General features: G+C 41.4%; 3 protein-coding genes across 4 annotated transcripts in view; 1 reads left to right on the forward strand and 2 right to left on the reverse strand.

The window, feature by feature from the left end:
* Positions 1 to 8271: 8271 nt before the first annotated feature.
* On the forward strand, positions 8272 to 33908 carry RASSF6 (Ras association domain family member 6). Of its 2 annotated transcripts, none has more exons than XM_061993255.1 (11): positions 8272 to 8327; positions 19264 to 19353; positions 25473 to 25551; positions 26721 to 26872; positions 28759 to 28850; positions 29299 to 29483; positions 29847 to 29948; positions 31173 to 31224; positions 31854 to 31972; positions 32061 to 32158; positions 32872 to 33908. In XM_061993255.1, the coding sequence occupies exons 2-11, from the start codon at positions 19283 to 19285 to the stop codon at positions 32945 to 32947; spliced, it is 1026 nt and encodes a 341-aa protein (XP_061849239.1). In that variant the 5' UTR covers positions 8272 to 8327; positions 19264 to 19282; the 3' UTR covers positions 32948 to 33908. The 2 variants fall into 2 exon arrangements, with proteins under 2 accessions (XP_061849239.1, XP_010204283.1); XM_010205981.2 differs by lacking the exon at positions 8272 to 8327 and adding an exon at positions 14462 to 14560.
* Positions 33909 to 36849: 2941 nt separating this feature from the next.
* LOC104560585 (alpha-fetoprotein) lies at positions 36850 to 49143 on the reverse strand. The gene is made up of 15 exons (XM_061993658.1): positions 48945 to 49143; positions 48511 to 48634; positions 47050 to 47110; positions 46709 to 46844; positions 45518 to 45717; positions 44846 to 44993; positions 43872 to 43969; positions 43193 to 43322; positions 42377 to 42591; positions 41473 to 41605; positions 40748 to 40845; positions 39716 to 39854; positions 38712 to 38935; positions 37866 to 37998; positions 36850 to 36894 (listed from the first exon to the last, which is right to left on the reverse strand). The coding sequence occupies exons 1-15, from the start codon at positions 49086 to 49088 to the stop codon at positions 36850 to 36852; spliced, it is 2028 nt and encodes a 675-aa protein (XP_061849642.1). The 5' UTR covers positions 49089 to 49143.
* A 13115-nt stretch (positions 49144 to 62258) lies between these two features.
* LOC104550226 (albumin) overlaps positions 62259 to 70755 on the reverse strand; it is an 11664-nt gene continuing 3167 nt past the window's right edge. The window contains exons 5-15 of the mRNA XM_010208033.2: positions 69945 to 70077; positions 68832 to 68929; positions 67881 to 68010; positions 66808 to 67022; positions 66162 to 66294; positions 65364 to 65461; positions 65075 to 65213; positions 64232 to 64455; positions 63578 to 63710; positions 62569 to 62625; positions 62259 to 62325 (exon numbers count right to left, since the gene is read on the reverse strand). Coding sequence (XP_010206335.1) covers positions 62575 to 62625; positions 63578 to 63710; positions 64232 to 64455; positions 65075 to 65213; positions 65364 to 65461; positions 66162 to 66294; positions 66808 to 67022; positions 67881 to 68010; positions 68832 to 68929; positions 69945 to 70077 — 1354 coding nt within the window. The 3' untranslated portion in view covers positions 62259 to 62325; positions 62569 to 62574. The remainder of the gene's footprint in view (positions 62326 to 62568; positions 62626 to 63577; positions 63711 to 64231; positions 64456 to 65074; positions 65214 to 65363; positions 65462 to 66161; positions 66295 to 66807; positions 67023 to 67880; positions 68011 to 68831; positions 68930 to 69944; positions 70078 to 70755) is intronic.

Consider the following 70755-nt stretch of genomic DNA (forward strand, 5'->3'; position numbering starts at 1 on the left):
TTTCAGTACATCCCCTTTTGTTTTTACAGTAATGCCAGTTATACACACTAGTAGAAAGTGGAACTTCCTGCCAGAAACTGATGCAGGTCTAACATTGCATTTGTGTGATTTATTTTGCTTGAACTAATACATTGTTGTTAATTGCAAGGATCTTATTCACCTTACTGAAGTGATTTCCTTATCAAACTTTTCACTTGTGTAATCCGGTATTTTTTTCCCCCATCCCACATGCCTCAACAAGACTGCTTAAGTGAAAAACATTATCAAGATTTTCTTCTGGTATGTGATACAGTGCAAGCTTCAAGCATCTAGGCATCAAAGATATGTCCCACCAGTGCTGAAATTCATTTCACATGCACATAGTTCACCAGCATTTGGAATTCAGAGATGTAATGGTTCTGTCTCAGAAGGCGTGAAAAAGGTGAACATGATAAGCATCTGATCATTTAATGATGTTAAAGTCCATGCAAGTATTTTACTTGAAAAAGCCTGAGATAAAGCTCTGAAAGAGTAGACACCAATAAGAAAGGAAAGTTGTAGGAGGGTACCAACTGAGAATAATGCTTACACCAAAAATAAATTCACAGAATCCCTTTGAAATCATCTTTATTTAAATACAGTTTAATATTTAAACATCCCAATGTTCAAATATTTCTAAATCTATTTCCCATGAATAGAAACATAATGTATTTAGTGAGATAGCAGCCAGAAAATACTGTTAGGAATCAGTGCTCGTTTATAGCAAGTGGACAAGCTGACAGCAGGAGGCTATCAGGGCCCAGCAAGGACCAGCTGCTCCCTCAGGAACAGGGAGCCAAGCTTCACACCTCAGCAGGGCAGGCAGGGACCTCACTGCTCAGGCTCCCTCTCACAGCCTCTGAGCAAGGTGAGCCAGGCAGACCCAGAGATCACAGCCAGGTTCAGCCCATACCACCAGGGAAGTTCATGGCAATGAAGTCCAAGGACGAGCTACAAGTGCCAGGTCAGAGGTCTGGATCAATGCTGTTCACTGTCAGGCAAACCCAAGGCTGAACAAGAGATGAGCACTTCTCCACCATAGTTCAAAAGGATAGAAGTTGAATCCCAAGCACAAGCTTCTTGTCCTGTTGAGTGAGGGGTTGTCTGGGGAGGCTCACCAGCACTGTTAAGGCCAATTGGTGCAGTCTGGCCCAACAGCAAGCAATCTCTGCTACAGCAAGATCCTTTAGCTGGAAATATGGAAGGAGCAAAACTTAGTAAGACTTATACCATCTACCCATGGCTACAGACTGCAAAAATTGAGGTTTCAGCTTATGAGACCTTCTGTGACCTTTCTGAATGTTTCCTCAATCTTAGGCAAGTTTTCTGAGCAAAAGTAAAACTTAATCAAAATAATTTCTAAACAGCAAAGGAAAAATATAGAGGTTTTTCCTTCCAGCTATAGCACAGCAATAAAGCCCTTTCTGATTTTTTTTTCCCCTTCCAGCAGCAAATGACAACTGAGCTTTAGGAACATATCCTTTTTTTAAAAAAAAAAGGTCTCCAATACATGCTTCTCAGTGTAAGTAGTCCTTTACTGCTATCCTGTGTGAGGTTACTTCTCAGTGTCAGATATTGAAGGGTTACATGTGCTTGCTATGGGCTTGACCTTGTAGCACTCATTGGCAGTGGCAAAAAATACCAGTTTGTGTTTGTTAGCTGTAGGTGCTTTAAGATTAGCTGAAAGCTTGAAAGTGGGATGATTTTCAGAGTTCTTTTTGTATTGAATGTCAAAGTAGGTACCCAAACCCACACCATCATTTGGAAAAACCTTTGTGAATTTCAGCATTCTTAAGGTTTTAAATACTTTTGTTACTACTGATGAGGTTTTAGACTAAATTTATTCATATTTCCAGGTAAGAGGTGTTACCTCGAAGCAGCTTGTTACTATTAACAGCCATTGCACTTTTGTTTTCTCCTAGGAGAAATTGCTTTTACTATTATAACAGAAAAAAAGAATAAAGAAGTATTCCCCTACATTTGATCTGAACACGATACACTAGAAGTGGTGTGAATGAAATACACTAGAAGCAGAGAATAAAACCCAACATAAAATGCTTGTCTCTCCCATAGATTTTGAAGTGCGCATTTAAAGGCTTTCCAAAGTATTTTAAGGTTCTGCCCTAATACAGTACCCAAACATGGACTCACATTGCATTCTCAGGCGTTGCTTTGAACTGGAATAGAATAAGCTGATGCCCATGTGATTTTCAGAACTGATGACAAAGAGGTATTCACATTTTATTTTATGAGAAAGAATAATTTGTGATACTACATTCAAGTAACCTGCAGCAACAAGTTACTGCGTGCATACACAAACACTCAGGAAGTACCAAGCTGTTGACTGGCTAACCAAACCTTCCTTTTGAACACAAGTGCTGCATTGTATTGCCAAGTCTATTGTGGAGTTTGTGTTTCTAGTGTTTTGCTGTGTCAGTTTCGGGCACATCAGCCTGTTCCTGGAAATGGTCAGATTATCCATATGGGTCAGAACTGGTAAGATGCTTATGCTTATTAAAGATGTATGCCATTCAGAGACATGCTGTTCAGCAGTCTCAGTGGAAATGGCATCTAACAGACAGTGAGGGTCTCATCCCAGGATAATTCCTCTCAACAGAATCCTCCTTTAGCATTAGTCCCAATATCATTCCCTACTTTTCGCATACAGATTTTATTTACTGTCCACTTAGTAAGAACAGCAGCTAGGATGAAAAATAATATCTGTAACTGCTGCAGGTGATCCAGTGTTGGCATACCTCCCAAGAACCACAGCACACCAGTGCCTTCATCATTTTAGGTGCTGAAGTATCCAGCAGATAAGAGCTCAGCCCTGTTTATATGGTTGCAGTGTTTGATGGGAGAGAATGTTTTGTCTGAGTTTAAAAACCCAGCAATCTGAAAGCTAAAAGAACAAATATTTTCCTATTCACAGCAATGGCAGAAGCAGCCTCTTGCACTTGAAATGGAATGAGCTAGAGTGGCCATATCCATTTCTTGTTTTGTCCAGAGTATTTTTGGTCCAGATTTTTTTCCTTTAATATTTGTCTATATTAGGAGTATTGGGATTTCTCTTTGCAAGTGCTTCACTAACAGCTTCAAGCAGGCAGGAGACTCTCGTATCACTTCAGCTTCTTTGTCCAGGACCAGTTATCTTTTCTGTCATTGAATCATTGCAGAGCTTATAACCAAAGCCAGTCATCTCATGACCTTTTTCTGAACCTATTTCTTGTTCAAGAAGATCTACTGATATCCTTGAGGATAGACTCACTTTCTGTTTCACATCTGCTCCCACAGACTCAGACCCAACACGGGCATCCCTTTGGTAGGGAGATGCAAAGGATGGTTATTCAGTATGGCCACTGGTGTACTGGACAGTATATGTAGATCAAACATATCTAAGTCCATCCCCTCCTTTCCGCATTTTTATTCTCCTTCTCTCCTTCTTCTCTGCCCCAGGCTACCACGGTAAAATGCAGCACAATAAAATGTAATTACAGTGCTTCTTAAGGCAGCCTAATAAGGAAGTCGAGTTTTTCCTCCCGTATCTTTCAGCCAGGAGGTATATGAAAGACTGTTAAGGCAGCAGTACTTATGCTGAAACATCCTTCAGTTCAATAAAAACAGGGTAAGCAATTCGCAGACCTGACGTCGCAGCGACTGCCGGCATTACGCAGAGAGAGAACCGCGGGTACATAGTCCTTTCAGTGACTGCTTTCGCCTCTGTGTGGGTCCAGGCAGGTCCACAGTTCCATCTGGAGGCCAAGTCCGATACAACAGCCTCTTCTCACAGCCAGCGTTCAGAGCTTGCTCTTTATAGAGTCATAGAATCATAGAATCGTAGGGATTGGAAGGGACCTTTAGAGATCATCTAGTCCAACCCCCCTGCAGAAGCAGGTTCACCTAGATCAGATCGCATAGGAACATGTCCAGGCGGGTCTTGAAGACCTCCAAGGAAGGAGACTCCACAACCCCTCTGGGCAGCCTGTGCCAGGGCTCCCTCACCTGAACAGTGAAATAGTTTTTTCTTATGTTTAAGTGGAACTTTTCGTGTTCCAGCTTCATCCCATTACCCCTTGTCCTGTTGCTAGCTACTATAGAAAAAAGAGATGTCCCAACCTCCTGACACCCACCCTTTAGATATTTGTAAATGTTAATAAGATCTCCCCTCAGTCTCCTCTTCTCCAGACTAAACAGCCCCAGTTCCCGCAGCCTTCCCTCATATGAAAGATGTTCATATCAAAGTCAGTTCAACCCTGTGCTTTTCATAGACAAGGAATTCATTCTACCTGACCATTACTTCTGTACAAGAATAGTTTTGCTCTCACCCTGGAAGCTATCACTGTGTTGTGACTGAAGTTGATCCCCATAGTTCCCCCTAACTGTGATCATGTATTAGTGTTATTAGAAGGTCACTGATAAGAAACTTGATTGATACATGCTGTACCATATTTATATTGTATACAAAGAGTTTTAGAGGATCAAGAGAACGGTGTCCTCGTTATATGCAACTCCGCTCTTTAAGATGAAAGTTTTCACCTTCCTGATTCTCTTCATATCAGACTACATAGGTCTTAAAGCACCTCTGTGGGACCCAGATCACTCCTCTCCAACACAAAAGGTGGCTGCCTTCTGTTTCTAACCTTCCATTCTTCTACACAAGTCATTTCTTTTCTCCTTTCTTTGGGAATCATTAGTGATGGACATTGTTGATTTCCTCCAGGAGCCAGAATATCCCTACCACTTGGGTGTCCACTGCTGCGGGCATCCTAGCAGATCCCAAGCCACAGCTTCACCAACAAAAAGCTGTATTAACCCCTCCCCAATATTTTGAGTGTAATCCTTTGTTAACTGACACTGATTTTTTGCTTTCTTTTATACTAATTAGGCTAATAGAGGCATCAACTGTCTGGTCTGTAATTTCCCAGACATTCAGAAGACTTCCCTTTAAAACCAGGCCATTTTCAAGTCTGGAACTAAGGCTGGTGTAAGTGAGAAGCTGTGGGAATATAGTGTGCTGGAGTCCATACTCCTTGAATCTTTTCTCCCCTAGACCCTTCCTTAAACTGTGCAAGTGATCTTCCTTCTAATAGCGTCCTGAACACTGTTTAACTACATGGGCCATTAAAATATCTTTTCAACATAAATATAATAGTTATTTTTTCTGCACTTCAGAGTCAATAGAGCATTCTCACAGGTGGTGATCCCAATACACAAACACTGTCAGGTCTGACACCTCATCCATATGAGGGAGAGTAAATTTATTTCAGCTTCACCAAGTTACATGCAAAGTTTTGTCAATATAAACGTCTCCTCAATAAACGTCTCCACCCCCTCGTGGTGCTTCCACTTCACTGCATCCTGATTATCCTAGTTATAGCACAGACACTACTTGGAGTTCGTACGTGTTTTCCTATATTAGTGCTGCTAACTTCACTTAGATATAACTATTAGTATTTATAGTAGATTAGTGTGTTTTCTTGTTCTTTTAAGACCAGGCTAACAAATGTGTTATCAGAAGCATTTGTAGTCTAAACAGATACACAAAGGTGAGGCACTAAGGAACAAGCCCAGTGCAAGATAAGCAGTTTTCATATGAAATAACTTCTATTAATATATGATCTTTGCATCAAATTAGTGTGCAACAGCATTTATTCACTTTGTGTACCAGGGAGGCTTATAATAACATGTTTTTTATGGAAAAGACTTGGGGAAAAACACAGCTAAAGAAAATCAAAAGATATCAGGGTAGACAAGTAAAGCCAGAGCTGCCAGACATTGTTTTTACCTTCAAAAAGAGTTTTGACAAGATCCATAAGCCATTTTGGTTTTCTTTCAGCTGGTAAATTAAGTATTAAATTATGTATTTTGCAAGGCAATTTTAAAGTTGAAAAGGTTTAGTTCCAAATATCAAGGTTTGAACAGATGTTGGATTAATTAAAAAAATTACTCCCCTCAAAAATATTTTAAGATCATATGATTAAAACTACTTCTGTCTACTTCTGCAGAGGCTCTGGCAGTTTGTAAAATGTAAGTGTTGCAGTGACATGTGCAATTGGGCCATAGAGCTAAGCAGCGAGACATTTGCCATTGTGTTTGCTTTTTGTAGTAAAATAAGTAAAGAAAGCTAGTTGAGATGAAGATGGTTGAATAGATACATGTGAAGTTACAGTGGCTCTAGTAGCAGCCCCAGGAATGCTGGAGATGGAGCAGAGCAGGAACAACCACAACTCTGACCAAATATCTGAGGCATATTACGTGCAGAAAGCAGCAGGGGCCAGTGCAAGCTCAGCCTGTTTCTCTGCAGACTGCCTGCTGCCCAAGCCCAGCTACCACTGCTACCCCACTGCTTCCCAGAAGCAGCTAAGCTGTTCAGCACACCTCTTGGTCATTTCAGCTGCTAAAAATCACCTCTGATACTTTAATTAACAAGGTAAGTAAGAGAGTCAGAGAGCACAGACACATGGAACTAAGAGCTCATGGTGATGAAACAAGACCAAAGAAAAAGCAATGAAATAAATTTATTGCCAAATAACTGCCAGATCATTCAGTGACTGCCCATCAAGACTAGAGTGACAAAAAAAGCAATGTGTTCTGCAAATCAGAATACATAGGATCCACGGCTAAAAACAGATATATCTGTTCTCAACACAGCAATCAACACTTCTCCAGCACAGCTCAGATACACTAGGCTGAGCTTAAATAGGTCATGGGCCCATAGGTGAGGTTGAGGGGGTGTGGAGGTTCTAGGTGAGGTGAATGGGTGCCCTCAGAGCACTGAAAGAGATCTTACTTTTCATTTTGCAGCATGGAGCTATGCCATGTGTCATTGCCGTTTGAAGTCTGTTATGCTGGGAAAATGCATTCCCTGCACCTGGCAGGGCCTTGTTCATTGGTGGAGGGAAGAGGAAGCAAAAGGATCCAGCCCCAGAAAAATATCACCTTTGATGACATTTCAGGTAACAAAGACAACTCTCTGTGAACTACAAAGGACTGTCTTCCTGTGAAAAACATTGTCATTTATGTGCAGATCTGTGATGTTATATGTAAGAGAACAGTGCCAGGCTTGGACATCCACATCAGTCTTGTAAAAATGGTTGTTGATCTGTGAGTCTTCAATTTCAGGATATTTCACTAGGTGTTCCTGAATTTTTCACAAAGGTGGCTGAAATTCTGAAATTTATTGCCATAAATGAAGGTTTGAAAATTCAGTGCCAACTCCTACAATGCTACCAAGGTAACTACTACGGAAGGGTGCAGAGGCTAGAGAGGATCCGTGCAGTTGCCAGGTGCTCTGGGAGGGGAGCATTCAGCTCCATGTCCATATGCCTCCAGTAACAGCCGGACATTTACTGCTCAGATGTGGTTCCCATTTCTGCAATAACTTTGCATACAGTTCCACACCTGAAATTGCTTCCATTCCTGCACCTGTTAGAACCTGTGCTCTCAGCACAGAGCTGGGTGAATGTACCATCCAACTTCTAGCCCTAAAGACACTCCTGTTTCTCTACAGCTTTTTTAATGACTGACCCCCCTCTCATTGGAAACTGCCTCTGTCTCTTTGCATCCCATGGCTTCCTGTGGTGAGGATTACCTGCTGCCAGCATGGTGCGTTTTCTCTGTGCATTGTAGAAGCTGGGACAACACCATCCCAGAGGCTGAATTTGCATTTCCAGTGGGCAACTTGTTCAGATTCTTCACTTGTAAGGACATGTGTACTGGCTGGAAGCAAGATCTCACCCGCAGGGTAGTGAATGACAGTTTCAGATGGATCAAATTCCAAACTGGAAGACACACCCTCCAAACAACTGTACCGGGAAGGATCCTTCCAGAATTTCAGCGTCTCCTAAACACCTATTGACTTGTTTATGTTGCCTTACATAGGAGCAGGCAGAACCCACAGATGAAATCAGTGATTTTATATACCACTGTGTTCATATGACTCCATTTTCATCTGGCTTTGTTTTTCAAACGTGCTTCTAGACCAGAAAGACATTCAGATGTCCGCAACACCAGGATAAAATTTTAGCCTTGTTAGTTCCCATGAAACCTAGCGTAGGCTGCATAAGTGTTAGCCAAGCATTGAGAGAAGATTTAGCCCTTCAAAGTTAGAGACACTATTGTTTCCTCCAGTGCCACTGAAATGCCACCGCCTCTGCCATCAGCCACCACATCACTGCCACCGGTAGCATGCAGCACTCACTGTGCCCTAGGACCATGCTCAGAAGAGTTTGGGCCTTGGGTATCTGAAAGAGAAGTGAAACGTGATCCTTAAAATCAGGCACTTAGGAGAAGAATATGAATATGGCACAGTAAGTATACAAATGTATTTGCTCTTGCTAAAATATACGAGACAGCTGAATGCACAAAGGCGTTGTTTGATATTGTCATAGACAAACAGCATCATGGAAGGACAGGAGCAATCCGGAGCAAGCAGTTGCAGGGTTTGTGAGGTGATTTTCAGCAAGAAGACTGAGCAGAGTTGAGGAGTGTCTCAGTGTCAGAGGGTGAATTTCCTGAGAGAAAACTGAGGAATTACAAAGATCTTTTCAGACCTCCAAACCCAAGTCAGAACCTCAATGAGTCAGCCCAATCTGTTTTGTTTTTCTCTGTTGCAGTGGTCTCTGTGCTCATGTGTGATTTCAGAAGCTAAATTAATAAATGAATGCCACAGATGCTTATAGATCATCTGCTCTGCTGTCTATTTAGATATTTAATGCAGTACAAAAATGAAGAAGTCACTTCTCTGAATAATTTTTATGATACGCTTCAGGAACAGTACTTGCTTACACAGTCAGTATTCACTATGGAAATGTCTTTAAGTCTCAGATATCACAGGTTTTATGCCAGCTTCCCAGCAGTTTGATGTATCACTCAAGTTACTGGTGCTTAGCAGCATACAATGAAGAGCTATATGCTGTGCAGAGCCACTGGGACACAATGTGAGGAATGTCTGATCAAATGAGTGTGGGCTGTGCAGACACAGAGGCAGGCTGCAGTTGCCATGCTTTCACTCCTGGCTACCAGCTTCTGATTCCTCACTGTAACAGCAGCACAAAACTGAGGGAATACTGTTTCTCATACTATTCCTTTTCAATCTGAACATTTTTTATTTCACAAATAGTTATGTATGTAAAGACAACTGAAACATTTCAGTGTGCTTTGCTGCAGTGACAATGTGCACAGGAACAGCTCTGGTGTGTAATGGCTCTTTAAGAAAATCTGATTTTCTTCTACAGCAACTGCTAGAATAAATGAGGTGGCATAAGCATGAGTGTGCTCTTCATACAGTTTATCTGGGCATCTGGTATGAGAGCATATTACAGAAGCTGTGTTCTTGCTGGGTGACACGTGGTTCAGTCTGCGAGGCTCCCTGATGACACTGTGCACTAAATGTTCTTTTTTCCCTTCAGTGTTAAAGGAGTTACATCATTTTATACCATCAGGAAACTTGATTCAATAAAATCACAGTCATGTAAAATACGATGGAAATGTCACATAGTTTTATATCGTATATTCTTTACTAAAAGTATCATCTCAATCTCAGTAAAATATCCACTAAATCCAGTTGCCACACCCTCATACTTACCATTTTCTTGAGGCCTGTAAATTCTAGCAGTGCTGCCTAGCATGTCATCATTCTTTCCTAAAGTGACTCCCATTTAGTGCCCCAAGGAGAGTATTATGTTAAAAAAATTGTGCTTTCTGTAGGCCAGTGTGAAGAGCACGATACCTAGATATCTGGGCTACTTTTTTTACCACTGAAGGGTTTACATGGACAATGGCAAGGTATTTTCATGTGTGCTCTTTAGTCCAGATCCAGCATAGCATTAAGCTAATGTAACATTTGGAGGCCTTTGCTTTATAATTATGACTCACCGTCAATTGCTACGAAGCAGGAATATTTATCTTAGTGTAGCAGTATATTAATAGAATCATGGAATGGTTAGGGCTGGAAGGGATGATTAAAGGTATTGGGGTACTATACTCCATAGTAGGGACAATCCCAAAGTACAATTTGGTTCAACCTTTTTTTTTTCCCAAATATATTTTGCAGTTTACACACAAAGCAATGTGCTGCAGATTGTATGGTAGAGATACTTAATCATTTCATTACATGCTGCTGTGTACTGCAGCACAGTCAACACAATAATGTATAGTTTGCATTGTGATCATTAGAAATTGAACTCAGACTGAATACTGGTAGACTTTTTTGTATATAGTTTGTGTATTTGTAATGTGACCCTAGGACTGATCTTCAGCAGAGCCAAGATGTTTCCCATTCATTTACTGACTCTGTAGAGTAAATATAGACTTGGACACATAGATCTGTGATGCAAAACAACCTGGAATTAGAGTTATTGCTGAAGTTTGCTTTACGATTTCCAACATCCTAGGATGAGGAGGATGAGGAAAATTTGAGCACGATAATTATCACCTCTCAAATAATCATACAATGTTTTGCAAATCAAACCTTCCCATTTATGCACAATCTAAAGGCAAGTGCAGAAGTAATAGAAAATAAAAGAAGTGGTTGTTTTGCAAGGACAGTTCTGAGAGCAGCAGGTGGGTACACCTTCAGAGGAATTATGGTATTAGCTTCAGGTCAGAACTGAGATCTGAAGCTTCTCAAAAGTCTAGTTTAGATCTGGTATAACTGTGATTGTAGAGGGCACTGGACTGATATTTTTTTTAAAGAAATTGAAAACAGGAGACAGACCACATTATTAGTCAAATACCTTGAGAAAGAAGTGACTAAAGAAAAATCATTAGCATATTGGAAATGGGAGTCAGCTGTTACAGACCCTTGACCCTCAATTGACTGTTACAGAGGAGTGACCTAAGGATTCTATATTGCAAGCACATGGGACGGATAGAGAGGTTTAAAAAAAATTATTGTGAGAGGAGTGGGAGAAGTCCTTATTTTGGTTCTGGGAAGATAGACTGGGTGTTTTGTGTCTTCAAGACAGGAGAGAACAGATATCGACTAACATACAGAAAGAAATGTGAGGAAGTGATATTTTATAGAAAATCAGGGTCTGGAAACCTTGTGTGTGGAGGAGTTAGGGCTTATAGGTGATGTGTAAGTTGGCTGGGTGTGATGAGGTTCTGGTTTTTCTCCCGGGTGAGCTCTAATGGGAGTGGGAATCTGTATGACTGTAGCTCTTTTGGACAGGGCAGTTACCTCTGGTTCTGCTCTTTATAATATTTTGTTGCTTCAGGTGATGGAAATTCTTGTATGACTTTATAAAGTTCTATACTGGTGAATGAGTGACTCAATGCTAAGTTATGATGTGTGACTAATGATGTTTCAGCTGCATTGGTAACACCTGCCTTCTGATAGTGGCTCACAAGGATAAAGACAGTGATATCTATAGGCTGCTTTCCATGCAGGTAAAGGTCAGTACCTGGGAAGTTCCATCTCTCTAAATGATGCAAAAAACCCCCATAGTCTTTAGCACATATACAGATGCAAGCATCAGCTCTGCTTCTTTTCTGTATCTTAAATGTCTGGCCCACAAGCTTCATGAAATCATATGTGAGAGAGTTTAGGGCCCATGATAGAAGATAAGATATTGTAGTGGATGTGTGCATTGCATATTGAGTTATATCTGAGCTAATAATCTGTTTCCTAGTTTCTGTTTTCCATACTTATCTCTTGTGTCTGCTAAACATGTCCTGACACACAAGTGTTGCTGTTGGCACTTTGGTGTGATGACAGAAAATAATCTTGCTAAAGAATGGGAGGTCTGTTGCAGGGCAAATCCAGTTGTATAACTTCCTTGATTTGTTGCTATTATCAGTGCAATCCTCCTGGTAACATTTGTAATGTAAAGGAAAGAACTGATCATTTGTTTCATGTTCATTGCAGATCTTGCCAGCTGAAGCTCTATCATTGCATTACAGTAGCTGGCTCAAAGCCCAAGATGTTTTTGTGTTTGGAGTTAATGAACTCAAGTTGTCCGGAAACAATTGTTTGCTAACAATATTAGGGATTTTCCTGCTCACTAATAAGAGGAATGTTCTGTGAGCTCACGTATGTCCTGTTTTGTTTATCAGAACACTTCCACTGAAGTCCAACGTGTGTATGACCTTGCCATAGCCAATCTGCTTATTATGATTGTGTACTACAAAAATAGAACAGGAATCTCTTCTCTTTTCCTTTCTGCTTCTAGCTTTAATGGTCTATTAATGATTTGAGACCAAGTTGTTAAACAGCTGAACTCCAACTTCCATTATATATTAACTTAAAATTATTTGAATATTAATCATGCAAGGAGCCAGAAATGTAACACAGCCTTTGAAAACTCAGAGATCATCACATTCTCTGACTCTTCTAAAGAAATCATTGTTACCCTTTCATTTAAGGGATGAAACAGTATAACCAAGCCGTGACTTGTATTTCAACTTCCAGGGCATAGAAACTATGTTTATTATGAAAGAAAAAAACCCCAATGCCCTCTGTGCATTGATTATTTACTTTCCTATTAAATAAATAGAAACATTCTCTTTCTTGAATTCTGCAATAAACTAATTCCTGCTATATGACCCTAAAGATATCTTTCCATCCAGCCCCTCAATGCTACATATTTCTAGTCTGCACTGACCAGTCCCCACAAAGTACTTACTAGATAATTCTATGTGACTCAAATGAGATCAGAACTAGCCCATTTGTAGGAGTAATTCAAGTGTGAGCACAAGAACTAGAAACAAACCTGAGCCATGTTCACCGGGGCCACATAAAAAACAAACACACTTGGTTTAACTGGACATGAGAAATATAGTTCTTTATTACAATCTTTCAACTTTTACTACTTTACTGTATTCATTTTTTACTAAGACATCTTTGCAGGTGCCTAAGTAATTTAAACAGCGAGTTTTCAAAACTTGTTTGTAAACTTTGAAAAAGCTGCCCTTAAAGACAACAATTAATCTTAAAAAAAACAAAAAAACCTTAAAAGTTGGGAGTTTGGGTGGAGCTCAAGTTACACTGATGGGTTAACATCACCTTGCCCTGTTGTAAGCCAATAATGTGGTTGTCAGTTCTATAAATACTCAGATACCTCCTGGTACCTAACAGCTTTGTGGTGTAAGTGGCTAGCAGGGTGGCATGTGTGTCAGAAACAGATAGATTTGACATTATCTTGGTTTAGAGACTTGAAGGTGCCAGGCTGTGCTTGCTCTCTGCTCTAGTTCTCTGATCCAAGAGCATCAGTCAGAGCACTCAAGTATCTGAAGCTGTGACAGGAAAAATTAAACCTCTGCTTTAAACAAGTTGGAAAGTTGTATGGATTTGTGTTAAGCTATTGCAGAAGACGTGGAGCAGCTCCAGAGGTTGAGCTTGGCATGAAGCTCCAAGCCCATCTCAGCATGGAGCTTCTATGCTGTTGTGAACCGAGCAAAAAATCTCATGGATTGACTCTTTGTGGGCTTTGAGAGATTTCTCAATGTTATGTATACCAATGAAATCCTTATTTAAATATTTTTCAGTGCAGAGCTAGAAACTGCCACCCAAACTGTAACCTTACTACCAAGTATATTGTGTTGTGTGTACAGCAGTGACTGTAGCCCTTGAGTGAAGTACAACAGAGAACAATGATGTGACCAAGAATCAAATATTTATGGGTCTGTTCTGCCTCTTCCTAACATAAAATTATTTAAAGCAGGAGTAACTTGATAAAAGTCACAGTGCAATAGGATGGGTATAAAGACAAATTCAGGTTTGGTATTTTTTGTGTTGTTCCTTCTGTGGCCCAATAACTTCCAGTTTTAGGCTTCATCTTTTGAATAAATTGGTAGCTGTAAATTGATGGGTAAACAGTAGGAGCTTGGAAGGTGTGTGTTGGTTCAAATATTTTTTACAGCTTAAATGCATATACGATTAGCTGCTGAGCAATTAAGCTAAGCAGTGTTGCATTCTCTCTTACAGATACAACTCTTACCCAATGAATAATGTTGATAAGGCTATTATATGGTTAGGCAAGAAAATTATTATAGCGCTGTATGTGATTAAGTGACCAAGCTATGTTGTCACAGTTCCTGTCATAATGTCATAAATCCACATATCTATACATATACCTCATCTGATCATATGTATTGTTTACTCCACCAAACGATAAAAATAGGTGTATATTCAGACAAGAGAAAAGGCTTTGTCCTATTAATTAGAAAATGGACAAGAGAAGAGGTTTAAAGCATAACAGGGCTTTCAGTACAGGATGTTTCGGGGTGTACCCTGTCAGCAAAGGATTACTAAGAGTCAGCAGGTTGCCTCTTGTTATAAAGTTAGTGATTAAAGTGTTAACCGAAGCCTTCCCGTAGGTGTAACCCTGAGTAAGGGAGCACTCCTGTCAGCGGCTTGGAGGAAAGAAAGCGGGTAGGTAAATATTCCCGACATGCACTGAGCTGCGGGGAGTGTCCTGGCTTTCCAGCACTCCCAGTTTAAGCAAAATAGTAATTACCAGCTCCGTGGGTTCCATGAAGTAGGAGAGGTATCTGTCAGCCAGAGTACTGCTGTCATGCCTCTTCCAGGGCTCAGTGAAAGGTACGTGAAACTCCTCCTCTGCTTCTCCCTCTCTGATCTATGCCCAGGTAAGTGAAACGGGAAGCTGGAGCTGTTCTGCTTGCTGTGTAACCTGCAGAGTAGAATGCAAAGTCCTTCACAGCCACCCAGAACTCCAGTCAAATTCCTTTCGGGTAATTAGGGTGCCGGAGGGAAGGAGAACTGTTTGGTCAGAAATTCTCGTCAAAGAAGTTCCTAAATCTCGAGGTAGCTCATGTCGAGTCAGAGCTGTGATTAAAATGGGCTGGTAATAGCTAGTGCTGCTGCTCGGTGTGTACATGGGCACAAGCCTTCGCTGCCCTTCATTCAATTACTGGTCTGATTTAAAAGGTTACGTTGGTGACCTTGTCTGTTCTTTTTTTGGCGGGTAAAAGCCATCTTTACCAAGCGACCAGAAATAGGAACTAAGTTCTTTTCATAATAATGGATTACTTAGAGAAGGGAGAGAGCTTGTGCATCTCTTTATAGCTTGGCAAGTTAGGAGACCATGTTTGCAGATAAATACCAACTTACTTCTAGTTACAGTAGTCAAAGCTCATTCTGAACCTGCCTGAGCAGTGGGGTTACGTTGTGTTTGGTACTCAAGTAGTGTTGTTACTGCTCTGTACCATAGCTGTTCATTTTAAAAATGAAATGTGAACAAGTTTGGAAGACAAAGGAAAAAAACCCACCTTGTTTGTAGTGTGAAAGGTGCAAGCTGTTGGAATAAGTACTTTGTTTTGACTACACTTTTGCACTGGTGGAAAGGACATCTAACTTTAAAAATAACCAAACAAAACAAAAAAAATCTAAAATCCCAAGATGAAAGCTCCTAAAACTAGAGAGTGTGACTAGGTAAAAACTAGTCAAATGGTTTTGCTGATGTTAGATTTCTTACGTATGTGGATAAATCTAAACCTCATAGCAACAGATCATAGTGCAAAACTTTGCTAAATATCAGAGACTTCTGAACTTAGAAAAGGACTTGAGTGTATGTGCTGGTATGCCTACAGAGAAGAGCTCTCTGTGCTATACTAAATATTAGATGTATCTGTTGTCAATGGCTAAGTTAATAGATGCCGAGCCTTGTGGTTTGTGTTCAAGAAACAAAGAAACTGCTGGTTTACTGTTGTTTTGGAACAGCTTTGAGAAGCACTGGGTCAAAATATCTAGAATCCTTTGGGGAGATCTGGGCTTTTAGCTTCTCTTAACAGCTGTAGGAACTCTGTATGGTACATTGTTTGCTCTGTAGTCCCAGCTTAATAGATGGATGTGCCGAAAAGCACATCCAGGCTATTAAAAATGAAAATGTGGCTTTGCTTCTTTAATTTAGCTCAGCAGTGGATGGCAAGTGTCCCTCTCCTTCCAGCCCTCCTCTACAGTTGCCTCCTTTTATCCTTGTGTGCAAATCTGCATGACCATTTGCTTTTACCTTTGCTCTGTCATTCATCCATTCTCCTGTCCCTGTGCTGTCCCCTTAAGCAGATAACTTCAAGATCATTAAACCAGTCCTCTCATCTGCCTCTCCACTAACACTTGAAATTTTTCTTGGAAAAAAATCATTTCAGATATGATATTAATCTTACAGAAAAGTGAAGTTAGCTATCTCGGTGAGATTTGTCTTGTGCCCTGATGTGACTGGTGATTCTCTTGCAGCTTTAGGGTTTTGTAGTGTTTTTTCCCCTTCCTTTTCCTAGACTTCTTCAATAGTTGCAGTTTTCCTCTAGAATTGTGCATTGAGCACCTGCCTCTCTTCTCATTTACTCCTGCCTTGTTCTTCTCTTTGTTTTCTTTCCTTCTCAAAGTATTTTAGACTTCAGTTAGTCTTCCTCCAAGCATTAACTTTCTTACTTAAGTCTCAGGAGAGAAGGCTAGTCCAGTCAAGGTCTCACTGAAGGAACTGTGTGGTTCCAGTATAGGTTAATGAGATAAAGAGGTGTGTCTGACTCCAAGCAAGTCAGGAGACGGCTTTGAATAGGTAGCCACAACCATATATTCTGGGAAGAGCTGGAAAATCAGTGCATTTTTATTAGTTCAAATCCAAGAGAACAATGGAGAAAAGACATTTCACTTCTATTTGCTTCCTCAGAAGGACTACAGGCATGTGACATGGTAAACAATAAAACACAGGGAGCTGATAGAAAATATGACAGCTTTGTGGATTTATGGAGTGATGGTGTAAATATCCTGTTGTTTATGGTGTTATTATTTAATTGTGTTGAGGAGTTCACTGCGTGTTCTCAATCTGCAGGTTTCAGCATTAACTGAAACTAAGGGCTGCAAGATGTGTGTAACCAAAATGCACCTATGGGAAGGGGACATGGAGAAGGGTTTCATCTCTAGGCTGAGCTGTAGGTGTGGAAATGTTTTGTATAAGCCTGACAAATGGAAATTGACATACAATTGAATAGTAAATAGTGAACATTTTGTGTGCTGCTGCACCAGCTATAGGAGGAAAGGCCAGTCTGTCCAGGCTCATCAGGCACTGACGGAGAGGGAGGTGTTGGTAAAGAACTGTTTCCATCTCCAACTACCCTTCCAGTTTGTTTCATTGTCAGCATTTCCATGGCATCCAGCTGATTTAAGATATGCTCAAGGTTTTTTAAGACAAATAATTTAGTAAAAGCCACTTACTGTGTAACAAAACCAGTAGTTCAGTGAGATTTTTTTTGGTATGTATAAACATCACTTGTTTCAGTCTGTTGAAATCAGCTTTTTGTTTCATGTGAATAATTTTAAGGTCAAATTCTAATGAAAAAAATGCAGCCATGAGCAGTGAAGCAGTGCTAGAGCTTGCTAGAATCACCACTCTACATTCAGCAGTGGTGACTTGGCTATCTGCTGTTCTTAACATGTTGTTTCCTGACAGATGGGAGGAAGCTTAGGTGTCTGTCTAGCTATTCAAGTGTAAATGTGCATTAACTCCTCTGCATCTTTTAAAATTGTTTTGAAATTACACTGGCATAGGCAGTTGATTCAGTTAGAGGCATTAATAAATTACATACAATCAGATGTCAAGGTGTGGCCAATGGTTACTGAACTCATTTCAGAAGCAAAGAAACAACAGTTTCAAGCAGGCTCTTCCTTGTATACAAACTCATGTTTGTACAGAAGTCACACAGAATCACAGAACAGTAGGGGTTGGAAGGGTTCTCTAGAGATCATCTAGTCCAACCTCCTTGCTAAAACAGGTCCACCTAGGCTTGTTTGGTTTTCAGGTATGGTTTCGCCTTGATAGATGTCACTCAAGGATGGTGGCTGTGTGGGATCCTTCCTGCGCTTTTCAGTGAGCTGTCGATGAAGCATTGTTAGAATCCTCAGACGCTCATGTGAAGCTCATTTTGGTAGTTCACTTTGGTTTTAGAGGTTGTGCAATAACTTCCTGTATGTATTGTAGGACGAAGAGAATGTATTTTTATGCAAAAGTTCTTGTTGGTATGCATGGGGTTTTTTTAGAAGCCATTCATCTGTGACTATGCACATTTGGAATGACTTCTGAAAAGAAGCTCAATAGTGTGTGATCGCTTGCACCAAAGCTAGACACTTAACTCATTAGCTAGCCATGATCCTTGCAATCTTGAATTTCTTTTCTAAATGGGTTTTCTGAAGACTACTTGTCATTAGTACTGCAGACAATAAGTGAGTTTCCAGGTGTGTTTGATTGAACTCTATCCCATTCACGCTGAAATCAAACTTGAGTCAATCTCCTGGCCTAAGGGAGAATGAACATTGAGTGCTGTTTGGCAAATTCCTCTGTTCTAATCATAGAACCATAGAATGGTAGGGGCTGGAAGGGACCTTTAGAGATCATCTAGTCCAACCCCTCTGCAGAATATGCAGAAATAAGAGAAATTGAAGTGTAATGCTAACTTCCAATGTGATCTTTGGCGATTGTACAGCTTTCTGCGTGGTTCTTTTTTTCCCCTCCACGTGTGTGATGCCACCTCTTGGGCTGAGACTACATTTTGTTTCAGTGCCCTATCAGTTGTCAATCTTGAGTCTCAGAGTCTGTTCAGTTGCTTTCTTCAGTCTGCCTTTCCTTCTAGTACCTGAGGGGGAATGAAAGCAGCCAAGGTGCCATAATTAAGCTTATTTAAGAACGCATTGTAAGAGTCTCATGGGTCTGGCTTATTGCCTACACAATGTGCTGGGATCACTACACGGAGATCTGTAAAACATATTGCTACATCACTTTAATTATAGCCTTATTCTCTCTTTAATAACTTAGCTGCTTGCTTTGTGTGCTGCAGGACACTGCCAGTGATCAACGCCTTTTCTCTTGTCTAGTTTTACCAGCTTGACTGACACTGGTTTGCTGAGTCACTGTGGGGTTTTTTTGGGTGACCCTGGGCAATGCTCTACCCATAATTAACAAATTAATACTAGCCAGTAAATGGGTCTACAAACAAAGTAAGCACAATCATGGAGTTGTAGAGTAGTTTTAAACTACTTGAGAAAGCCCTGGTGTATGTAAAGTACTGTGATATACTTGGTGGGAAAGGCTTACAGCTTTTTTTACTAGTAGTGTTAAATATTTGGTTATTAAGGCTAAGGACAAAGTGGTCAAAATAGGGTATAGTTAGTCCTCAGCTGGAGTGTCTGACCAGTTCTTTGGCTGGTCAAACTAAGGCTTTGGTTTTGTGTTTATCATTCAGTCTTTGTTAATGGCATTAGTGGATGTAAGTATTTTTTAACCTTTTGTTTAGATTCATCTCGTCTGAATAAATGAAGAAAGTGACTATGAAAGCACAGCATCTACCTTCTGTTTCTGTCAATGAGGATAAGTTCATAACCAGGTAAATTATTAAAAAGGCCGAACATTAAATGTCTTTGCTGCTTTCTTTCAAGTTACTCTGTATTTATTCATTAACAGAGGATCCTGTAGCTGCACCAGTTCCTACAACTTGCCTACTGTGAAGTGTCTAAACAACAAAGTTGCCCTTTACATGGATTTCAAAGAGCAAAGCACTAAACCTTTTGGTCTGTGCATTTTATTCATTAAGTAGAACAACTCTTCTAGAGGATGCTGAAATAAAATTTCGAATTAGGGAAAAAGACTTTCTTATCTTGGAAATCTATTGGAAGTGCCCATGAGTTCCAGGGTTTAACTTGAGCTCTACTTGTCTGAGGCATGGGATTTGGCCTGTAGCCCTACATGGCAGGGTGTCTTTGCAGGAAGACCTGTCAGGCTGCCGGCTCTTTCCTTTGGCAAGTGAAAGCATTTCTTTAACCTAGTTATAAAAAGCTTGGAATTGCACTCAAGCTATATTTCATGGGATGCTTTTTTGGCAGTTAAATCTAGCTGTTGAGAATGCTTCCTAATGCTACCATAAACCCTGAGATGCTTGGTATGTATAGCTTCATCTCCTTTTCCCTTGACCAGAGCACAGGAGTTGGAGGAAGGGGCTACTTTCTCCCTTTATTTCCATCCATCTTGATGTTCCTGTGGGAAGAAGCTAGCTGTAAACACACCCAGGGATAGGGCCTGTGGTAGAATTTCTCAAGCTGCAATAGGTATTTGCATCTGAAGCCTAATACTTGTATATGTGGCGTGAGCAGTGGTGTTGGTTTCTCACTTTTTAAGGCAAAATGTCAGAGCTTTGCTGAAAGGACATGGGCAATAAATGCATCCTTCCCCTTCTGAAGAATTGTTCCTTTTATACTAGCGCTAATTTGAGACACAGTGCTTTTGTGTCTGAGGTGATTAATTAATCTGTGTGAACTTTTGTACACTTGGCATATGCAAGGATTTGGAAACGTACCAGCTGAACTAATGTCTCTGGGTTTTTATTCTCTTATCTGTTTGCCTATTCAAGTGGTGAAATGTGGATCCTGTCGGAAAGCCTTCTGCATCACAGTCAGGGTTTGAAGTACTCTTCCAGTTTTTCTGCCTTGTGAAAAAAACAAACAATTATTTCAAGAGTCACTAACATTTTGTGTGCTCTCAAGCTTACTTTTAATGCAATTTCCAGACTACTATCCCCCGTTTAAACCTTGAATCTGCTGTTACATTTCTCCTTTTCCAGTTGTATCATGTGAATCTTGCTGATGTGGAAAGTCTGCTGTTAGGCAATTGTGTAGCAGCTGGATCAAAACGCTGACCAAAGCATGTGGGATTATTGGGCTGAACTGTTGTCTTTAAGCTTAACTGCCATAAATATCCATGGATAATTGCCTAGGGCTTGAGAGACGAGAGGCCACAGGTGAATTGTCCTGGGTTAGTGTTTCCAGTGGGAAACCATCTGGGCATTGCTGGTTTACCACTGGGGCACTTCACCTCACAGCTCCCTTGTGTCCTGCTTTTATTACTGAAGGAACTGGTGCATCTGCAGTAAATGTTACCTTTTTGGGGGTTTGTCTCCAAGTTGTTCTGCCAGTTACTTAGCCTTGGCTTCCTTAATGGCTGCATTTGACTGTTATCACAAAGCTGTGCAATGAGGAACAATCTTGCAACACAACAGAGCTGCTGATTTTCTGTCAGGGTAGCTCTGAAAAGATGACAGACTGCCTCTTAGTTCGAGCAGTCTTTGGGCCTTTGTAGTGGAGGTATGTTACAATATGGCTTCTTCTGGAACTGGTAGGCTGGTGTATGTGTTATTCCTTTCTGGGGCTAAAAGAAAGAAGGGTTGGTTGTTTTTTCTTAATGTCTCCTCTACATAAGGACAAACGGGTCAGTGTGAGCTACTGTTAAATCTCTCCTCAGGGCTTTTCTAATCAGTTGTGTGGTTCGTCACCGTTGGTTGCACTAATGCAAGACTGAAGCCTGAAAGATTTATTTGTGCAAACTTCCTTGGAAGTTAATAGGAAGTTTCTCTAGACAAGGCAAGAAGCTAAGTAAAAATCTTTAGCGCTTGCACTGAGAAATGCAGTCTGTGTCAGAGATATCCCTTAATACATAACTTTGTGCTTTTAGCCTATCATTTTATTTGCCTTTGCAGCCAACATGGACAAAGAGTAATAGGTGGGCCTCAGAGTGTGACCCAAGTCCTTATTCCCTAATCTCTCTTAGGGAACTGGTCTTCCCAGCTTTCTACATGGGGACATCTTGCACAGTAACAGCTGTCTGTAAACTAACTGTCAAAAGTATTAGGCTGCAAAGTATAAAAAGGCTTATGTTTCAAGTACCTTGCAAGCAGGGTGAGCAAGTCTCCCATAACTTAGGTCAAACAAAACTACGAACCTCGTACTTGCATCTTAATCTTACATTGCATCTGGATTTTGCCAGTGCACAAGGCCAAGACATGCTTAATCTTGCTTACCTTTAGCCAACACGATCCTGATTCATATCTAAGTCTATTAAAACTTTACCTTTTGGTGGAGTGACCTAAATATAATCCCTCCTAGCTCACGAGACACAAAGAACCTACAGTGAGCTATTCCAACACAATGGAAAGAAACATTTTCATCAACTGTATTACTAGAATGTAACAGCTAAGTGACTTGAAGTAAATGTTTGAAGTGCTGTTTTGGAGCCCAGCACTCTGTTGATTAAACTACTTCAAAATATTATTTGAGGAGTTGCAGTAGGTTAACCAAGTAAATAATTTACATCCAGAGTGTTAGTAGGGAATGCAGTTTGCCTTGTTGAGTTTAGTGCTGCAGCCTTTGTCCTAATGTAGTCCTGATGTCCTGACGAGTAAAAGTCCTACTCATCATTTTGCCTCTCACCAGAGGAAAAGGCTCACCAAGCAACAAGGCTCTGCCAAGTTCAGTTTATGAAGTGTAGCAAAAGAAGGATAGTGGGTGCCAGAGGAAAGCTTTTCACTTGCACTCTTGGTGTGCCTCTCTGCCCCAAACACTGCAGATCCACATCAGGTGGCCCCCCTGCTACTCCCTTCCCTCTCCAGTGTGTCAGCAGCCAGGACTAGGGGAGGGCCCTGTTTCCATGGACCAACCTAGGGCTTTGGGGCAGCAGTGTCAATCAGTCCCACTCGGGCACTCTGCTTTGACACAGAGCAGTCTGCTTGCTTGCCCTGATGGAAGGTGCAGGGGCTGCAGATCTGCATCCTGTATAGAGGCTCACATCATGATGCAGTTCAGGCTGGCATTATTCAGAGATACTGTGTTGTGCAGATGCCTTGGATATGTGTAAAAGGTAAGAGGTGACTGAGAAACAGAGACCTGAATAAGCCACCTGCTTTGAGCTCTCAGAGTGACTGTAAGCAGGGGATGCTGAAGGTGGAAGAGTAGCACGTGGTCATAAGCCACAGAAGAGGATGTATGCTGGCAGAGCAAGACTATGACAGTCCCAGGAGAAGATACTTTCCTTGTCTAATTTGAACACTTAGAATCCTACACAGTGGTTTCCAACCAAAACAGTTTGTATTTCATTGCATAATCCATCCTTCTCCTAGTCTCTCATGCTGATTTCTTGGAGTTTCTTAATATCCTAAATGAGATCCACTGAAAGACACTGACTTTTATTTTTGATGTTCACACAATCCACTGTGCAGCCATTTAAACAGTCAGTGTGAGTAAACTGAGTTACAATCTGATCAGGCTGAGATGCTATGAAATAACATACACTTCATCCTGGAAAATATCCTTCTGAACTGCTTTGCAGTGACAGACAAGCTCATCTTGTTCCTAGGGAAAAGGTCCCTCTTAGGTTTGTTGTCTCTAAGGGTGCCACTGTCACCATTGATAAATATCCTCATCTTTTGGGTCATGGGTGTGTTGTGACTATTACAGGAAAGAAAATATTAAAAATTCTGTTGAAACTATTAATGCCAGCATTTCTAGTGCCCAAAAACTGTACCACAAAGTTCCTCTCTCAATGTATCTGTCATGGAAGGTGTTATGTACTTGGTCCATATATTGCTGAACCTCTAACGTTATTTCTTTGATGTTCTTGGTGAACTCTGACTGCTTAAATACTAAAATGTAATTTCTACTGAGCATCATTCCCAGATGCCACCTGGTTTTTCAGTGATCATGCCAGAGGTCAGTTGTTGGTTTTGGGACTTTTTGTTTGTTTTTCACTTAAAATGGATATAGGACTTGCAATAGTACTTTTTATGGTACATGGGTCTAGAATAGTTTCATTAGGTCTCTGTGGAGCTTACCATGAGAAGAGGTTCCAAATGCTGCCTGTTTTGCCTTTGATTCAGCTATTATAGTATCTCATACCAGACAAAACCATAGAAGTAATAGATACTTCTGAAACGAATTTGGTATCTTCACTTACCACTGCAAGACAGTACATAAAACCATCTTGATTGTTACTCATCTTGTTTGGTGCTTAAAGATTGTCTGTGAGAGAGAATTTATACACTTCCATGCAGTTGTTTCCCATGCTTAATTATGTATGCTGGTGGAAATTGCTTTCTTAAATTACAATCCAAATAATCTTGGCTGCTTAATTGTTGTGGTGAAGGATGTTTCATACTTGATGGTCCTGAAATATATATCGCTTAACTCAGTCTATTTTTGATCCTCCTTAGCCTGAGCTGTAACTTGCTTTTTGTCATCATGGTTCACATCACTTATAACTAACTCCCTGTGCTCTTCTTTGGAGTCTATCAACTTGGTGTGTATCCTTCTTCAAAAGTAGTGCTAAGAAGATGTATCACTTTGACCAAATTTGACCTTGAGCTCTAATTCAAGCAGCGTTGTTCTGAGGAGGATATTTCTATGTGCATTTCCTTGTGTGGTGGCTATCTCTGATACAACAGTACAGCACTGCTGGCTTGTGATCAGCAGCTGCTTAGCAGTAACAGGAAGGTGCTTTTCCACAGAAAATCAATCATCCCCTAGCCTGTGTTTGTGCAACGTGGCATTTATTGCTGCTTACCTGTTTACAGAGGCTGTACAGGTAGTGCCAGTGATGTGAGCCGTCGACAGCACTGCTACTCTTAGCTCAGGTGGGAGCAGCATTTGCACTGGCTGTTGGTGAAGAGCTGGGCTTGTCCTGCACTGATTTTGACTTATCTTGTGTACTGTGGGAGTGCTGGCCCTGCATCCAAAGGCTGCAGGGAGGAGGTTGAGTATCTCAGTCTCTGACTTAATTGCTAAGGAACATTGTAAATCATGTAGTCAAAATCCAGAAAGTTTGCTCTTTCCAGACAAAGTTGCTAAAGGGAGAAGGAGGCATCTGTGGCCTAGAAACTGGGATATGCAGTAGCTCTTGTTTGGTTATTTTGGAATGCCACTACATTGGAAGTGTTTTCTAAAACCCTTTTCTGCAGGGCTGTGAGTTTATCAAGGCTGGAGACAGATACACTTGTCTTTGATGGTGGTTCTTAAGTAGTAAATTTTAAATGTTGTTAGCACCAGTGTGCCTCACCTTGGTGTTTTCAAAGCAGAATGTGATGCTGCTTTTCTTTAGTTGAATCACAAATTTCTGTTTGAAATCAAGATGTTGAGCAGGCTTATAAGCCTTGCTTGTTGGCAGAGGATCTCTTCATCTCCATCCTTTCTCCTCTGAGCAAAGCCTTAGGCTACAGTCATTACATTTCAAGCAGAAGAAAACAGAAAGGTTTGGTCTAGGCCTACTGTGGGTATTTTGAAGTAAGAAGAGTATCAGGAAAAAAAAATTATAAAAACCCAATGGAAACAATCATACAGGGAAAACAAATTGTAACCTAGCTAAAATAATCTGTAACACTGGTGCATGGGAGTGTTCCTGTTTGCTTCCCCTCATGACTGTAACAGAAGTCCAAAGTACAAGTTATTCTAGGGCAGTGTTAATGTCACATCAGACTGTGACTAATTTCCGCTGTCTAGCAGGTCTTTAAAGAAGCAATGTAGAAGCTATTCAGTATCCTGACAAAATTCTACTAATAGTTAACAAATCCTGTATAAAGATGCAGTGGGTAACACAGCTATGGGGTGTTTTCCTGCCACTTACTACGTGGATTTTACTGTGATCGAGATATTAAACAATTCCTCTTTTCACTGTCATCTCTTATCTTAGAGAGCAGCTCAGTTCTCTGCTGAAGACATACAACTCTTACTATTCTGACCAAGAAAATCTGCAACTGTCACATAATCAGGTAAGAATCTATGTCAAAGTAATACAAAAAGCACAATTTAATAGTAGGAAAAGTACTAAAAGGTACTGATGTTAAATGCAACTAGACTGAACAGTGAAGAATACTGGTTGTGTGGTAGTGTATTAGACAGAGTATATCACTGTAATAAAAGCAGCAAGTGCTGGGGTCAAATGCTGCAAGGAGAAGACAGCAGAAAAAACAGTAGATTGAGATCAGTGAAGTTTGAAGTTTTAACAATGTGCTCTCCTGACATCCCATTCCTCAGCATATCACAGGAAACTCTTCGTTGGGTCCTCTCAAAGTCTTCTGTCATTAGATGAGAGGGAGTACTACTGCAGATACTTCTGTGGGTTCCAATTCCCTTACACCTTCAGCATTGAGCCCACAATGACGGGACTGCTGTATCTCGGTCTGGGAGAGACTGCAGCTCTCTGCTCAAAAGTGTGCCTTTAGTACAGAGAAAACACTCATAAGCATAGCCTCAGAAATGCATCCTCTGCAGAGACCAGAGGGGCTTGTGGTGCTCCAGGTCACATGAAAGTGTCAATCGTGTCTCATAGCAGAGTCTCTGGTTTACAGGTCTGAGCTTCCTCCATCTTCACAAGTTATGTTTCTGTTGTTAGGTTGATATCAATACCCAAAAGGACACTACAGTAATCTGGGGCAAAAATGGTCTGAAACTGGGCAGTCCTCATTGTCTGTCCCAGCTCATTCTGCAGTGACAGTGTTTTATGTCATCATGGGGACCAATAATGGGGTTTGGACTGATGCAGTGCTTTGTGTCAACAAGGACCATTTAAATAACTGCTTCTTCCTCCTTTGCCAAGCAGTCCTTTCCTTTTAGCACCTTCTTGGCACTCTGGTTTCAGAAGATCTAGTGATCCAAGTAGAACAAATAAGGGATTTGACTGGTATTTGGATAGAATTATAAACATGTTGATTGGAAAAACACTTGGTGCGAGTCAAGAGTGATGCTGACATGAGGCCAGGTCAGCTGTGGCTTTAGCTTTGGAGATATTTTAAGTATGGAGATGACACAGCCTCTCTAGGTGACCTGTTCCAGTGCTGTTGACCTCAGCAATTCCATCATATTCCTGTTACTTTGAGAGAAAATTTATTACTATCATTGCACAATTACTATGCAGCACTGTTCTTTCTTTTTTTTCCAGCAAGAAGGAAGTAAACCATTTATTGAAGGAATCTTGTCAATATTTTGGGGAGTTCGACATCCTATCCGATTAAAAATTCAGGATGAGAAACAGATACCCTCTTTTGTAACCTTGAAGTCGACAGAGACTGTGGGTTTGTTCCCTAGCAAAAGGTGATGTATTAACTTCCATGAGAAGGAGGCTAGCCAGTTTTCCAGCACAACTCATGTAGGTGGCTTCATTGGATATGGCTGGTTGTATCTCCCAGACTGCCTAAAGGCTGTGGTGGTCACTTGCACAGCAGTATTCTAACTGGCGTGGTCTTTCAACTGCTGGGCGGAAAGACACATCTTGGCAGCATCTTTGGCTCTCAGTTTAGGAACAGCTAAGGTGGAGAAGATTGCTCTCATCTATACTGACTATTCCCATGCAAGTACCAGGGAATTTACATGTATAAAAGTTTCCAACCCACCCACCCCTCCCCGCTACATATATATGTACACCTAATCACACTGGTAGCCCCTGAAAGTCAGTGCGTGTTCCACAGCAGAGAGCAAAAAGTGAACTGGTCAGTGCTAAACGTTTGCCTATGGCAGGTTACCTTCACGGGTACTTCAGGTGTGACATCATGACTTCTCAGGACAAAATTCAAGTCCAGGCATGAATACTGGCTTTGTTCTTGCAAGATCTAGTGTTAAACTCCTCTAGAAATGCACACAGGTCAGCTGCTCCCTCGGGACACTTCACTCCAGTGAAGTTTGCCATAGATTTAAAAACTGATGTTGAGTCTTGGAGTGTTTCTTCGTTTTGTTTTGAACACTGTTTTCCAATCCTTGCTTGGTGAATTTTGAATTTATCTAATGAGCTGAGGCTGAATAATGTGCATTATGGATGCTGAGCCAATGTTTATCCTGAATGACTCCCTGATAAGTTCTGTATTTCAGAGCTTTTCTTCATGATCCATTGTCTTAGATGGCACGTGGTACCCATTAGAATTATGGATTTAATTTTACCATCATTGCAGTGATGAAGTTTATGCCAAGTCAGGGACAGTCATCTTCCCTGTGTCTTGCTGTTGAAAATAAGGGGTGTAAGCTGACAAGAAAAAACAGTAAGAACCTCAAGTCTGAGGCTAAACTGGTTTTCTTTGCTTACCTTGACTAGGTTTGCTAGTGTGAGATGCATGTGGCCTGTAGGATGGGGTCCAGTCTGGCAGTTAGAGTCAGGCTTTGCCTTTTATTTCTTAAAAAGCTTATGACTGGAAGAGCTCTGAATCTTAAAGTAAATACTAATTAATGATCACAGAAACATGAAGCTGCCCTGACATGCTTTAAAGTATGCACTGCAACTTGACTGTTTGATCTTAAATGAACTTTGGAAATGCATGGAACACACCTGAGATGGCTGCTTGGCACAATGAACAGAGTTAGTTGAATATCATTTTGAATATATACATATAGGAAATAAATTTATACTACTTTTCTACAAATTGATATATTCTCAGAGCAGTAACTGGCCAGAGACTTAGGGCTAGAGAGTTCGTGCAATGAATTACAGAAATACGGGCATAAAGGAAATTGGGTTTTAAAACAGACTGGGTTGAATTCCTTGCTCTCATACAGAACTGAGGGACAAGTATGGTAATTTAATAGTTGATGTCCCTGACTGTAGAATACACATGATGTGTCCTGTAAGTATTTAAACTACAATATATGTGTGTTTTCTGTGTACTTGCCTGGTATCTTACATGCAACTAATCCAGGGCATTGCTATGAAACAGATAAGGAATTACTGTGGGTTATTTAAGGGACATCATAGTCAACACTTAACAGGCTCTAAATAGGATTGTGTTACTAGGATCCCTAGTCATACCACATTTTACTAATGTTATTATGATATAATCTAAAAATTACTGACTTGATATCCCACACTGTAATCTATGATCATGGTCTGTAATTTTTGAACAGGGATAGGGTTGTATTACATGAAGCCTGGCTACAGGATAAATTGATATCATTGGGTTAATGAGGAGTAATCAGTCATATGTTTGGCTTTTCAGAGGAATGACACGCTGGGGAGAATTTGATGACCTACATCATATTAGCGGAGATACATTGAAATCTACTGAAGAAAAGCCAAGCCTTGGGACAAGTTAGTGTTGCTGCTTTTATGTTCACTGAAAATTCTTTGTTCTGTGGCTGTGTAAAAGTCATTTGACGTTAGGCCCTCCTTACTAGTCAAGGGAAATCTCTTTCTGCCTCTATTAACACCCATGAGACACTAGTGATACACTGACTAGTCAGTGGAAACCTTGCTGTGCATGTAACTTGTCAAATGGACAGTGCTAATGGGCTATGCTTTTGCCAAAGAAATCCTTCCCAAGAAGTGAATACAATAGCAAACTCTGGCCACTGCAGGCTGCACAGATGCAGCCTCTTGCTCTGCATCATGTGGCTGTGCCTTGCTCTGCTCCCACTGCCCCTACCCACACAAAAAGCATTTAAAAAGAAAGAAGTCTCCATGAGCCTGGTTCGTGTGGGGATGCTAGCAGCGGGTAGAGCAGCTGTACACTGTGCTGATGCGGTTTCATTTCATCCAGGTTACTCATGTTACAAAAGCCACACGCTGAAGCCTGGGAGCGAGCAGGAACATGATTGCGCTACCCTGCCCAGGGCTGTGGGCAGTGCTGCAGCTGTGAGCAGGAGGAGCAGGCTCCCGTTGATAGCCAGGACAGAAGTACAAACTCACAGGTTTTCAATTAACGGCCACTTCTACAACTACGAGGTATGAATGTTTCTGCCTGTCTTTCGTCACCTTAGGCTGGGTACTGGGACAGATAAATATACCCAGCAAAGTTCTGGACTCCCCACCAGCCCCCTGCTTGCCCCAGATGACATCCCTGGGCCTTGGGCTGAGCCCTCGGGGTCTCTCAGGGCCTGCTGTGGAAGGTGGCATTCAATTGTGTGTGGCCACTGCAGGGGGGTCCTCAGTGGTCCATGTACTGGAGTGCTCTCCTGAGGGCACTACTTGCCCTTTGCTTTGCTTCCAGTGGTACCTTACCTGACAGTCTGCTTAGTCCCAGAGCTCTGCTGTGTGTTATGGAGTACAGCAGTCTTCATACTCTTGCCTTTTTGCCTTTGTTCCTAGACATCAGTTTTTACTCCGGCTTTTGGATCAGAAACCAAAATAAGAATCAACAGCCAGATGAGAACAAGACAAGTGATAGAACAATTGCTTCGGAAGTTTAAGGTAACCCTGTGTGTCGCAGAAGCCACTCTCTAGAAGAGTTAACTCCTGCATGTCACATGAGCTCTGTGTGAAAAGGGGGAAATAACTGGGAGGGCACAGAGTAAACCATAGAGAACAACCACATAGGCTGTTTCTAAGGAATTGCTTGGTTTTACTTTACAAAAGTTTCACAGCTGTTTTGAGTCTAGAAAAGTTGTCTTGGGTGTGTAATGTGCAGGGAAGGAAGAACTACAGAACTGCTTCTCTATGGATTCAGGCACAGGAGGTGACAAGACTGCTGCAATTGGAGCATTTCCTAGCACAGATAAAGGGTGATGTCAATGCCCATGGCCATGCTTCCCTCTAGTGACGGGCCTTAGGAAAGGTTTCTGCTCAAAACAATAGGGAATTCTCTTTTAGCCCATTTGGAAGTGCCAGCTTATGCTGTTAGATCCAGGCACTGAGAGAGCTCCAGAAAGTCAGAGTTAAAACTAGAGCTCAAGATCAGCACCATGCCACCTGAAACAACTTTTTAGTTTCTTTGGTGTGGTTTGGTATGTGATTATACTCAGTCAGGAATAAATTTCCCATTGGGTGCTATATGTTGCTCCAAAATCTTTATTCTGCATAGCTTCTTGGTGTACAGTTTTTTATAATTCTCCATTTAACTTGTTCATTGCAGAATTACTTCATATGGTTAGTAGGACTCAGTGGTGCCATACTAAAAGAAGTGAGCTTGTGTGAATAATCACCTAAGGAATGGAGTTAGAGCAGACTGTTAAGATGCCGAGAATAAGTGGAAAAATAAGTGTTCAAAAGGACCACTGTTCCCCAAATGGGGTTGTGTGGGCAAGTGGCTAGGAAGAGGTCATGGGGTTTCCCCTAGTGGTAATGCTCCTGGCAAACTGGCGGGTCACCTGGAAGGGAAATTGTACAGGGTAGTTAAGGGTGCTTCAAAGAAACAAAACTGTGAGGACCTGGCGTCCTCTGAGATGGTATGTTACTGATATGAGCAATATGGCAATGTAAGTTATCATGAGGTTGTGGGGTGCAGAGACAACACAGCAGCTCAGCTTTATCTTACCCAAATCCAGTATCTTTTAACTTTTCCAGAGTCAGGATCCCAGTCTCGGACTTGGATCTAAATATCTGGATTGAGAAGCACCAAGAACATCTGCTGCCAGTGACATGCTAGGGAAGTGTGTCAGTCAGTCTGAATGGACTTTCTGTGTTTGTGTTTAACAGATTGAAAACAGCCCCCACGAATTTGCCCTTTACATTATCCATGCATCTGGAGGTAAGCTGTTCTGCCCCAAGGTGCTTTCCTGCCCTCACATGGGTCCCACAGGGCCACGCTGCAGCCACAGGATACCTGTCTCCTGGCCCTGTGGTGGACCATGATAATTGGCAGCTGGGGGTGGTATCCTGGATGCAGATGCCTAGTTGAAATTATGCATTTTCTGCTGGAAAATGTTTACCTTCACAACAGTTAATTTCTTCAGGAAAAAAAAGGAAATTTGATCTTTAATAAAAGGAATACCTGAAAGAGTGGGGGACAGAACTGGTGGGCTTGTACCTAAAGTGCCCAAGCATCAAGGTGAAAATATGTTTGATAATCATAAAGTAGATGTTGTTTTAGGGAGTCATGGTCAAGGTGATGGGCTGGGATGGGTCTCTTCAATGTTTACGTAGCTTCCTAAATGGCAGTTTCTTGATGCTGCACCTACCAAGATCTTCTGTAGTGCATAATGTAAGGTAGGTGCAGCATCCTTCTGCAAACAGATACTACAGACTTGTTAATATCCAATAATGGCACATCAGTCAATTATAGACTCTTTGTTTAAAAAATGCCAGTACTGGTTACAAGAGGTACCTGGAGGCACTGGGGTGTGCTCTGTGCCTCACGCCATTACTTATAAATCCCAGAGAAGAAGCAGCTGCGGAGTGGGGACGTTCCCTTACTGCACAGACTGTTGCAGGGACCCTCGGAGAAGATTGCCAAGTTTTTTCTCATGGACAGGGATGTGGAAGAGATCAGCAGTGATGTACGTATATCACCAGGTCGCATAGGTCACAGGATTTTTCCCAATTAGCAGAGCTGCTAATGTGTATTTCTTGTCCTCTTCTTGATAGGTTGCTCAGTATATTCAGTTTCACCTTCCCTTCTTGGAATCAATTCTGCACAGAATAAATGAAGAGGAGGAACGGGAGATTCAACAGACCATTGCAAGGTAAAGAGAAGTAAAATGAGTGAGGTCACCTTGAGTCCAGGAGAACATTTACAGTTATGGGTTGGCTCAAGAGGTGAATGCTGCTATGGAGTGGAGAGCAGTTAAAACACTGTGCTGTGCTACTGCAGGGACACTTGGTGGGATTTATTATCCTTTCTCTATCCTGCACGCTCAGATGAGCTTCTGCTGTTGAAGATCCCATAATAAATACTGACTACATACACACGAGGAGATCCTTCCAGAAAATTCGGACCCTTAGGGTCATGTTTACTTTGCTGCTTCTGAGCCTTAGATTGGTTCCTCAGTTTCTGCTTGCTGCTCCCTATTTCCTTGGCAAGTACAAATGCGGGACATAGTGGGCAGCACAGCACTTACGTGGGCTGAGTGACAAAACCTTGATGTCCTTTTAAATCTTCACTTGAGATAAGTGGCAGGAGTTCTTCTGATGATGGCACCAAATGCACAACAGATTCAAGTTAGAAACTCACTGGTAGCTCTGGACATAGAGAAGTCCTGAGGTCAAGAGCAATAACTGTCTGATAGCACTCTGAATCAAAGTGACCAGGAAATATAAAGCAAATTATAAATACAAGTTGCAATTTTCTATCAGAAGAGCTTTCGTTACATGTTTTAGCCATTCCACTAGCATGTTAGAATTTGGATTGAATTTTTGCCACATTCTGTGTTACTTCAGTGTGTTCTCTCCATCTCAGGTACCTGAAAGAGAAGAGTATGATATGCCAGCACCTTCGTAGTCGAACTGCTAAAAAAACAGAGACTACGGTTTGATGTGAAGGGCCTCTTGTGAGTACCCCACAGTTTGCCTTGGCCATGGGAATCTGTTTGGTTGCATGGACCTGTCATGGTTGAAGAACACCAAAAGAGGGAATGCTCAAAGCACTGAAGCTTATCTTCATAATTATGTGACCAGAACTGAACCTGCTCCTCTGCAGCTCTGGAATACAATTTGGGAACCACTTAAGATGATGCACCAGATCCCCAAAAGACAGATGCTGAATCCAGCTTGAAACTTGAGTTGAGGGAAAAAAAATCCTGTGAAAAGCACAAGGATTTAACACCTACTCATTTACAGCACGTTGCCAGAAATCTATCATGTAAGAAGAATATTGTAATAGCCTACGTGTTAATCATACAGAAAATATGAAAACGTCGTGTAAGGTTTTCCTTCTATTAGAGAAACGTTGTATTATATTAGAGGGAAGCTTTTCAGTATAGATAGTTGGCAAAGGTATTTATATATCTAAGATTGCAGTTAGGCTTTTCACTTACCTTGGGGAAAAGAATTCAAACCAACAAACCTGTGGGAGAGAGACCTGCAATCCCATTGGCTTCAGATGCCCAATGTACTTCAGCTTTGAGCTACAGTGAGAAAAATATCAATGGATCCCTCCACACTTAATAGCTACTCAGCTATTAAACATGAGAGGGAATTTACCTCTGAAATATCTCTTGAACTGCTATGTGAGAACTCTCACTAATCACTGTTGCATCTGCTTGATTGGGTCTTGGAAGGCACCTCGGCACTTGCTGCTGTTGAGAGCAGCGATTCTGTGTTTGTACCTGCGGTTGGTATTTGCAGGTGGGAAGGAGCAGCATTCAGAGTGGGGCTGAGGGTTACAGCCCAGGAGCAGGGGAATGGTTGCTGGCAGCCTCCCTCTGGGGGTAGGGCTGGTCCAGCCTGGCCCCAGCACAGCCAACAGGCACCAGCGGTCAGCTCCTAGCTGCTTCAGTCCTGACAAATAGTAATGCTTAAACTATGGAGGTGTAAATAAAACACATGTGCACAACTAGTTGCCCTCTGGTGTTAATCTCTCTTCTACATGGTTTCTGTGTTTTGCCTCAGCTGCCTTTGGCTTATGCGGGTACAAAGAGAAATGCTGTGAGAGGGAGGAGAAATGTGCAAAAAACTTTGCCTACAAATCATATGGAATAAATCAAATATGAAAGACACTGATAACTGAAGCTAAGGCAGCTGGGGCCAGGGCTTTATTTTAATGACAGACTCTTAGAATTCTGCTCAGGAAAAAATCGTGGGCAAGGGAGCACAAGGGAGAAAGGAAGATATTTCAGCAATTAAGATGTGTGGTACTCAATAATAGTCAGCTTAGAGGTGCAAATACAGGTGTCTTGAAGGCACAGAAGCATGCACACAAGCAGTGCTGAAATTTAACCAAGGTACCGATTTCAATATGTGCGAGCCAAGTTTTTTGGGGTAGGAAACTCATCCTAAAACATTAGAGGTACTTGCAAGGAAAGGTCCCACTCGGTGCAGTCTGAAGTAGACCACATTCAAGTTCCTGGAGTTGCAAAACTCCAACTGAAACGACTGAAAACCCAAACCACCTCCCAAATTCCAGAAGACTAATCTTCATGAGAACACAGAATCCCAAGAAAACCCAGTCCCGAGAGAGGCCCACGACAGCAATACAGTCATTGTTTCGGTACTGAAAACATCCCTTGTCCTGGGGCGAAGCTGCTGCGTATCTGTGTGTGTCTCAGCTCACCATGTGTTTCTCAGCCTTGCTCAGCCTTTTGACCCCGGTGTGTTGCTCCCCCCTCAAGGCTGCTTTCTGTCCCAGGATCACTCTTCTTTGGTGCATGAAGATTTCTAGGTTCCCGTGGCATTTCTTACTGAACCAGGCCATCCTGAGCTATTTTATCTTTCTTTTCCATATTTCCTGGCTGTTACTGCTATTGTCTGCAGCCAGATGCTTTCCAGAAGTGGGCTGCCCAAGATTTGTCCGCGTGATCCAGCAAAGCCCTTACCAGAAGTGAGCAACATGAAACCATACCAGGTGTTTTACACAGCTCATCCTTTTGTTTCATCTATGGTGCTGCTTATAGCTCTGCTGGGCCAGCACTAAGGGAGACTGGCCTGAGCAGTGGCCCCTTGGTACCTCTTGTTCAGCTTGTGACATGTCCTAACAATGTTGTTATCCTCCCAGCAAACTAATGAGTATTTTTCCTGGACTGAAATGGTGTGGCTGCTTAATCACACCTACAGCATACAGTAACTTTGCCCTCACAGAACATAGCTGCCTTTTTCTAGGCTGTTTCTTTAATTTGCCAAGATGATTTTGGCATTTAGAATGTTGCTAAGGGATTTCCAGCAGCGTGTCTCCATTTTGCTGTCAGGCACAAATCTAATGAATGGGTTTTCCTCTCATTATTTACATCTTGAATGAAGCTATTGCCTAATGGTGTCAGACCAATGGGACTCAGTTCGGACGACCTCTTCCATCTGACTCTGGAACCTTCTCTCTACAGGTAATGCTTTAAGCTGGGTTTGCATCTTAGGAGCCATTTGTTTGGGTGATGTTTCTTTATCTTGCAGATATTTTAAAATACTCCCAGGATAACAACTGCTAGCTTTATCCACCGAAAGAATCTGATGCCTGAGTATCTCTTCCTTCAAGCCAAAGGTTTTCAGAAAAAAACATTTCTTTATTTTAGTACAATTTTTAACATACGATTTTTAACATGCCTTCTAATTTCTTGCAATGTAAAAAGGAAGTGCAAACCCTAAAGCTGTTTGTGTGTCACACCAGCAGGAGTGCAGCTTTGGCAGCCTTCCCCTGCTGTCTCAGCATTCCTCTGCCAATCAGGCTTTTCAGCAGTACATGCTCTGTCCTCTCCGTGACATTGTGCTGCTTTTTGCTTCCTTCTCAGCAATTTGAGATGCCCAGGGTAATATAACAGAATCACAGAATGGTAGGCACTGGAAGGAACCTCTAAAGACCATCCAGTCCAAACCCCCTGCTAAAGCAGACCCACCTAGATCAGGTCACAGAGGAACACGTCCACGTGGGTTTTGAAAACCTCTGGAGAAGGAGACTCCACAATCTCCCTGGGCAGCCTGTGCCAGGGCTCCCTCACCCTCACAGTAAATAAGTTTTTCCTTATGTTTAAGTAGAACTTTTTGTATTCTTCTGTGCTCCCCTAGAGCAGCCCAGATTAGTGAGTGCATTTGTTGTATTCCAAGGACATACATAGATATAAAAATGCAAAAATAATTGTTTGGTCATTGAAAGATCATTTTTAAGTGGTTACAAGCAGGATTTTTTAATTAGATCTCATTTGCATTTATGCTTCTTAAGCTTAAGATCTAAAACACCTTTTTGGATTTTGGTGTCTGTGACTATTTGGTGTAAGGAAAATAATATTGCATAAGATAAGCTGGTCGCAACATTCGAACCCTGAGTTGCAATCCATTTGCTCTCCCAGGACTCAAACTGACTTTAAGTGACTTGTTTTGTTTTACAGTGTGTACATCCTTGATCATTTTGTATCAAAGTGATAGGAGCCAGATAGGAAGTTTGCATACAGGTTTCTTCCCCATCTGAATAGGATTGGGTTTTCAGGAAAGCCAAGCTCTGTGAGCTTGGTTTACACCTCCACAGCAGAGTCTGTGGGGGAATTTGAAGTGTTACCAAGGCTCTCTTTCACAATGCACACAGTGGCAGAGCAGGCAGGGGCAGAACTGTAGCTGGAGCAAACTGTCATTGCTTCATTCAGTTTGTGAGTCAAGAGCCACAACATAGTTTTCTTCACTATGACAAATCATGTTTCTGTTTCTAGTCCATGGGCATTTAGAAAAGATACGCTCACTGATATGTTTGTGTGACTTCCCATCATTGAGCTGGCATCTCCCAATATGCTGTGCAAGCTCCTTATGCTGACAACAGCTTTTCACTTCTTTTTATAAGTTCTGGACCCTGCAAAAAAGCAAAACATCTGTGAGCAATAGAGTCGTAAAGGTGCTGGACTCATGAAGAAGTTCAGTGAATGCAGCAGTGGTAGGTCATGTTTTAGACTCTTTGCAGGCAGTGTACAGCCACTGCTGATGCAGAGCATGTATACATCCATCACTGCATTTATGCACGTTTTGCTTTCACTGCTCATATCAGATTCCCTTACAAGACTTGGTATTTATTGGAAAAATACTGAAATCAGTTCTCTTAGGAAGAGTTGGTAGAATAGTTCTTTGCAGGTGCACTGTTTGGGTGTATTTGGAGGTGGAAATTTCTGGCTAAATTTCTTCTGCATTTTATCATTTAAAGCAAAGACTTGGGAAAAGAGACAAAGGCTCAGGGATTGTAGATGGTTTGTTAAAGTTCAGTTAAGGAATATAACAAAGAGAGGGAGAAAAGAAGCAGACAAAAGCAGATGTACTGAAGGGTAAAGATAAGGTAAAGATAAAGTATCTCTGTATTATGAAGTTCTGGGAGCTAAAATAACATAGGAAAGACACGAGGAAAACAGAGGTAGGGAGAATAAACAGGCAAAATGCTTTGGCCTAAAATCTGAATAGATCATTTCTTTTCCTGTAGCAGAAGAACTTTTCAAGAGAAGTTCAGTGAAGAACTGTTAGCCAGGGAAAGACCTTGGCCTTTATCCTTCAACAGCATGACTCTTAGTGACTCCCCAGAAGTAACAGATGTAGCTGAGCTCTGTATCTATAACTTGCTGCACATAAACAGAAGAGTAATTAGGAAAGTTCTCTAGTGATCACTCAACTGGCACATGCACATACTTGTGCAGGCAATTAAGTTTGTCTTTGGAAATGGCACTGCAGGAATTTTGTCTAGCCAGGCCTTGGCTTTGCTGCTTAATGGAGAAATTTACACTCTTGCTTATACTTTGTGGTTTTGTTTTGATTCCAAATGGGTCAAAAGAGAAACAATACCTCTTTCCCAAAACATGCCTCAGGGTTTTCTTCCTTGCAGCACTGTTCCCTCATGGCAGCGAAGGCCGCTGTGACAGAGCTCAGCTGTCCCTGGGTGATCTGAGGCTTGTATTTGATGAGGTTGATGAGCATTCTGCAAGAGAAGCCAAGCAAGCCCTGTAAGGTCAAGACTTGAGCTAACGCCTTATGAAGCCCCTTGCTGATGCTGGTGCTGCCAAATCGCTGCTGTGTTACTGCCCATATCCTTCCTTCAGCTTTTTCATTTTTATTCACTACCCAGACAGGTATTTGCAGCGGGGAGCAAAGCTGTGCCCTGTTCCTCTCAGTGCTTGTTTTTGGAGTTGCTCCACCACGAGTATCCACTAACGGCCGGTGCAGAGGGTTTATGTGCTGTGCACCTCTCCTGAGGCTGTGGGGCCGGCTGGGCTCTCCCCAGCATAGGGATGGCCACAGAGGGTTTTATCCTTGCAGTGACTGCGGAGCAGGAGGCCAGCATGCCGATGGTCTCTTGCCTCCAGAGCCTTTCAGAGACTGAAGGAGTGCATGAGGTGAGGAGAAATGTACAGGCTTTCCTTTGTGGGAAATGTGCCCTAATGAAACCATGTCACGCCTCAGGCAGCAGCCTCCTTGTTCTCCAGTGATTTCCCTTGCAGTACCTTGTGCAGAGAAGATGGTGAGAGGGCATTTGTCAGCCCTCACTTTGGACACTTATTGTGAACAAGGCAGCCAGACAGTGTGGGCAAGGGAAAGAAGCTAAGGGGATTGAACTAGATGATCTCTAAAGGTCCCTTCCAACCCCTACCATTCTATGAACATAGGTAACAGACTCAACCAGGCATGTCTTACTCCTGCTTTTTGTGCTGTAACTTTTCTTCTACAGTTGTACACAAGTCTTCGCGGAAAGTGAACAGACCAGGAGTCAATGATAAGGGCACATAATTCTCATCAATCTCCAGTTTCCCTATGCATGGCCTCCTGGAAGCATAGGAGCTACTGCAGCAGCGGCAGACCCCTGGGTTTATTGGATCAGTCAGGTGTCTTCTACATATTTCTCCAAGCACAAGATCCAGCTTTATCAAGAGAAGAGAAAGAAATGATTTTGAATTATATTTTTTTTTCCTTTTTCAGAGATCCCTGAAATGCATGTTGCTCTTAGCAAAGTTATAGAAAGTAACTGAGAATCTAAACCTTGTATGTAAGATAGAGAACAGTTTATAGTTCCACTCGATGCTGCCTTTTGTCAGTGCAAAACCTGCTCAGGTTTTTCAGAAGAGATATGTATAGGCAGGTTGAGGGGCTGTCCCTTGCACACAGAACTGATGTGAGTCCTTCATAAAAGCATTCTTGCACCCTGCATTGTCATCAGGGTTTCTGTGGGTGTATTTAGCTGTTCTGGTAAAGGTGATGCTGAACAAATGGTTGGCTGTAGCTGAAGCCTTTAAAGTAGAATTCTAATCTGGAGAATTCTTGGGGAAGAGCTATACAAAACTGATCCTTTTCATATAGCCCTACAGCTTCTGGCATCTGGAAAGGATGAACTCAGACAAGCAATCATGGGCTTGAGAGAGAATGGGGCTGGATGCCTGCACTGGACATCTGTGAGCTTCTGAGCACCAGACCAGCAGTTTCCTGGTCTTCCTGTGGTTTTATTCAAGCATCAGCATCAGTGATGCTGAGCCACACTTCCTGCCAGCATGGAAGTACAGCTGCAGGACAGCTCAATAGATCTGCGGGTCTTTTTCTTACAGATTTGCCTTCACTCCAAGCTCTTGGACCCTGGCAGTGGTGGCAGAATTTGTGGCAGAGTTTTAAGAAAAAGTAGAACCAAGACAAGGAAGAAAACCACTCACATTTTCCTCAGCACATGGCAGTAGTTTGTCCTGGCTCAACTGGCAGCATTTGGAGCCAATCATAGTCATTTGCTTGGTGAATTTTATCAGCTCTGCGGATGTCAGCTGAGGCATCTTCTTGGTGAAGCTCATGAGAAGCCTGAAATGACAGTTTCTTTGATATTGGTGTTTTTCTTCTTGTTCTGCCAGGCAGCAGCAGACAAGGCTCTGCCTTGGTCTGTGCCAAGCTCCAGCCAAACCCCCCAGAACCCTCACTAGCACAAGGGCAGGACTAAGCCTGGCCTTTATGACCGAAGGTAGGCAAATGCAAGCAAGCTGTTTGTGTGACCTGTCTCCTGTCTCTGACCAATCTCCTACCAAGCTAAGCAGATAAAATCAACAATGCCAGTTGTACATTGGTGGGCCCTTGTACCAGATGGTACGTATGGTTTCCCAATGTTGCTCATTTCCCTGGGGGCACAGGGAGGATGTCAAAGAGCAAAACTGAACTTGAGTGACTTTTTGCCAGACTAATGAGGGCAGAAGATAAGGCCTAAAAAGTTCACTTGTCTTTTTTCCTTTTAAAAAGCTGTGGTTATTAACCACCATTGCCAGGCAAACCTGTTCTGCACTATCTGCTGCCATTAGATTCTTGTTGGAATTGTTAATGTTTACATCTACTGCGGGAACTAGACAGAGTAAAGGCCTTTGCAGCAGACGTAGCAACTGTCTTTTGGCCAAATTTATGGCTCTTAAGTTACAATTCACAGCTCAAAGTGCAGCTCTAAAGCAAAATGTCATAGGAAACATGATTGGGAGTTGGATCAAGTTGTCATTTCACTGCTGTGCGAGTTGGGTTAAGGAGAGAACTCTTGAGAGGCCAGAACATTTTCTTGGAAAACAGGAAAAAAAATCCTAGAAGCTGTTAATATATTGGTCCAAATATTCAAGAGGTGCCTTTTAGCCAAGCATTTTTGACATGTGTGGCTTTACTCCAGCCCAAGTTGTGCCCGGCTGGTACAGGAGTGAGGTAAGCAGATAAAAAAGTAATACTCGTTTTGGAAATAGTAATCTCCCTTCTCTTGGTAAATGTCACAGCTTGTCTTCATGACACTTTCAGTTTCATAAATATGTTTCTTCAGTTCTTCCTCCTGAAAAAAATAAGTTAATTTGAGGAGTCATCGTATCAAGGGAACCCTGCCCCATGATGAGGCCTGGATAGACATAGCTACCTCTCACCTGATATGTATCACTCATTGTTATTAATTCCATTAGAAAGCCCTCATCTGTCTGAGACATCTATAAACTGCCTGAAATTGAGAACTTTCCACCTTCACTCACCTTGAAATACTTAATTTTGTATCAGTGACAGAAGGCTGAATCAGAACCATAGCGTGGCTCCTGATGTGGGCTATTTAACAATGCCAATGTCTTTATCTTTACAATGACCACAAGCACCTTGCACATTTGCAAGAGGGCACTTAGCACTGTCAGAGAGCCCAAAGGAGAGCAGGGCTCACAGCAGGGTTAGGTCCATCCCTTTCCCTGGCATTGCCATCTACCTGTGTGAAATTTCTTCACAGCTGGAGATTGTGAAGGCTCAGTTGGTGCTTTTTCCAGATGGGATGCAGTCAGGGCTTGTAATGTTTACTGGGTTTATTACAGGGGCTGTGGGTACCTGCTCTAGACCTGGCACAGGGATGTCAACATCCAAAACCAGTCACAAAGTCCCAGACTTGAATCCACCCATCCGTTGTGTGAAGGCCGATGGCACTCACCCCTCTGCTGCAGCAGTCCTTGGGAGCACCGGGTCTGCAGCACTCGCTCAGTAGGTCCTGGTATCCTTTACCAATTCTTAACAGCATTTGAGCAGAAAATTCAGGGTGTCTCCTGGAATATTCATACAGAAACCTGCAATATATGAAGTACCAGGAATTAGAGATAAGCCAACACAGCTGCCCTCAGGAGGTCAGAGATTGAAAGTACAGGAGGGGTGCTTTTGGGATGATCTTGTCTGAGGTCAGGGAGTACAGGGAGTTTCTGGGACCTGGGCTTTTGTTGTTTTTTACTCTTAAGAGTGAAATCATTTCCAGTAAGAGCCCCAGTTCTCAGTAGATGCTGAAAAAATTAGCACTACTGAATCCATCACTCTACATAGCAGTCATGCTCAATCAAGTAGCTGCACTTTTCATAATTGGAAATATGTTATTAGAAGTGAATTCTCTGTCTTTGGGACTCAACATTCTTTCTATTGCAGCCTGTGACACTCTTGCCCAAATTTACTGCAGGTGCATGAACAAATATGGCTGGAACAGAAATGGATCATCCTGTTTCAATCAAGACACGAGTCTGACTTAAGTGATTTGGATTTCCACTTAAGAGCAGATCAAAGCCATTGTTTAAGCCTGAGATCAGAACCAATAATATCTACATTTCACATGCCTTTCTTCAATTTTTTCGCTGACACTACAGTGGTGCCCTGTTCTGCATCTGTTCCCATCCTTCACCTTCTAGGGTTGTATAGTGTTTAACTAAGTTCAGCTTGCACAGTCTCTCATGCCTACATGCTCACAGAGCAGCCAAATCTGAGTCTGATGAACTGGGCTTTAACCTCCAAAGGATCCTCTTTTGACCCAATTACTGAAACAGCAAAATTGAAGAGTATAGAAAGAGCCACATTACCTGGCTAAGTGTGTGTCTTTTTCCTCGGCAAAATGTTTGCATACTTCATTGTCTTCTATAAACTCCCTGATGTGGGGGGACAAGCCTGCAGGTTTGTCATCATTTTCTGCATTAACTATGCATTCGCTTCTTTGTAACAGGGGCTTTTCACAGCATGTCTTAATTTTACTGGAGAGGACGTCTTGGTTGGTGCAGACATAGTGTAGAATCTCTTCCTGTAAAGCAAAAAGCAGGGAAGGAAGAAAGTTTTCCCATATTTTTAGTGGTTTGTTTTGGTTTGTTTTTTCAAATCACTGGGAGAGATGGTGTCTCCTGTACAGAAGAGGTGGCTGGCCGAAGCTGCATGCCAGCCATCTGGCAGAAGAAGGAAGAGGACTGAAGCCCTATTGATCTGTTTGCCATTTGATGGGTGCTACTAGGTCAGGACCTAAACTGAGCAGTTCACTTTCCAGCTGGGCACCATGGGCAAGCAACAAGGTGAATGGATTTGGTCTAATAGAAAACACAGAACAGAGGATGGGCAGATACTGGGTTCTGCCGACAGCTGCACAGATGGTACATGCACAGCGAGGAGCTGCAGCAAATCTGCTGAAGCAGTGCTAGGGCATTTTAGTCACAAAGCAAACTCTTTCTGCCCCTCTCGATGACTTCACACTAGGCAAAGCCAAAAGGGAAAATCAAACAGTTTTTTTAGAGTAAGACTTAATCTCCAGTTTTGGGAAGCAATCAGTACAGCACAAGGGGATTAAAAAAATGAAAACAACAGCAAAAATACATTAAATTTCTGCAAAGATATAAATATGAAATGAGTTTTACCCTCTGGTGCATACAGTCCAGCATATCTCCACGACAGCAGTCCTTGTGCATGTTGGCAATATCCACCACAAGTTTGTTAACAGTAACAAAATCAGCTTTAGGGAATTTTTGGCTTATCTGAGCAAGCTTCCTACAATGAAGAAAAAGAGCTATTGTTTATATTCACAGTGAAAGACTGATAGCTGTCGCAATTTTGCTTCAGAGGGAGGTATCCAAACTGCTCAGCAATGGTCTCTCTGTCCTCCCACTGAAGTTAAATACCTGTCCCTGGCAGTCAGTGGCTGAGGTTTTCAGAGTTTTCTAAGGATCTGAGGTGAATATCAATGTGACATGGTGGGAAGAAATGTGGTAGATGAGTATGAAATCACAAGAGCAACTTTGGTTAAGAGAGATGAATTGTATTTTGCTCACAGTCACACAAACTCTCATCACAGAGAGATGCATTGACTTCAAGCTTGGGGTTTAGATTTGGAAAGCAAATGGCAGTTTCTGAGGAAACAGTGACTGCTGGTGTGCATAAATGTGAATTCCCAATCCCTCTTTCATGTCAGACGCTGCTGGTGACCTGCATGCAGAGAGGACAGGGCTGGTACCCAGAGTCCCTGCAGTATGTGCAGGTGTGGGGCCACCCACAGCCATGCTTGATTTCAGAATAACGCTAAACATGGGAAAGTCTCACAGAGTCTTTAAGGTCTCTTCTCCAAACTTTGTCAAGATTCCACAGGTGTGCTCCTGCCTCAGGCCATCTTCTTTGATGGGCTTCATTACCTTTGGTACCTGGTAGGAAGAAGATGCAGACCATGGCACGGGAGGAAAAGACAAGACAAAGCTTTACTCTAAAACTACTGTGTCAATGCTTTTTTAAATGGGGGGTTTTTAATAGTGCCAGAAAAATGCTGTCCAGGCTGCAGTATGAACTAACCGTTGTGCTTGCTATTTAATCAGCAGCATTTAGTAAGTAAGCATTCTGTGACAGGAAACCAGAAACCTTTTAGACAATGGTTGAGTGTTTTAAGCACTACATGACTAGTTGTCATGGTTGATAGTTGAGTGTTTTTAGAGCTACATGACTGGCTTTGCTATATCTTACCATGAGCTACTGGTGCAGTGCAGCCAAGCTGTGTGAAAGGTTGGACTAGATGATATCTGGAGGTCCCTTCCAACCCTACCATTCTATGATTCTGTGACCCTACCACTCAGTGAGGGCAGGTGCCTCATCCTCATTTTCCACCGTTAGAGATAGTTTGCTCTGAATTTCTGACAGCAGTTACGTGTGGGGCATGTTTCTGCAGTGCAGATGCTCAGCAGAGGTGTGTCAGGGGGCTATCAACAGGAAAAAAAGTCAGGCTTCTGCACTATGCACAGCACCATGTTATCTCTCAACAAATCCAGTGCAGGTGGCAGAACCAAGGTGGGCAATGATACTGCCTCTGGGCCTGCCTGAGGCTCCCTGTAAAGCTACATCTGCCCAACACCTCACAATCAGGCATTTTTGTTTAGGAGTTCACACTGTGATTCAAGAGACCATTTAAGTCTGATTTCAGCTTGTCCTCAGGAAGGTGAATTCTAACATCAGGTTCAAATGCTGAAAAAGAGACAGCTTGCTGTCTCTGCTTCAGTATTTGCTTAGCTATAGAAGCTGCAACGGAATACCTGTCTCTGGAAGCATTCCTCCAGGGCATGAGGGGGATCTGCAGCACTTCCACAGCAGTTCTTCATCATGTCATCGTACCGGAGAGCAACAGAAAGGATTGTTGGGGCATAGAGGAAAGGATGCCTTCTGGAAACCTCGTAGAGAAAACTAAAACCGAGAGAGAAATGGCTTTAGTTTAAGAGCATGCTCCTACATGCTGAGGGAAGCAGCATTACTGCAGCATCTGCCATACATTAAAATGAGAGCTACTAGAAGCGATTGTTTTCCTGTCATCACGACAAGCCATACAGTGTGGTGTTTATCTTGGAAAATTCTGATGAGGCTGACACTTTCCTGGAAATGGAAGTTTCAAATCCTGCCAGTTTTGGCTTAGAGGCAGCAAAACTTCTGCTCGGTTTGTGAAGACTAAAGGGAGGTCCTTGGTTTTTGATGAGTCCTTTACATAGACCGCAATAAACTAGGGCAGATTGTCATTTGGACCTATATCCAAAGCAGGTGGTGGTAGAACAGGCTTCACATAATGATAGATGAATTATGCAAATCACTTGCATTAGAAAGGAAAATGAGCATGAGGTTACAGAGAATCTTTGAACTTTTGGGTTAATACTTTTGCTGTCTCCAGGCTCAGAACTGTCATATCTAGGCAGCAAATCTGTGATATATTTACTTACTATCCTGTTAATAGCTGTGGATTCTGTGAATAATTTCTGCATGCAGCTTCAGCATTTGGCCTTTCAAAAGGAGTAACGAATCCTCTCGAATTTTTGAGGGAGAGGAAGCAGTCATTTCTTTCAGGATCGTTTTTAGCACAGCAGTCAGTGAGCCCGGGAAGATCTCCCTCCTGGCATATTGTATCAAGGAAAATCCTGTCCTGTGAAAAATTAGAAAAAAGTTAATTTGTGTGATGATTTCATTCTGCTCATCTGAGGTTACTTTAATCCAACAAGCCCTGCCTTGTGCAAACTTAGCTTGTCTTTATTACCTCCTGCTTTGACTGCAGTGAAAATCAGGCTGACGTCTAAAACCTCTGAGTGATGACTTCTGCACCCCCAATACCTACTGTTACGCCAAGACAGACTTTGAAGCCGGATGGTATTCAATTCCTCCAACCTTTTAACATTATTCAGCCATTAAGAAGTCTGATTTGTACGCTGCAGTTGGCTGCACAGCAGGATCTGTGTTTTCATAGATTCTATTATTTTCCACACTTAAAAAAATATATAAATACTATATTTTTTTTGTATTTATACACCAGGGTTCATACAATGGGAAATATCTCTTGTTCGTCAGGCAGTGGTGCTCAGGTCCAGCCATCTGTCCTGCCACAGCTGGAAACTGGTTTAATTCAGGGGTTGTTTCAGTGTGCCTAACAAATCAGAAATGACCTGTAGCACAGAGTAACGTTCACATGTCATGATTCAGTGTCACAGCTCCAGAAGTATGTTGAGCACACACCATCAAAATGCAGGAGTGTGAGCTAAGAGAGTGGAGTGAATGCCTGTAAAGATCACATTGGGTAGAAATATCTAATCTGGCTTCTGCTGAGTTTTTCTCACTCCAGCTATGAAAACACAACTTTCTGAACATCTTTTAGAAAGGTACATGCTAAGGATTTCCAAAGATGCTGTGGTATTTGGGGTGAGGGGATGAGAGGAGCTTTCTCTTCCTCCACTTAACTTGAGATGCATTATAGATGGAAGCCTGGAGAATGAAGGAATCTGCAAGGCCAAACACACGTACGCAAGGAAGTCATGTCTCTTAATAATGCCTTCATGCCTCTCTGGAAAAATGTCTACCAGGGCTCTGAAATTAGAAGTCACTTCTGAAAACATTTGACACGTTAGAGGTGTAAATGTGCTTACCAAAGGCTTCAGGCATCCCGGGTTGTCTCTGGCTGCCGCAGCACATGTTTTGGCGAGCTCTGTGACGCCTTCAGCCATTTTAACTGCTTTGCCAAACGTGCTTCCTTGCACATACTGAGCAAACATGATCATGGCACTACGGGAAGAACACACAGCATTAAACCTGTGCTGCCCACCTGAAAACTAATCATGTAACTTCGACATGCAGGACAGCAAGGGGATTCGTATCAACCGGGGCTGGTAGGATGGGTGTTTGACACTCTGCATGCTCATTTCCAAACAACACAAGGATGTTCACTGGCAGCAAATTTGCAAGTAGACATTTTACCTGGATGACTTACATGGCTTTAAAATTCTTTTCCTGCAGCTGAGAAAAACGCTGGCCAATGTTGTTTTTTCCCTCTGAAAAACAAGATAATATGAATAAAATGTTTAGTTAATGCTTCATCAAATACATTTTCTTTTTTGTTTTTAGGGGGGAGCAGGGCATGTACTGATGTCTTGGAGAAAGGTAATTCAGTGTCTGGGGTACTGGCACTAGGAGCAGGAAGGTGTAAGGTTTAAATTTCGATTTGACTTAAGCATGAAGATGTGCAGCTATTTGTTTCTGACTTACAATATAATAGGGCAAATTTAATTTCCCTGCCTCCCTCGAGTGTTCTGGGCATTCTGATTCCCCTGATGATGTATTTCACGTGACTAAATAAGTGCCATACAAAACCCTCTTGTAAGTTTGTCTTAGCTATTTAAAGATGTGTTTGACTACTTTTTTAATGAAAGATTTTCTAAGCAGGAAACATGGGATAAACTGACTACATTGGTAGGCAAAGCTCCTCAAAAATTTGCAGAGCTACATCATTCTGTCCATGTTGTGAATTGGCCCAGAGGAATGCAAATGTGCCCAATCTATGTGAAGATCCTGTGCAGATATTTTTCCTTTGCCACCAATAACTTTATTAATGGGCAAACCTAAATGCAATAATTTATTGAGTTCCTAGTTTGTCAGAGAATATTCTGAGAGATTAATTCTGAAACAAGGGCCCTCTTCCCAAATAAAGATGTTACTGTCTTACCTTTCTGTCAGTAGGATGTAAAAGGATCAAACAAGTTAAAGGAAGACAGCTTCTCCCTTTCAATTAGGTGGGAGTGCCAACTGAGATGGTAGTAAGAGATAAGTAACCATTGGTTCTGATTTATATTGCTGGGTAATTAAGTGCATTTGGAAGTTCTAAAGGGGGAAAAATGTTAATTAAAGATACCAGTATGTAATGTGAAAGAAGCATTTGAGCTGCACTCTACTGGAGATTTTCAGTTGTTTCATTTTAGGCACTTAACCTTAGTGAGAAGTGTGGTCGCTGTAGGCTCCTTCAGTAGCTGGTGAAGAGAGAGTAAGATCCCTCTAAAGGATAATACAGAGCACTAGCACGGTGTAGCTGCTCAGAATAGCCACCTGGATGTAGCATCCATGTCCTCGTGGACTGTGGAGGGAGGCTGGAGCAGCCACAGGCTCTACTTCAGCAGTTTTTGAAGTACCTAAATTGGTGGCGCAGCCACATCCCTGTGCATTCAATTACCCCTCAGTAGACTTCCCCTCAGTAATCCACTTGGCCATCCTGCACTCTGTGTGGACTCCCAAGCCATAAAGAAGCAACGTACCTAAGGTTAATCACAAGGAACTTACACAGATGTTGTATACCTTTGACCCATGAGAAAATACCTAGTACCAAATAACAGTGCCTGCAAGGCTGCAGCCACCAGCATGATACAAAAGAACCAAGCAAAAATATGAGATATATTCTTACCTATGTCCCGATAACTTCTTGGCAGGGCTTTGACAACAGTGAAGCTCAATAAAATAACGTAAATTACTGTTCTCCAATCCATACTGTCAGATTTGGGCAGGGGCCTGGGGTGAGCTTGGTTCATCTGTGAAAGGCAGAACAAATTGTGAGGCAAGAGTTCCTTTTATACTCTCCCAAATGATTTCTGGTTAATCGAAAGCCTTTTACTATCATATATAACACCAGCCCTTTTGGAATACTCCCACAATGATTAGACATGCCATTATTTGCTCTATATGATGAACTGACCTGCTTGTTGCAAAGAAAGGACCTTGGAGATTCTTTTTTTTTTTCCTCTGGAAATTAGACAAATAGACACTATCATACTCCAAACAAGAAGTTTAAACACTCCTTGGGCTTTTTATCATGCATACTGATCTCGTCAACTTAAAAACCTGTTCAAAGGTGCATGCTGCACAGAAGATGCCTTCGTAACACCTTGTTGACTGAAAAATCCCAAGTTCAGCTGTTAGCCTGATATTTTTGCATCCCTCCTTGCTGAATAAGCTCTCTTTTGCTACTAGGCCCCAAGGTATCATGGTGAAAAGGCTTTGGTATCCCCTGCAATATCTTTGCAGCGTTAACAATGGCCATCAAAATGTCTCTGAATCTTGAAACAACAATTCTAAAACTGTAGAATGAAGGGGGAAATTATAGTCAATAAGTGCACTGACTTTTTAAAAAGTATGCTGTAAGCATCAGCATGATACAAATGTCACATTTTTGAGATAGAATGGCTATAGGTGTTCGTGACAAATAAATAAGTGGGTGAGGATACAGGTATTTTTCTTTCTTTAGAGATAATATCCCTATAGTCTTTGTTCCATGCTGCAGGAAGAGGAGGAAAGTTGACACAGTATCAAAAAGAAAAAGGATTCCGAGTGGGAAGATGGGAGCATGGTCATCAGAGTAGGTGATGTGAAAGCTACAGTGCAAGCACATCTGTTGAGGAAGGTACAAATAAGCTCTGTCACACTGTTAACTGAAAAGCCCCACAGGAAATAGAGATGTCTACTTGAAAGAAAGAGGTGTGGAGGTTATGGACCATATGTCTACATGAGTTCAGAGAAAGCTTTTTTCTCCCAGCTGTTTCCAGTTTCCTTATGCCCTTGGGAGCTGGTGCTCTCTAAGGGCTGCTCATTGCAGGTTCCTCCCTGCAAACCCTCAGACTCCACAGCTGCCAGTGTTGAGGCTACCAGAGAAGAGTCCCCATGGGGGCAATCTGGGGACCGAGCAGCGTGTTCCTGCTTCCCTTTCCCTGGGAGTAGCAGGTAGAGATGCAAATTGATCCTCTCATTTTCAGAATAACACCTTAATAACCCTTGTTACTACTACCTATACAAATAAAGAGGGTGGGGATTGTATTACTTGAGGTGAAGCTGCAGAAACGACTGACACTGATGTCAGAAACTTTTCATAGTACGTTCTTCTTTGACACAGAAGAATGTGTTTCAGAAATTCTGTGTGTGCAAAGTGTTGTTCCAAGTGTTTCTGGAAGGTGCATTTGGCTGCTGGGTTCAAAACCCTTTATATTTTAATTTCTCCACTGCCCTTTTCACACTCGGCAAGATGGTTAAGCACCATTTAGTTTCAAATACTTAACACTATTTGAATGACAATCTGACTATTTACAGTGAACATTTTCTCATTTGTAGGAGGGAAATGTATATATAGCATTTCACCAGAAAGAGTGTGGCAGACTCTAGAAATGAGATCTAATGCTTAGGATCTTATGCTTAGGTCCTCATTAAGAGCTCCCGTTGTCCTTCACAGTTCTGAAACCATGATGACACATTCATTTTTTTTTTTTTTTAATCTAATGAAGATCCAGCTGTTTCCAGAATTACTTAGAAACTATCATGCAAGGTCAAGATGGAGGTAAAAGCAGCTGATTGCCCTTAGGTTGTGGGGTGGTTAGTCCCCATCAGCTGGGGATGGTAGAGGATGGTCAATATACTCTTGCAATGCCTGGGCAGTCATGATTTTGCAGTTCTTTTGCTTGGTGTGCTACACAGCAGAGAGGTGAGTTACATTTCACAGTATGTGTCTTTTTTATGAACTTCACCAAGTGTTTTAGGGGAAAGTCTCTGTATCTATCAGAAACGTAGACTTCGGTCATTATCATTGTCAAACTAGGCCAACCAGGTGTGAACACATGAGCCCAGAGCTCAGCTGTTTTGTTTCTGTTCTCACTAATGAGGGAGAATTTGTGTCTCTGCCTTGTGCTTGGGTTGGTTTCTTCACAATAAGTTGTATCAATACTTTAATTCTTTTTCTTGAAGTTCAAGTGTTTTCTGCTAATGTAAGTAGTACAAATATAGAATTCAATTACATTCTTTTTTGAAGAATAAGGAGAGTATAATTCTTGTCAAAGCCTGAGCTTTCAGTCTAAAAAGAGTAATGTTTGCAGGAAATTCATGTCCCTGGAAGAACTCAGCTTTTTCCCAAGTAGTAAGAACATTTGTCTTTAAAAAAATCTGAGCTGCTCCTGTGTGATATTTAGAGTTTTTTACCTGTAAGTCACTTAAAGTGTTGGGATGTGCTGTTTAAGAGGCACACTGGAACTTAATAAACTGTTTCTTAAAGAAAATATATTTTGTATTTGTGTTTCTAGATGGAAATAGCACAAAAAGAAGTTGGCTAGGCTTTATCTGGTTATATATTACCTGCTCTGGTACTGAGGTGTCCTGCCTGGAGAAGACACAGCACAGAAAAAGTTATGAAAGATGAATTGGTCACTACCTGTCTCCTCCTTCCCACTGTTTCTCTCTACTGTAGGAAATTCCATAACGAGGTAAGTTGCAAGTTAATATTTCTACAACTTCTTTGGAAACATTTCCCCAGAAAGCCACACAGTCTGATTGTCTCTTTAGAAGTTAGTGAACACTCATTATTCAAAGCTCTTATTTGCAGAGCCAAGAGAAAAGGACATTTATGTCACAGAGGAGAGAGGGACTGTTGTAAACAGGCCCTTGAATACTTCAAGTCTATGTTTCACTCCTGGGGTCTCCCTACTTAGACTTACCACTTCATTGAACAGGAGGACAACTGTTTTGTTGCTTATGAAACCATTATCCATGCCTAATTCAGCCCTTTGTAGGGCTGAGCCTGCCATTTCCTATGTTCAATCCAGGCTCGTTGAGTCCTGGCTTATCTCATGTGCTGTTTAGAGTTTTTGTGGAAAAGGAAGAAAACTGTAAAAGATTATCATTAGAGAATGAGTGATCCCCTCACGAGAATGAGGGCAGTTCTCCACTGCCTTCCTGTAAATAGTTGTGTCAAAAGGACCAAAGTTGGATTTATGTGTGTGTACTATTAAAGATCCTAGTCCATTTAACTCTTTACTCTGCCAAAGTTGTAAAGCTGAGGTGGTCACAGGTTGCCTTTGAAAAAAGTGATTCACAAGGAGCTTCTTTCTTTGTTGTTAAAAATTAAAGAATCCAGCTGGTGTGGACATCAGTTGATGCCTATGGAAACAGCCTGTGTTGTGTGTAAAGCACTTACTTAGCAATGACTGTAAATATTGGGAATTGCCTGTTGGTAATTACTTGGTCTTGCATGTACCCTGCTTGATCAAGAAATGCACCCCCTGTGTGAGATGCAGCTTGCATTTGTTGAACTGCAGAGCATGTATTGCCTCGAGTGGCTGCTGTTAGGATGGTGCCCTTTGGCCCTGGCAGTGGAACCTTCTGCCTTTCTGGAAATGAGGAACAATTCCTTGCTATGAAGAATGAGAACTTGTAATGACTGGATTAAAAAAAAAATGGATAAAAGTATTGTTTAAAATACTAAAAATGCAACAAGAACGTCTGGGTAATTTTTTCAGACTTGGTTTGTTTAGTTGGTATTGGAAACTCCGACCCCTTTCCTCCTTGTTTTTCAGTGATTGTGTTGTGGTTGAACAAACAGAATTTTCCATGTAAAGCCCAAAACCATTTCAGCTTTTCCATGTTATTCAGTTAGTTAACTGCAGATTCCCTAAGAAAACTCACTTTTGTAGAAGATATTTGAGTCTTTCCTACAAATATTCAGCTCAAAAATCAACAGCAGTCCTCTGTCCTTTTGTACATGTGTATGAGGGATATTCCAAGTGCTCTCAGTTGGGATTATGCTCAACCTCTCTTACTAAAGTTCACTTAATTTACCATGGTATTGTAGGCCAGATCCAATTAATTCACGTGGGAGCCTTTGTCTGGAGTGTTACAACTTGAAGCTTAATGAAGCAGAGAAGAGATTTGTATTTGGCTTTTAGGGTCTACTTGGAAGCTTATTGAAGACAGTGGACTGTTTTCTGTTAAAATCACTTGTGACAGTATGACAAGTGGCATGCAACGCTGAATTTGGACCTCAAACCTCAAGGTATGGCACAGGACATGTTGTTTAAAACTTTATTACATGTATATTCAGCTAATCTTTTCCGGTGAGCGTAGCCTGGAGGAAATACAAGTTGTTTACTTGATGGGTGAAAATGATTTAACATTATTAGGCTATGCTGGGAAGTCTGATGGCAGGAATTGCTCTTTTCAGACCCTGGAAATGACTAATTATATCAGAATAATTTATGAACTTCTGTTTGACCTGGAGGTTATTTCCTGAGTGGGTACATTTTGCTAAAAATGCACATCTTAACCTCTTTTCTGACTATATATGTATCTAGACAATGTTATTATTAAAAGGCTTTATAAATTAATGGACTAGCAGTACTTAGAGAACCTGTTTCATGAAGACTAGGCAGTTTTTGATATGGTGTTGTTCCCCAGCCATGCCTATCTGCTGATGTATGTTGAAATGATGTATACAGCATACTGCAAACTATAATTGGTCTAGTTAAAGGTTTACATTCAAATTCTTCTAACCTGAGGGAATGAAAAGTTTCATGTATGATTGTAGAATCGTTTCAGCTGGAAGAGACTTTTAAGATTACTGAGTCCAGCCTTTGTCCCAGCCCTACCAACCACTAGGCCATTTCCCTAAGTGCAACACCCAACCATCTCTTAAATGCCTCCAGGGATGGTGACTCTATCACATGCCTGGGCAGCCTTTTCCAAAGCCTGACAACCCTTTCAGTAAAGAAATTCTTCCTCATATCCAGCCTGAACCTCCCCTGGTGCAACTTGAAGCTATTTTCTCTTGTTCTATTGCTTGTCACTAGTGAGAACAGACCAACCCCCGCCTTGCTATAACTTCCTTTCAGGTAGTTGTAGAGAGCAATAAGGTCGCCCCCAAGCCTTCCTTTCTCCAAGCTAAACAACCCCAGATCCCTCAGCCATTCCTCATATGAGACTTGCTCCAAATCCTTTACTAGCATGGTAGCCCACCTCTATATCCTCTCCAGCATCTCGATGTCCTTCTTGTTGAGAGGGGCCCATAACTGGACACAGTATTCAATGTGCAGCCTCACTGATGTCTGGCTTCTCCCTTTTGCATGACTGATTGGTTTGATATGAATTGACAGTTTTTCCTTGAGTCCTTGTCTTCAGGAGTCTTTACCCTACGGGTGTATAAGTGTGTCAGCAGAGGAGACAGGATAACCTCTTGCAGTACAGGTGGGAGCATGCCCATGACACACACACCTACGTGCTGCCGTACGTTGGTAAAAATTCCTCTGTCCTTTGGTTTCTCTGAGTCACTTGGCTGCAAATGAAACAACTTTCCTCACTGCTTTTCTGGCAGTGCTGCTCTCTCTGCTGTTGGTCTTTGGGCTTGCAAGGACAGATTTACTGTGTGTTTTGTGTCGGAGTGGTGTGTGGGTGGAAAGTGCAGTGGGTGCTTTGCACGGTCCCAGTGTTGGAAATCAATTGACAGGTGTCCCAGGATGACTCGTCTGTGTGGGTGTTTGTAGTGTAGGTCTCAGCATGCTGGTGCAGGAGAAGGCCTTGCTTTTCTTTGCTGTCCAGATCTATTAAACAGATCTCCCTTGTGAGGGCAGAAATTGGCACACAGTACTGTTGAATGCAGATCACTCCCAAGAGGGGCTCCAAGGAAGTCTAATGTGAGCCAATGGAAGTCTCCTGCCTTGTCCTGGTGCACTAGCTGTAAGACCTAGCCTATTTCAAGGGCTTGTGAAGCTTACCACACTACTGAAATGTGAGTCATGCTGTGGTTCTTCAGTGTTTATTGCATCTAAGGTCAAGCACTAGAAATTTTGCCTCTACTTCAGTAGCTTTGATTCCGGTATTTTTTTAGGAGAGTACTACAAAGAGAAACAAGAAGGAACAAAACCTGTTAACAGACAGATTAGATCTTCACATACAGGATGTAGTCATTAGCTTCAGACCCTCTAGCCTTCTTCATGAGAGAAATTCACAGAATACTTGTAACTTTCCTGGCATTGTAACTTGTCTTTCCCTTCATGCCCCTTCTCTTCCCCTTAATCTTTGTGGCTCTGATGAGATGCTGCAAGAGGGATGCCTGCTCTCTCGGATGCCTGCTCTCTCGGATGCCTGCTCTCTCGGATGCCTGCTCTCTCGGATGCCTGCTCTCTCGGATGCCTGCTCTCTCGGATGCCTGCTCTCTCGGATGCCTGCAGGCTGTGTAGCACTCTAGGTGGAAGGGTGACAGAGCCATCTAGTTTTCTTGAAGAGGTTTGATTAGTGGCTGTTATGCAAAGACAAGTCATCTTATTGCCCTAACAGATGTGATTGTTGTTAACACATAGTGAAGGATTCCTGCCTGACCTGTTCTGGAGGGAAGAATTATTCCTGATCTTCTTAGAAAAGGTCCAAGTTTCATGCATATTTGAGGCTATTCTCCCCGCTTCAGTTGCATGAAGCTGTGTCTTTCTGCCAGGTATGTTGTTAAGCAACAAGAGAAAAAAGCAACCACTGCTGCCTGCTGAAGTGGAGCTCCATGGCACGGTTCCCGTTTCCTCCTTGCTGCAGTCAACCAGCCTTTCACTTCAGCCTTTCCAAGTTCAGATGTCAGGCTGCCATCTGCAGTGTAATTTTGGTCACGTCCATGACACGAGGCCCAAGTTGTACCCTGTGACCGTTAGTACTCAGGTTTCCACCCAGCCTTACTCCTTCACTTCCACTTAACTTCAGGAATATGTCAAAAGCAAAATAGTGTTCTCCTACAGAGCAGACATTCTAGTTAGTCCAGGAGCTACTGCTCACCTCAGAGGCTATCTCTTTCCTAACAAACATTTTTTGATAGTAAAAAAGGAGACAAAAGAGATACCTGTTTTGGACTTGGAGGACTGCCTCCTCTATTCAAGAGTTCAAATTCCCATCCAGTTCAAGAGGTGATGTTGTTGCCAACACAGCTTTGTCAAGAGAACTGTCTGCTTTCGTTCTGTGAGATGCTTTCTTTCATATCATAATGAAATCATTTCATTGGATATAACCCTGTTCTGCCTTAGGTCAGGATCATTTCCAGGAAAGGCTCTTCTGCTTTCTGTATTCAGTGTAATGAGTGTCCTTCTGGAGGTTCTCAACTGAAGTAGTAATTACCTAAGAAGTAGCAAAGAAGTAACTATTGATCCTGAGTGCTTCTTAGGTAGATGGAGGGGGATTTGCAGCCCAGTATTCAGTGCTAGAGCTTTAAACAGATCCCGTTCTGCAGAGGCTGATGCATAGATATTCGTTACCAAAACAATATGGTTGTTATTGGGAAGATAAGTCCATATGCCAGCTAATTATGAGAGCAAAAGGTAAACCTACAACATTTGGAAGTGGGGAAGTAAGGAATTCCTCAAGTTAAAGTTCTTAGCCCCTGACCCTCATTCCCCTTAAATTCCTAAGCAGAACACTCCCACTTTTATCTAAGTTCCAAATCCCTCTGTGGGTTCCTGATGATTGAAATGGACACAACAAAGTACAAAGGGTGGCATTTACAACTTGTCCTTGTCTTTATCTGGCACCTGTAGGTGTGATGGCCTACCCAAGTGAAACACTATAGGTGAATGTCAAAAGAAGTTATCTTAACACAACATAATCACCGTTATCTCAGCACAACCCAAACTTGGGTTGCAGTGACCTGCTCACACAGCAATTTAGAGCAATGCAGCAAAATTGCTCTATCTGCCCACAGGTGAGAGAAGATAATGCTTGCTGTTTTGAGAGGGCCTCAACTCATTCCTTGCAGCCGGTTTGTGAAGGGCACTGCTCCCAAGACATGCTGTATTGTACAGCTCACTCTGGATCTAGTGGAGTTTTAGTTCTTGAAGCACAAAGTCTCCCTTGACTCCTGGCAAGCCAAGTGTCTGGCATTGCCTTGTCCAGGCTTTCTCTTCTGACAGAGTCATCCTTTCATTGGGTTAGTTTTCTACACTGGTAGTTCTCATAAAATGACTAGTTTATAGCCCCAGACTTTAAGTATTTTTTAAGAGTCAAGAGTGCCTGTGCCGTTTATGGTATGTTATGGAATCCCATCTTCTACAATTTTGCTTTGCAGTCATCTGTTTTTAGGACTGAGGACTTTTGTCTCATTAAATTAGGTTTTACATGTGATAGTACAGTAGAGTTTTTTTATATAATTGTTTTTCTAGTTGGTCCAAATATTTATGTGTAGCAGCAGGACATTGCTGCTGTCGTGTGAAGTGCTTTAGGTACCACTTCCTAACATTTCTCTACTTGGGGCTATCAGGTTTGCAAATGAGAAGACTGTAAACAGAGAGAGCCAAAGGGGACCTTGAGTAGAATCTTGCAAACAGTTGATGACTACTAGTCTGGTGTCAACAGACACAGAATGTGTCATTCTAGAAAGACTAGTTTTCTTAATTGTTTCTAGATTGCTTCCTCTGGAGCTAATGAATTTTACAGTCTGAAAACATGACAATTTCTCAATTTCCTTTCAGAGAAAAATTTAGGCTTAGAAGTGGATATTGATGCTTTCTGAAACTGGTTTGAGATCTCTCAACTGCTGCACATAGGCTTGTTGCAGCTTTTTTTTTTTAATGCTGATTTCTCCTACTGAGCTGCTCTGACATAGCAGGCAGAGGTAGCAAGGTTAAAGAATCCTTGGGAACACCAGCTCTTATCTGTTTCTGGTATTTTTTTGGACCCCTTCTTCTACATATACCATCTTTTCCTATAATTTTTAATGTCCTTGTATGAGATGCCTGAAGTGGACCAGTCACAAGGAAATTGCCTTATGAGTCATAGGTTATATATTCTGCAGTGCAATGTAAGGATTAAGCAGTCTGTGTGTACATAAAGGTGCTGTTTATTATCTGTGTGTCAAAGCATGGCAAAACCTCTGTACAAATGGCCACTCTAGCAGGCTGGCTTACTTGCTTTAAGTGCATTCAACGATATTGGCTATGTCAGCCTATGTTGTTGAGTGGTTTGTGAAGACAGGGAATACCCCTTCCCCCATTAAAATGGTGGTTCATTTTTGTTCATGAGGATGCCCAAAACCACCAGAATGTGCTTGGCAGATTGAATTGAGCCACTACTGCAGTCAAAGCAAAAATGCCATGTGTTTTAATCCTGGTGTGTAACAGTGTTAGTTTATTTGAAATGCAATTTACTAGTGCTAGTGTGCAGAAAAGTCACTCTGGACAAAGACTGTAATAAATCATGAATTGGGAACCACCAAAAAGAAAGTGATTTAGACAGCATTGTCTCTTCAACTATGCTTGCTGGTGATGAACACAGAAGGCATCTCCTCTGCTGGGCAGCAAGGCAAGTGCTGGCCTTAGTATGAGGTTACATAATAAAGAACAGTCCCAGACAGTCAGGTTGCAAAGATTTATATTAAGAAAATATACACCCCAGTGTACTAGTGGACTTCCTTTTACATTAGAAAAGCTCTGTGCATCTTTGATCTGATGCAAGCAAAAAGGTTTCAAGGCACTTACTTGAGAGCAGAAAAGGGCTAAGCACTAGGGTAACAAAGAATTTTCAGAAACCCAGGAACATGCCCTCGCCCAAAGTCACTGCCCATTACCTAGCCTTGGACACACTCTTACTGTATTTCTGCTAAGGCTGAGTGCTGTGAGATCAGCATCATAAGGTGGTAGAGAGAGCTGCAAGAATGCTTTTGCTACATGATTATTTTTCCATTTGCTTTGTCATGAACTGGATATAAGTAGCTCCAAATGATCAGGTGAAAGCTGAAGCATGCATTAAAGGCCACAGCTAACAGCATTCTGACAAGAGACACTCCAATGTCATGTTACTAACCCTAGCTCTCAACTATCAGTAACGATTGCAGAGCCACTGAGGCCTAAAAGTCATGACATCTCACAATCCATCTGAGGTTGGTGAAAAATCAAGTAGTAACAAAGAAGTGTCATGTCCAAGAGATCCAGCTTAGCCCACTGACCTATAGACAACAAAACCTTTTAGGGGTGCCCTAAAAAGACTGCTACCAATACCCACTGGTTTAAAAGATATAGGAAACTGTGCTCACTTTGTGATTCAGTTAGGTAGAGGAGATTTTGGTGAGGAGAAAGAGGGTGAATAATTCAGGGATGAAGAAGGCAAGGAGCTTAGGGAAGGTCAGAGGGGAGTCTGATGAATGCAGGTGATGAGTGGTCAGCTGAAGGAATTAAAGACTGAAGGAGCAGGCAGAAGGAAATGGCTATAGGCCCTTCTTTCTCACTAGGAGCAGTAGTAGATGAAAGGGCAAACCTTCCTTTCTAATTGCCTCGGAGGAAATCAGTGTTTCTAACTTCTGAATCTGGCTGTTGCTTTGGAAAATTTTGAATCTGCAGGTAGAATTTCTTCATCCAGCAATGGCAGGTTTTGTATTTGCTAAGAGTTACTGGTTTTGTGTGTGTTTATTTCTTTGTCTTAGCAAAATAAATCTAGATATATCAAGTTGATTTAGAGGAGTTAAGTCTGAGGAGATTTCTGTAACTTAGATTTAATGGCCGTGACTTTCAAAACTATACTTCTTGTAAAGGATGGGTGTGTAGTTCCCATTGGGATTTCACCAAAGATTGAAAAACTTGATTTACAGGAAGAGGTTTTGGGAGTATTAGTAGCTCATTGATCATGGCTTTACTAACCTTTATAGACAAGTGTATGGGAGAGATAAAGCATACCAAAAAATGAACACAGAGAAAGTAAACATTAGCCTGCACATCACTGAGGGATAACATTAGATCATAAACTAGAACTACATATTCATCCATTCTGTTGTACTGTAGAGGAAAGAGAAGGCAAATTCAGCCCTATACAAATAGCAGCAGACTACAAGGTGTGTAATTCCTCATATTCCTCAATACCACAAAGGTCTTGCTGGTTGAGATCTTTATCTATTACCATGGTGTCATGTTCTTTCTTGGGCCACCATCTCCCAAGGAATGCACTTCCATTTTTATCTAGATAGTGACAGTCAATGTCAGTCTCTCCAGGGCACGTCACAGACCTGCTGAGTGAATTGTCATGGTACATGGATGCTTACAACAAGTGCTCTGACTGGTTGGACATGTTGCAAACTCAGTTGTTGGCAGGCAAGGAGAGAGGCCTTAAAAAAACTTCTGTCTGCCTTAAAATTGATGTGCTGGGTTTTGTTTTGTTTTTCTTCCTGAATACTCTGGAATGCTTGTGTAGTTTTCAGTGAGTTCTAGGAACTAGAAGTTGCAACAGAAGGAATAGAAAACCTAAAATACTCTTGAAATAACCCAATAAAAGCTGTTGCATGAAACAAGTTTCAGGTGTCATGTGAATAGTTATCATTAACAGTCGGCCTCTGAAATTTGAAGCCACCATTCAGATTTGGCAGCAGCAATGTAAATATGTTCCAGATAATTAGGGAGAGGTTTTGCTATCTCTTTAGGTGACACTTAAGTGGTTAAAGAGTACTTGTGTACAAGTGCAGCCTTAGCAACTACTGCAGATGTGCTTATTCCTTTTCCTGAACTCAAACTCTAGAAGGGAAAAAGGAAAGTCATTTTGTTAAAAGCCTAGAGGGGCAAAAAGACATTCATTGTGGAAAACTGTAGCCTGAAAGAGAGCCCCAGAAATACAATGAAGATGTCTCAGCATGGGAGCAAAAGCTCTTAAGCAGTAGTTTTTAAAAACATACCAACACTGAGGCTTAAGCTGCTTCTTTAAGTAACGCAGCTTGGCTGCAGTGCCCTGTCTTCATGCAAACTGAAAGACACAGTGACGTACAAGACTGAAATAGATGGGGTCCTATCAATTGCAGAAACGGGGCTGCGGTGGAGAGAAATCAATCATTTTAACATATTTTTTGTATATTGATATTCAACTCTACTGTCTTGACTTATTACTCTTTTCAGCATTGATAAATGATACATGCAGACTGGAAATAATTTATATATCAATTCCATATCTCTCTGGAGACACCAAAACTACAAACTCATTCATTATAAACACATTTTCAGTTACTAATTCTTAATGGAATCTTTTACTGGTTTGTATGTGAAATTATTCCATGTGCAGATGAAAAGCTGTACCAGATGTGACAGGAAGCTAACTAGTGCATGTGAGGATCGTAATGTGACACAGCATAAGGGTTAGCTGGAAATCTAATGAGAAACTCACACTTCTCATGGATTTGTGGGGCTAGTACTGACTTCAGTGCCTTACAGTCTTCATCCAATCTCTTCCTCGAACAAGCTTAACTTGTCCTAATTAACTACAGCTACACTGTCCTAGGACGGTGATGAGAGTGACTGTCAACTTTATGTGTGGTGACTCAGATAGTGGGAATGGTCTCTATAATGACTGGTTTTGCTCCCATTAAGAGAAAAGAGGCTTCATTGCAGCTGATGAAAGATTCTTGCTCAAATACTCATAATCTAGAATGAGATATTTGTGAATGCGTTGGGGTCACTTAAAGTCTTAAATCAATACATAACTATGACTTAGAGGGATTGAATACTCAAACCTTCCAATCATAACAGGATTGTTGACTCTTTCTTCTAAACTTTTAACTCAGTGTCTCAGTGTTTCATTCTAAGTGTACTTCCACTATTCTGAAGAAGATGGACAGTTGGTGAACTACAGGCATGAAGAGTTTTGATGCCAAGAAAACTGCCCTTCTGAAATGCCTTGTTATGCAGGGGTCCTTGTTGAAGTGTAGAAGATTTGAGGGTTTTGTATTCATGGACTGAAACCAAATATGTGCTAGAAAATCACTCTGCTTTAGAGGCATAGAACTGAAACGTTTCCCTCCTAAGAGCTTCCCACAATCAAGGGCGTGATTTAGATGGTAGGCTTCTCAAGAGATATCTCTAAAGTCAAAGGCTGTTTTAAAACCAACTTAAGACACAAAGAAAAGTGCCTAAAAGTGCATCTATTTGCAATTTTTTGCAAGTCAACAGATATTTGATTTGTGGCTGATATAAAAATTATATTTCTTCTCTTTTTATAAGAGCTCACTGCTAGTCATCTTACTCAGACTGAAGGGTTCTTTTGAATATTCTCTTAATATGTAGTTATAACTGCTGAAATAACAGGTTAAATGTGAACCAGACTATTCAAGTCTAACTAAATGTCTTACCACCTTGTGTATTCTTTCATGCATACTTTCATACTTTCTTTCATCCAAGTGCAAGAAACAGGAAAAAATCCCAACAATGGAATCCCTGCCCTACAGCAACCTACTGTGCTGTACTACCTATAGCAACTGTTTTGTGTGGGAGAGTTGCAGGGCTTTGCCTTATGGTAGTCACCAGCAGACAAGGGCATATGCAGATTTATAAAGCTTTTATTTATTATTCATTTTTTTAAAAGTAATAGAATGGAAAAGTTTCTGGAAGAGCACGTGATTTGACAAAACACTGAAGATCCATAGCAAAAGAAAAAAGGTGAAGGGCAGAAGTTACCGTTTCTTCATATTTTCTCCACTGGCAACCTAGATTGAAGAAACAAAAATGATTATTGTATAAAATGGTGGTTTACTAAGAGTACTTTATCTTTCTGTGTGCTATTTAAGGGTAGATGGTTAACCACTCATTAGAAAAGGCAAATGCCTTGTGGCTAAAGGGGAGCTAGATGGTTTTCTGAGTCAAATGGGCTGAAGGGCAGGGAGGAAGGGATGGATGGATAGATAGATAAATAGATGACCTGATAAATATGCACTATTGCTGTTACCTACCGCATGTTAAACGCCAATTCCTAATGTGGCTCTGCTCTGGACTATCAGGTTTGCACCCTAGAAAAAATTATAACAACAGCTGTGAGAGACAAACCAAGAGAGCAAAGTACATAGTGCCTGAGGAGAATTATTAGAAATTTAAACTTTCATCTGTGTTATGGTTCAAAGGATAATTCTAATGGTGCTTTCTAACCTTGGAATCTGTGCACTCCCATATATTGAGCCTTTTCCAGTTTTGCAAAGGTGGAAAAGAAACTTATAGAGTGAATTAGAGACAAAATCATTCTTTCCTAAGTCTTCCTAATATATGCACCTAGGTGATACTTTGGTTATAAATAAAAAAAGGATTCAATCAATTATCAGTTTAAGGTATAGGACATACAGTTCTAGCCTTCAAATGATACTGAGGTTGCTTTTGGAAACTGTTAGACTTCCTGTAAATGCTTTGTGTCTGCTCAGCAATATGGCTACAGAGAACCTTCTGTTGTAAACGTTGAATAAATGGATGTATTTGTAGTTGGTGAGTTTGAAAAAAATGGAATCACTGTTGATAGGACACAATCAGCCTGACTCCCCCTGACAATGGTGTCAGTTGATCCAGATACACTTCTTACTGGCAGTCCTTAGAATCTGTAGCACAAAAGGAAGTTTATGTATGCTAGAGATACAGTTTGAATTCTCCATATACATATTTTTCAACTATGGCTTGTAGATACTCAATTCTTCTTCTGTATTCTAGAATTTGGCTCTGCTTTGAGCAGATGACTGGACTATGTTACCTCCAGACAATCTTTCCACATGAAATTATTCAATAGCTATAGTCTGTGACTATGATCTGTACAGTTAAGATGTATGTTATGCCCTGCAAGCAAATTTATTGTAAGGGCACATGGATAAGTCATCATAACAATTTGGAGAAGCATTTTCACAGTCTATAGTTCCCTGGTGAGTTTCCAGTTTCCTGTGTATGCTTTTTGTTTTGTTTTCTTTTAAATGAGATGAGAAATACCTCTTCCCCGAAGCACGTGTCAATGTCTGTTTGCTTGCAGCACTTGTCTACCATGGCAGTGAAACCATCAGAAATTGTCTTTAGTTGTTCTTCTGTCATCTGGGGCTTGCGCTTAATGAGGTTGATAAGCAATCTGAAAGCAAAGCCATGAAGCACAGTGAAGGCTACCTGTTGTACTTTGATTTCTCAGTTTAAAATACACCATTCTACGCAGGTACAGCTCCTTTATGAAGGATTTTTTGTCATGCCTAGAGGAGTCTGTGCCTATTTGTGACTCCAAACTCTCAGTCTACCACAACCATCCATTTGCTTGTTACTGTCCTGGTTACAGGTGGGGGATAAAAAGTTATTGAAATATTGAAATGAAATATGTTGTCTTAATTAAGTACATCTTAAGATTGCACTGGCAGTGGACCTGCATGAAATTGGTCAGCTAAGATACTGATTTTATATGAAGAAAACACCCTATTTTCCCTCTTCCAAAGCACATGACGTTATGCAGTGATAAGCTCAGCACAATCACATAGTTCCGTCTGATTTTCCTTCTGTTGCTAGTTAAGTCAGATGACAAAACAGGTTTGTAGCTTCATTCTGCCCAGCCCCCAAGTGTTACACTGCAGAAGTTTTTTCTACAAGGTATTTCTTTTAGCTTACTTCAGCTGCCCTGTTTCCCGATCAGCAGCAGGAGCAGTGCACAATTGTGCATCAAAGTTGAACATCTCAGGGTTAAATGCAGGAGGTGTGTAGCTGGTGTCTACTTCCATGGCAGAGAAACATGGTCTCCTGTAAGAGTAAGACTCACTGCAGCAGCGTGCAACATTTTCATTTATAGGTGTGGTCTCCTGTTTTTTGCACATATCTTGGATCACAATGTTCAGCTGTAAAGAGAGAGAAAGAAGGAAAAACATGAGTTACACCTTCATAGAATCATGGAAGGTTAGGAGGTGGAAGGGACCTTTAGAGATCATCTAGTCCAACCCCCGTGCCAAAGCAAGTCCACCTAGATTAGGTCACACAGGAATGCGAAGAAATATGTGTTGCTTGTGTCACAATAACATATCTGGAAGTGAAGGCTGTTGGATCTGAACATCTGCTTGAAAATGAGATGGTTTTAAAATGTAAACCAAATACTTATTTTTGGAGTCAAGCATTTCTCAATCTGCAAACAGTCTATCCATTGGGCCACAATCAGTAAGGATGTTGGGTTTTTTTTTAAGAGACTGTTTGGCTTTTTCCAAATGCAAGTTGCTGTAGACACCATTGACTCACTTTTACTTTCTGAAGGGGAACCCAGTTTAGCTAAAATTTTCACAGGTTACCAGCAATCGATGAATTAGATTCTCATGTCCATTGAAAAATCAACAGACTTGAGTTCTGTTAGGAAGATGCTTAGCTTGGAGGTTATGAAAAATCACTGTGTGTTTACTGTCTCACCAGATTTTTTGAGAACAGCAGAAATCTCCAAGAAAAGTAGAGAGAACAAACATATGTACTCACATATCCCTCAGAACATGACAGGCGTTTGTTTTCAGGAAGGTGGCAGCACTTGGTACCAATGCCTGTCATTCTCTTTCCAATTTCAAGCAAGGTATCTGTTGATACCTGGGGCATTTTCTTAGTGTAGCGGATCAGAAGCCTGAAAAAGTCATGTCAAAATAACTGTTGGAAGAATGCTCTACTGAGCTAGACCAATGAAGTGCAGTAGAAATGAGGATTAAATAAATGTGCCCAAATTATAGCCAGCATGATTATTTACACTCAAGAATATTAATCGGCAGGTACTTACGCTTTAAGGAACTCTGCCTCGCCATGGGTACTGAGAAGGTCACAGTTTGTCTTTACAACATCCTGAGTTTCTTGGATATGTTTGTTCAACTCCTCTTGCTGCAAATAAATATAAATTTAAGAGTAACATTAGAGAAGGACATCCTGGTAACAGTCATACAAATATATCTTTTGACGCCTTTTAAACCTTAGTATCTACGAGACACTCATTTTGCAAGGTCGATCACTTTGTGTAGCCTTATTTGTTTAAAACGGGTGAATATTTTTCAAGTATAGGATTATCAACTGTGAGAGGAACACCCTCCTTCTATCCCTTGGTCAAAGCTGTCAGTGACACAACTTGTGCTGTGACGTGTCTGATGGAGCTCAAGATTAGGAGACCTATGTTTAGGTGTCTCTGTGTGAGCTGGATGTGCAGGTTCCCATAATAATCCATGAGCAGTCATACTCAGTACAGGCAGTGGAGACCACAGAATAATTCAGCTAACCAGCTATTAATTGTTTTGTTCATTACAAGAAGAATCACCTCTGAGAGACAGAGGCATCATGCTCTTGATTGAGACTAGTCTGAAATTTTTTGAGGTGACCATGACGTTACTCCGTGATCTGAGAAAACTGTATCCTCATCGTGGGCCCTGGACTGCTTCATCTCCCATTGGAACACTGACTTCCCCTGGGATTAGCCTCTCTAACTGCTTTCTGTCTGCTCTTCTGTAGGAGTTTCTAAACTCCAATTTTTTCATGGTGGGTACCAACCATATAACATTCTAGTTATCTGCAAACAAAGCTTTGCACCTACAGCATTTGCGTAGCACTCAGCAGGGTTGTCTGTTTTGCAGCACTTCTCCAGGAGTGTTTCATACCCCTTAGCAACTCTCAGAATCAGCTGTTTGGAGAACTCAGGGTGTCTTCGTGAGTATTCATAAACAAACCTGGAGGACATACAAGCCAGCAGAATTAGATCTCCTGAATAACGTGCTGCTTTCTTCTTGCACAACACAGTAACTGGCAATGCCAGTGCCTCAGATGAGACCAAGTAAGATGGACAATGAATTTGGAATGCTGTTTGGGTTTTTTTTTAGTAGAATTTTTTGAGTTGTTCTGTTGTCTTCCAACAGAGCAAATGTGAGAGAAACCACATAGTTCCCTAGGACAGTACTTCATAAGTAGACTATGTACGTGGCCATACACAAAGCTGTCTTAATAAAAGAAAGGCTCTAATAAATTCAGCTTTGATAAGGTAGGGCTATGCTGAACAGAAAGCATGAATGAGAAAGTAGGGGTACAATTAAGGGTGAAGTCATATTAGTTACTTCAGACTTCCATGTGGTCATCTCTATTATCTACATGCACTTGAACCACTTGAGGGCAGTTTTTCCGGCAAAGACAGAGGATTACTTGCAGGAACATTTTGATCCAAGCAGGCATACATTGGCTCTACTTACTCTGACAAGAATCCATCATGGTCTGCATCAAAGCTTTTGCACACTTCCTTATCTTCTATGTATCTTTCAACTAGTGAAGGAAGATCTTCAGGTTTGTCATCAAACTCAGCTTCAGTAATGCACTGGCTTCGTTCCACAACTGGCCTTTCACAGCAGTCTTTGATTTTACTTGAGAAAACATCTTGTTTAGAGCATATGTAGGTCATAAGCTCTGCCTGCACAATTAAAACACATTATCAGACAAGGTATAAAATAATTTAAAGATAGTTTGTTTCCCCTCTCTCTTTTTTTAGACTTTCCTAATTCGCTGTCTCTATAACTGAAGAGATATAATCAGAGGCAGAGGCCCATTCTGTGTGTGTTGAACCATATGGTTCACAGGCACAGGGGACAGTGTCCTGCTCTTCCTTCCCTGCTCTTAGGAACTTTGAGAAGACACTCTAGAAAGCCAAGGCAAGTCCTTGAGTGGTCTGTCGTGCAAATGCCTGATTGATCTTATCAGTCTTGTCAGGTGTCCAGCTCTGACTGGTCAAAATGTGAAAAACCTCAGAGCTTCAGAAAGCCAGCACTGGCCACCAGCTGATTTTAAAATTGTATTTAATTTCCAATCAGGCAATATTTAAATCATGTCACTGGTACAGTGTTTTGCTAATCCCCCCATGCAAGCTGTTCTCTAGAACACTGGCACTACAGGAAAGATGGATTAATAGCAGTAGACTCAACAGGACAGAAAAAAAAAAGTGTCCTTTTTGCCTCTGAGTGTTTTGCTTGTTCACAATTGATTTGAAGTGAGTACATGTCCCTGATAAATGTTTTTATTTCAGCCAAACATGCCACACTGTAAATAATAGCTCATTGCCTTGATGATCACAAAGGGTTAGATCCAGAACTGGTCTAAAACCTAGTTCCAGCAACCATCATCTGAGCTGGCCTTGAGCTTTTCAGTAGCTGAGGAACCTTCCAGCAACTCTGAGTACAAGTTACCTGGTCTGTGAATGAATAGCTACACAAATTATTTTCTTCCTAAACATTTTTTCAAATGTGTAAACATTTTTGAAAAACACTTATCTTACCCTGTCATCCATGCACTCTACCATGTCCCCTGCACAGCACTCTTCGTAGATACCCTTCATGTCATTTACAACTTTACGAACTTCAGATAATGGAGCATTGGGAAATTTCTGGCTCACAGCAGTGAGTTTACTAGGTGGAAAAGAAGAAAAATGCAATTGTTTTAAAGCTCTGTCTTGAACAGAAACCTTGCAAGTCACTAACACTTATGAAGCTCTAGATCAGCATTGTTTCAAATATTCATTTGTTCTTCTCATCTAATTTCTGGTGGCTGGAAAAAAGGGGCATTGACACCTGCATTGGTAAGCCAGCGCTCTCTTAAAATAGAAATAAATGAGTTTGTGATTCTTCATTCTGAGCTGTCTATCTAAGAATCGCACCCTAAAATTCCCCATTGCCCTTGGGTGACTGTAAAGCATCTCCTGATTACTTAGTACAAACGTACACAGTCCTAATTAAACCTGGATGACTGCAGCTAGTGATGTAATCTAGTTAGTTATCAGATTAGCTGTGAAATGAAAGCTGTGTAGGCAGGCTATCCACTTAATTAATGGCATAAGTCTGTCTTAACCTTAAAAATGCACCTAAACAGCTGTGGCTACCAAATTTGACTCTGATTGCTTTAAGGACTCCAACTAGCAACTCACTTTGGTGATTACGAATGTGTCTGGTAGAAGCCACAAGCATCTGAATGGGGCACAGCTTTGGCAAAAGTGTAGGTTAAGTACACTGGAATCTCTGGTTCTTAGTGACACTCCATCAGTTAACTCTGACTGAGCCCCCAATCTCTTCTCTGTTGGACAATGGTCCTCAGCCAGAAGTATGCTAGTACCATGACTGCATTTTTCAAACAATAGAGGTGAATTATATATGCTGTTGTTTGCCTCTTGGCTAGTTTCAGGTTTAGGTTAAGAAGCCTACTTTGTATTTAAAAAAAAATGATTGGAACTTACATTGCTTTGAAAGTTCTTTCTCCATACTTCTCGAGGATTCCACAAGCATACCGATGCTTCATGTCTACTTTCTTGGCCTTTTGTTTTATAGCAGTTTTCTATAGTAATAGGATGCACATTGTCACATTAAACTGATTACATCTACCGGACTGAGAAAAAAGCAACTCTGAAAATTCTACTTCAGAAATACAACAGGTTGTGGTCCAGTTAGTTCTGATGAAAAGCCAAGCAAACTGAGAGTTCCTTAGGCAGTCCTAACCAGTTCCCCATCAGCATTGAGATTCTGGTCTATACACTATACCTTAGGGCACAGTGCAATTCTACTGCTGCTTTTCATCAAATACTTGACACTGAAACCTCCTGGCTTCAAAGGAGTTGTCAAAGCACCAGGGTGCCTACCAAGAAATCACTGGGTCTCAGTCTGAGACAAAGGGAAAGCTTATTTCCTGCGTTCTCAAGGTTAACAGGAAGTCTCTAAAAAGCCAAACTATGTGCAGCTCATCAGCTGTTGACTCATGGGGCTAACACATGATTAATCCCGACCTTTCTCAAAGATTTGCATGAACGTGATGATTCTACACTTTTCTCTTTATCTTTCATTTGCTTAGGCAACAAATAGGAGAAGAATGGGAGAGACCTCATATACATTGAATGTGGCAGTGGCATGTTAGGCTGCCAAGTGAGAAGTGCCTTTCCCTAGGGCCTCTTCAGTAGCATGCAACTTCTTGTTACAGTTTACCACAGATGAAGAATCCCAAGTGCTACACGTTATTTGGATACAGCGCCCATAGCTGTCTGATAATGTATTAGCAAAGGGACCAAAAGACAAGCTTAATTCTCTACAGTTTGATTCTTTCAGTTTTTCACTGAAATCAAAATATGATTTTTCTTTTACCATCTTAGTTTCTCTGAATCTAATAATCCAAATAATCCAGTAATCTAAATGTATATATACCACCACGGGAAATCACAATTTTGTAATGATAAGCCATAATTTAACATTAGCCCTTTAAAGTCACTTTTTGCTTTGAAGAGAATTGCTGCTAAGATCAGAAGAGACTTCTACATAGCTGACCAGTTGTTTAGTTTTCATTAGTGAAAAAATTGATATACCTCTTCATCCAAGCAAACATCGATATCACTCTCTTTACAACACCGCTGAAGTGCATGTTCGTAATCAGCAGCCAGGCTGAGGATTGATGGAGCATACAAGAAGGGGTTTCTTCTTGCAACAGAATAGATGAAACTGTAAAGAAAAGGAATATATACATTACATATTCCAATGACACCAACAAATAACCTTAAATCTCTTACAGCTTCTGTAGTTTCTATTTGTAATTTAGAAATGTAACCTACCTTCCTAACATAATACCTGGTAATGTTCTGCAAAACTCATTTCCAAAGCAGGACTCAGTAGCAATGATGGAAGGATAAACTTATCTTGTCCACCACTTAATTTGATGTATAGCTGCTTTCTAAAAATGCATTGTCAAATACTTGAAAATTCTGATTTTTAGAGTGAAACCTTAATCTGTGGCCATTTCACCAAGCCTTTCTTGCCAATTTTTATTCTTCTTACTATTCCTATTTTCCATCCTCTCTAATTGTAATGGGCACAGTGGGAAGCTGGAGCAAGCAAATTATTAAATCAATGCTGGGAACACTGTGGTTCTTCAGGGTTTTTTTGGGGAAAAAAAGACCCCTGAAATTTATAAAATGTGATTCCTTAAAGCAGATTTTTGAGTGGAAAAACTTTCTCTAGCATGGCATGAAAAAACATGTTCAAGAGCTCTGGGTATTTAATAATTGAGCAGCTGTTTAATACACACAGACAGGGGGTTGAATACTTGCAACTTTTTTAAATGTCCTTCATGTTGACACACTTTAATATAGCTTGAGCATCCCTCTTCTGCACAATCAAACA

This window comes from Colius striatus, chromosome 3 (genome assembly GCF_028858725.1).
Source record: "Colius striatus isolate bColStr4 chromosome 3, bColStr4.1.hap1, whole genome shotgun sequence".
Classification (NCBI taxonomy): domain Eukaryota; kingdom Metazoa; phylum Chordata; class Aves; order Coliiformes; family Coliidae; genus Colius; species Colius striatus.

Bases quoted from the DNA above. Each gene is read 5' to 3' on its own strand.
- RASSF6 (XM_061993255.1), top strand. From the start codon at position 19,283: ATGAAGAAAGTGACTATGAAAGCACAGCATCTACCTTCTGTTTCTGTC. The intron at 31,225-31,853 runs GTAAGCTGTTCT...TATAAATCCCAG, and splicing joins CATTATCCATGCATCTGGAG to AGAAGAAGCAGCTGCGGAGT. The intron at 32,159-32,871 runs GTAAAGAGAAGT...TCTCCATCTCAG, and splicing joins ATTCAACAGACCATTGCAAG to GTACCTGAAAGAGAAGAGTA.
- LOC104560585 (XM_061993658.1), bottom strand. From the start codon at position 49,088: ATGATACCTTGGGGCCTAGTAGCAAAAGAGAGCTTATTCAGCAAGGAG. The intron at 47,111-48,510 runs GTAAGAATATAT...CTTGTTTTTCAG, and splicing joins AAGAAGTTATCGGGACATAG to AGGGAAAAAACAACATTGGC. The intron at 42,592-43,192 runs GTAAAACTCATT...TTTGCTTTACAG, and splicing joins TGGACTGTATGCACCAGAGG to GAAGAGATTCTACACTATGT.